Consider the following 72,089-nt stretch of genomic DNA (forward strand, 5'->3'; position numbering starts at 1 on the left):
TTAAAAAGTGTATCACATGTACCAAAATGATTAAACCATTTACAAAAGAAAAAATATCTTTCAAAACTTGGTAGCATTTGATTTAATATATCATAATAATCGATTTTACTGGTCGACAATAAAGGCATACCTTTATCAATAATTTGAGTGTTACAAATATGTAGCAAAGTACGAAATTCATCTAGCTCGTCTTTGGTAATATTTGTGGGTGTATATTTTTCTCCAGCTCTAATACTTGAAGTTAAATTGTTGTAAAAGTTTGCATATGTCATACCTAAGTAATGGTAATTAAGTAATTATTTAAGATTTGTTGTAAATATATAAATTTTAACATACCCTCAGTCTTAAGTATCCGTTTTGTTTCTGAACAAATGGTTATAGCTGGAAAAGGTATATTCCAAACGGGCGTTGTTTTTTCTGAAAAACTAACAATTACTGGTGTTTCATTCCATTTATGATAAACACTCATGATTAAGCTAAAACAACAAACAATGGACACCAGAAAAACCAATATCCAAAATATTTGTTCAGTTATTGGACGTCTTTGTCCAAAATATTGAACTCCATGGATTGAGGTATTTGAACAATATTCGTAAAATATCTCAGACGTTGCCTTTTTGGTATTCGAACGCCATTTAGAATGATTTGATTTTGATTTTGATTTTTCCTCACATCTTTCATTACTTTCATTATCGTTGAGATCGCACATTTTTAAATTAAAAATAAAGTTGAAAGCAAATTATTTAATCACAGAAAACAAAATTATAGCTGTAAATTACAGTTTTGTTTTGTTAAATTTGGCACAATTTTGCCACCCGTTAATAAAGTGGAACTTTGAAATATATATATATATGTGTGTATGTATATAATATATACACATAGATAATATATAAACATATTTATATTATATATGTATGTATATTAAATTAATTTTAGAAAAATTCAGCATTAATATTATTATTATTATATACTTGACTAAGAAAAAAGTCCTTTGTTGTTCACATATAATGATTCTATTACTATATAATTCTACTTTAGACAGCTTTGTGTCAGTTATATTTTGAATTTTCATTGCTTTATTTTGTGTTATGTATGCGATAAAAGTTGTGAATATGAAACGCAATGGGTCATTGAAATCTAATATGCCCAGAAGTTTATATCAAGATTCGACTTTATTGCATTATTAACACAGTCTGTTATTTCTCAAGGGTTTATAACGAATATTATTGCAAATAATTCCATTTTTCATAATCATTTATGTACATTCATATACAGAATTTTCAAATGATTGATTTGACTTTTGTATGGCAACCTTATTTATCGTTCATATTTGACGCTGTCAAATTTGCGCCAAATATATTGTTAAAAGCATCAAACAAACGAGTGGAGAGATATACATACATATATGCACATATAAGAATGCGTACCATACAGCGGGGAAAATCATTATTTATTTTTGTAGTTTTTAACACCATTAAACATTACTTACAGTTCACCACTGTACCTTGGTATGATATATTTAAATTGTTTTCTGTGGTTTTATCATTAAATTTTTTTAGATTTAATTTACGATCACTAAAATTTTTTGTGGTGATATATTTGGATTAAAATGTTGCTAAATTTTCAAAATTTCACGTTCATAATTTAAAATCAATTAATCTTAATCTTGGATGATAAGAAACGGATATAAGACGTCTCTTTTGATTTGGTTGCTCTGTATTTGTTTTTTTACTTAAAGTTGACGTAGCTGAAACATTCTAGAGACGGTTAGAATTTATCGAAGATATAATTGTTGCCTACTTTCCGATCCATTATTAAGTCTGATGTACGGAAACGTTGAAGTTTAATTTGAAGCAAACTTAGTTATTTTAAAATTTACAAATGATATACAAATCTGTGTACTGCAATATATACTGACACTAACTTTCCTTAAGTAGTATAATTTGGTACTGCAATGTATGTTTTAGATTTATGCGTGATCACGGTTAGCCCGTATCAGCAACCTATTTTTCATAGTACATACATACATACATAAATCGTCGTACAGAATTTGGTGTGCAATTGATTTAAATTTGTATGTTGAAACTCATAATAAATTAACATTAACATCGTTTAATATTTAAACATTTTTTAAATATTGCATTTTATTACGAGGCAAATAGATAAATATTACGCAGTACAAACTTTTTGCCTTCAACCATATTGCCACTGCTAATCTCAATGATCCTGTCATCAACAATGGAGTAAGAAACTCATCAGCCAACAGTTTTAATAGTTACGAATGCAGAGTGATTCAATATATTATCAAACATCTTAAAATCAACAAAAAATTCTGGTGTTGAAGATATGAATAAACGCAGATTAAAAACGTTATATAGAATCGATTAAAAATTCTAGGCAGCTATAATAAACGGCTGCTTACAATGAAGTTATTTTCTAAACGTTTAAAAAACTTCGAAGTTAGTCTATATCGCCAATAATAATCCCTTTTCTTATAGACAAGTTACTCTGGTTTCTTGAGTAAGTAAATCCTATAAAATATATTCATAGATAGGATATCGTCTCACATTTCAATAATCTAAAATAAAATAAAAAAATAATAATAATAATAAAAAATAAAATAAAATTCTATGTGAGATTTAATTCCAGAAAAAATAAATACACTAAAACGATTTCATTGGGTATAAAATTAGCATTTGATTCTGTAATCATGATGACTTATTCTGAAAACCAATAAATTTTAATTTTTCTCTACATTTAATAAATATAATTCAAAACTATTTCTATTTCTAAGATTTTGTGTTTACATTGGTAGATCTTTTTCAAATAATATGACTTTTGTTGCAGTATGCCTCCTAGGATCCGTGTCTCTCCTATTCTGTACAACATTTACACATTTACACTAATTTTCCCCACTTCAGTGAATGTACAACTTCCATTTTTGCAGATGAGAGTAATTCTTGCAAATTATTCGCATGTAGTAAATATTTGATTTAAATTAGAAACACCACTGCAGTTAATATTTTGTAAAATTGAAAAATTATTGTAAAGATTCAAATAATATATTTTACACAAAGTAAATTTCAAAATTCTATATATTTTAATGTGTTTTCCGTGGCTCGCAAGTGTGGCATAAAAATGCATGCTATCCTATATTCGCTGAGCGAGACATTGGCATCACTGCTGCAATCTGTCAAGTGTTATGTTTTGGCAAATAGCAAATCTTGCATATGTGCACATAATGCAAGCAAATTACATATTGTATAAAAATAAATAATTAATATACATTGAAAATGAAAATAATTACAGAATTATTTCTTGCAATTGTATTATAACTGTTTGCTTTTATTTTAACGATTGTGTTTTGTATTTATTCATATATTACATTTTTTAATGAAGACAGAAATTAAAAATTGCTTTAATAAATAATTAACTTAAATTACTTATCTGTCAGTCATTTTACAAATTTTATTAAAAAATTAACATATTTAAATTTATTCATTAACACTTGCAACAGCTGTAAATATTAAACAGTTGACTGGAGTTTTACATTTTTTTTTTTAATCACTTACATTAGATCAATTTTAAGTTTTGGCACGATTTATAGTGCGAGAGGCTTATTTGTAAAGTAATTTCAAGAAAGTGGACTCTTGTTTTTGCTTTGCATGTTAATTTTTAAGCGACTAGTGTTCTGTTGGAGTATTCATGTGTAAAGAATACACCTACTAATAATTTTAAAATGATTGCTTGATTTATTCTGAATGAAAAGGCAGTGGTTTGTGCACTGACTACCAAATAAGTAAAAACTCTACACTTTCTGAACGCATCATTGTTAAGTGAACTGAACATACTTCGTTCCGATAATTATGTGTATTGAACTGTTCTTGAGCAGTAAATTTTGGGTTAAAAGTAGTAAGGAAGTTTGTGTAAAGTAAAGTTTGGTTTTAAGTTTTAAACATTTGCAAATAATGATAAATGTTTAAAGGTTAGTACTACTTTTAAACTAATTTGATATAAATATAAAAGTAAAAACGTAAATTATTACTTAGGGTAATATATATGTAGCAAACTGTTAGAAATGTTAAACTGTAAATGGACATACAGTTATTTTTTTATTAAATCTACGAATAAAATGTAAGATCTCATGGTTAGAGACAAACATTTTGTAAATATGTATAACAAATATTTAAATTTATTTTTAAATTTATTTTGATTATATTTTTAAGGATACATAGGTTTTATTTTTAGAATTTGCGTATGTTCGTTTTATGTGAAGCTAATTCTGAAATGAAGTAAATATTACATTAACCGTTAATTGCCTGGTTCTGTATGACTTTGAACTACTCCGTTTGGACCAATTTAAAAATAATCTTAAATCATACGGAGCGATACAAATTGTCCTTTATATGAAATTTCAAAAGTAAAATGGAGAAACACCAGAGAAGGTCTCGTCTGTTTACTAAAGACTATGGATCAAGACTAATCCTAAAGAATTTCTCGTTCCCTACGGAACATAATTGACTAGTATTAAATTTAATTGTTTTAAACGATTATTTGTTATTGACATATTCAAAAATACAAATGTAAGAACTTAGTCTAATCATAGCCATGTAGTCTTTGTCGGCTGCGATTTCTTCTTCCATTTTGAACGATGAAGTTTCTTTTTTCTGCCGCATATTTTATTACAATAAAGATAATAAATACATATACATATTTCATATACAGATTTGGCAAATACACAGGTGCCAAAATGATTAAATTTTAAAAATTCGGAAATCATAAACGTAACCAATGTTTTGTTATTAAATTTGAAATTTCTTCTTACATATTTAAGTGGCCACAATAATCCGTAGTTGGGTTTCGTCTTGAAGCAGTGCTTTAGTTACGAAGCTTCCTTAAGTTCTTCACTGGCGGCTGATTTTACGAGACGGGTACCAAACTCTGTGCACAACGCAAACTTAAAGTCCTGGGGATAGGACTCGCTGTACGCACTGTTAGTTCATCACTCACCGTGTGACAACTAACTATCCAGGGATGTCATGTGGAGGCTGTGTGCCAACTTGGATTGAGGGTGACAAAGATTGCGCTCACATTTTCCAATTTAAATGCAATCAGACAAATTGTCTTGTGTACTTATTCCCAGGGACTCGCAGCTGCTCAACTCAATGATTTGTTGATTCTAATAACAAGAGATCAGTTTATAGGAAAAATCATGAATGGGGGAAAGTATTTCTAAATAAGTTTGAAGATGTTGTTGCATTTGTGATTATATGCAAACTTGAAAACAAATTCCAAATTATATTCTAATTATTGCTTCATATTATTTTGTCTCATAACTCTTTATATTGCGGATTTTGGTATTATTGTAAATCCATATATATCTCTCTGGTACTATAATCAATTCTCTTACTATATATCGTTGTTATTAATCTAATTAAGTTGTTGATCATAAAGTTTATGTTTAATATTAACTTGCTGTACTTTTGCTGGGGCATAAGCATTTGTAAGAATCCATTTTCGTGTTGCTTTGAATATTTTTACTACCATCGGTCTCCCATTGATAGGTCTCCAGTTTGCTACCCGGTTATTATTTATCACGATTTTCTGGTATGAATTAGACACTTCCAAAACTGTGTGGTAAATGTGATATATAATTTTTTATTTTTTATGCTTTTAGGACCGCAACATTGTGTCGTAATGGAATATTTGCAGTTGACGTAAGGGACATCACGAATTCGTCCAAAAGGGTAATGAGCAAACATGTAAAACTGTTTTGCAATTTAATAATATAATTTTAGATGTTAGTTTCAGTATTATTAATAATGTAGTCTTACCAAAATTAAATATATTAATAAAATTTTGGTTTTGCAAAAAATCAAAGTTAATTTTTCAATACTCGTTTAAAGACACCTGAATTTTTTTATAAAGAATATAAAGAATATATGTGAAATTTAAATGAGTTTCTCTTCTGCACAGTATGTGCCTGATATAATGTTAATCATCATAAAGTTCTGTTCAGTATCAGATGTGCTGGACTGCATAGCTTGTCAATAAGGTTCTACCTTTTTTTGACATAAGCTCGAAACTTTTTGGAAAACTTTACTAAGCTTAGTCATGAGCTGTTTTCATAATATTTTAGCGTTCTTTGGGAAGCTAACATATTTCATCTAATTATAAAATAAATAGTTATTAACTTTGAACTTTATAAGATCTTTTGTTGAAGTTCAAGCAATAACTCATAAATATAGTATACGTATATATGGAATTATTAAAAATCTTATGTTTATCATAAGTATATATCCTACATACGTGTATGCATAAAATAATGGTGGATATGCCTACTGGGGAACCAGCCATTTAAAATAACTGAGTTAACGCACTGCGTGCAATACCTCTGGGGTAGTGTGGAAATTTGCACTAGCTATTGATGGGTCAAAAAATACAATAAAAATTTATTTATTTTAGAGAAACCACACAACATAACATTTGTAGTTTCTTCTGTAGCGTTAAAGCAAAATCATTTTATTTAACGTTTATGTTTTTTGTTTTCCATACAAGCGTGAACGTTTCACACAATGGCCAATCAAAATTAACAATTGTGTATGAATTGCATAGATTTTGGGGCAAAAGTAACGTAACCTAACAGACTTATAGAGATAAGCTCGATGAGTTAAGTACGATAATCTAAACACAGTATATGACATTAAAGTATATATTTGAAGTGATAAAAGTTTGCCTTTATTATTTTATTCAAAAGCATAAAAGGAAAAAAAGTTTTCAGGGACAATCTGGAAAAACACACAAAATGGACAAAGAAAAAGGACGATTTTAATCAGTGTGTTATATCACATTTATTGTTTATTTAAACTTACAAATATAAGAAAATGGGTTACCCATTTTGAAAGTAAATGGCTCGCAAGGTAAAATTGAATAAAATACATTTATGATTGAGTTTTCGATTTATGAAAACACATCATTTAAATATTATCCACGTGGCATTATACAGTACATGATTCTTTTAAGGTAATATTGGATGTCATGTTGGCAATATCTTGGCAATATTTTGAAGGATCAAAAAACCTTCGTAAAATGTTTGATAATTTTTCGCATAAACACGATACTTTATGTAACCCCACAAAGAAAAGTCCAGTGGTGATAAATCGAAAAATTTTGATGGCCAATTTACAAAACTAAAACGTAACGTTATACCTTTTGGAAATCATAAGCAGGGCGTGTTGTGACGGGTTATGGAACAGTCTTATTAAAACAACATATAAACCACATTCATATCTTCAACTCCACGTGAAAAAAATTGGTAATTATGGTGCTGTAGCAATAGGAATTAAGAATTTGTATCACATCTTCGTCTATCTAAACACTAGGGCCAAATAATATAATGACTTTTTATGGTACTATATGGATTACTGAGTGTAACTTTCAAGATTTAATAAAATAATAAAAGAACCTGCAGTATTGCAATAAATTGTAATAATGTAATTATGTGTAATAATAAAAATATTTTTTCATTCTGCGTTATAATGTGTATATCCTTCTTAACTTTACTTGCACATCTAATGTAACCAATTCTCTCCAGTGGGAGTTTTTTTTATTTTGTGAGTCAAAACAAAAAAAAAATGAAAATTCACTTAAAAAATGTCAAACTTAATTAGCGATAAATCCACAAGTGTTTATATTATGGTAATTATATATCGCAAAAAAATTAGAATTTTATTTATAAAATAATATTTTTATATAATTATAAAAAATTAAGAGGCTTCGAAAAGCAGTGAACTACAACAACAAAAATTATTTTTTTTGTATTATTATTAATTAATTGAATTTTTGGTTGGCCATACAGCTGTTTTGAATACTATAAGTTTAAACATCATTTTGTACTCTCTTGTAACTGTATTACGTAAAACTTAAATTATTTCAGAAAGTGATATATTCAAAACTTAAGTCCAACTGAGCTGAAAAACAATTGTAACTGCGGACAGAAGAACTACGACTCAATGACCGTATGCACAACTTAATATTATTTGTTCCCCTGCATTCGATGCTAACTGATCGTATTTGACAGCAGATAGAAGCTGGTGTAATTAGGCTTCGCCCCTTTTGCAAATGGTCTAGGGCAGACATGGTATACTTTTGTATACTAAATTTTAGTCCCATAATCCACCTACCATTGAAAACTATATATATATATATTGCAAATTGCTGTAGCGTCAGCAGAAGTTGCTGAAGATCAGAAAAACAGAATGGAATAAAAATATATATCACAATTAAAACTGTGTGCGAGTTTGAGTAAATTGAAATATTCTAGAGATTTTTTCAACTGCACTTATTAAAAAAAATTTGTTTATTTATTTTTCAAATTTATTTATTTATTTATTAAACATCTTATAAAATTTTCACAATGGTAACACCTAATTTACCTAATTAATATCTAATTTACCTTACTCGAAATTCTGGTAAATACCAACATTATGGCATACCGACTTAATTTACTATTTCCCTCAATTTACCAACAATTTACTCGAACTCGCACACGGCCTAAATGGTTTCGCCATAATAAAATTTTTGACAGAAATATTTACATTGTTAGTGACAGTCAATCGGCCAGTATGTCTTTTGCTGGTATGTCATTCAATAACAGTAACCTGTATGTATGAAGCCTGTATTGGAATGTGGTACATTTTTAAATGCAATATCAATATATTCAATGGGTAACAAAGATATTCCTGGTAACTGCAGTACTAATGCATTGTCTGTAAGTTATATGTAAGTTAGATGTAGTGATTCCATTAGTTTTAGTTAAAGAAGAAAAAAATTATCAGAGTGGTGGTGTTCGTCATCCAATACCCGACACAATCGCCATGCTGACGGAACATACCCTCACGGAGGGTGCCGTGTCGACCGATTAAGGACTCATAATGCCTATTATCGCAGCTGGGGTTTACAGAAAAAAAAGAAAGTATTATTAGTTATCTGCTTTCTCACTGTCCAGTACTTGTGGTAAGGTACATCTATACTTTGGGGTCGCTCTTCTTCAAAGTTCTGGACGATATTACTAGCATTAACGACATTGACTTTTTCCTGAAGGCGATAAAGTATCTTCCCGGTCCGAAATACGAATATTCATTACCAAAGTTTTACACTAATAGTTTGTTATTTAAATTATAGCCTTACAATGTTTACACCTTCGGGTCTCAAAAATCATTCTATTGTGAATGTTCACTGGAAATATGTTTTAAAATTCCAGTCACCCTTCAAAATCATATGAGCAATTCATTTATTAGTAATTTTAAATACATTAATAAATAAACTAATTTAAATCTATAAGATAAAAATGCTTACAATTTTTGCCCTTTTAATATTCATTTCGTTTTCTCTTATTTAGGTCGTGTGCGAGTTAGGCTAAGTTGCGTTCTAAATGAGGGAAATTCTAAGTTGTGCCGATAATGTAGTGATGTGTCGGTACGTGTTGATAAATGGCTAAATGTGTGCAGTGCAAAAAATCCCAAAAAATTTCCCATTTGGTTTAGCATCAACTTAGCCTAACTCGCACACGTCCTTAATTAAATAAGTTGTTTTTAGAGTTTAAAATTTCTTTACGGCTTTTCGTTGACAAGCAAGTATGGCAAAAAATGAATACTGGTCGAAGTGTGTGGACAGTACACACTTCGTATACAGTATTTGTGACTGACTAAAAAGGCGAGTCGTATTGTACACAACACAATAAAAGACATATGTCAAAAAAGAATTGAACGTATCTTAAAAGTGCTGCCAATTTGTTTGAACCAGACTTTATGTTGTTTTTTTACAATTCTAAAAGAAAAAATTACGGCTAATGTAAAAGTTCAGCTTTTAATATATGTATGAGTTACCAAATCTTGCGTAAAGTATAGCCAGTGTAGACGCAAAGTAAGATATTACTCTTAATATTTATTTCATATTATAAATGAACGTTTTACAACACTGCATTTCATTTCAATTATTTTCATTTCATTCCGCTTTCTTCAGCTTAAGTGATTTAATAATTGAATTGTTTTCAGTCAAAAATTAACCAAAACGGCGGATATTTCGCATATAAATCAAAAATGTTAGCAAAGGACTCAGTGTAATTAAAAACTAATAAAAAAATTTAACAAATTTAATATAAATTTGGGAAAAATGTCTGCAAGTTGTTTTAATTGACGGAATTTGTATTGAAGGAATTGAGTGATTAAAGGAAAATAACAAAGAAGGAGGTGAGCAAAGAAACTGGTGTAGTAAAAAAAATTCCAATAAGAAAATATAAATAAATAGATTTGATGCCCCATACTATTATAATTATTGAATATAAAATTAAAATTAAAATAAAAAAAATATGAAATGTTCAATAATTATGCAAAATAATTAATAATTAAAAAACTGGAAAAAGTTTGTGTAATTTTATGTTAGTGGATAAAAAGTCTTATTTAATATTGTCAATTTCTTAAGGCACCCAAGCGGGGTAGCGCCAACTTGGTTTGTGTTGGCTTTGTGGTGTTGGAGCGTATACGTAAGTTAAAGATATGCTTTTATTGGTCATTTGTTTATAGTTGTTTTACTACATACGTGCATAAACGGGGAAGAGGGAACTTGAATTTGTTACGGTGTTTTTTTTTGTTTTTAGAGGTTTCAGACGGGGCAACATGTGGTGTGTTAACTTGAACTGTAATGAACTGCCACTATAAAATGCGTGTATTATTATACGGTTGTTGCACAAAGTGGAAAGCGGTGTGAGACGTTGGGAAGTGTAAATAGCAAGCAGCACTATATATTATTAACAAATTTTTTATTCGTGCACTACAGTTTATGCAATAGTCAACATACAATGTGATTTGTTGTGTTATTTATTTATTTTGTTACATATATATATAAATATATATGTATATGTACATATGACGATTATAGTTTTACCAAAAACTTAGAGCGACATAACATATTGCCTGATTTATTTACTGGTTTAATTTTACAAATTTAATTAAACTCGTACTGCCATTGCGATCCTTAAAATGGATTACCGGTAGCGCTGCAGCGCATGTTGGCAACATTCTTCTTTTTTTTTATACTTTTTTTTTAGAATTTTATTTTAGTTTTTAATCATTAAATAAGTTTTATTTCATAGGTTACCATATATGTATATTGCGATAGCAATTAAATTGTTAGTTACGCCTGGTGTCTCCATTAGCTATTTAAATCTTAATGTAAAAATAATAACATAACAAGAAAATAATTTCAATTTCTAATGTCTGCTGAATTTCATAAATGTGAATCCCTTTTTGTCATAATATTATTATAGTCATTTTATATTGAAGAACAAAGAATAATATTTTTCGCCTTCAAACATACAACCACAAGTACATGTATTGAAGTGGTAAGTCAACCTCCGTTCACCACACCCACGCTTGCTAATTCATTAATGTTCTCGATTAACATACCTTCCGCTTGGGTTGCAGCAGTAACAACAACAATGGGGATGTCTGATTACTCCGAGAAGCCACAGTTATAGTAAAAAGTGAATGCTCCGAAAATTTGATTAGTGAAATGCAAGGATGACTTCACTACAGTAGCACTCCCAAGATTGCTTTTCTAGTACCTATTACAATCTAGTAATTGTCCTTCGGTCTCAAACTGGCTGTTCAGTCAAGATGTAGTAGAGTATTTAATTGTTACTAATAACTAATAAATCTATCAAGTTCTGAAGTGATCAGATGATCAAGTTCTATCTCATCAATTGTCTCTGCACACATTCGAATTTGAGTCCATTTGATTTGTGTATTTCGTTTCATTTAAGTGGATATTTAAGTTTATGGTCTTGTTACAGTAAAATTTTTTTTCCCTCTTTCTGTCCCTGTCTTCTATGGTCCAGGACCGTTCTATATTTGTTTTATAGCTAAAGCTTTTTAGAGGCGTGCTGGAATTTCGAGCTGTTTAAATAGTTTGATTTTAGTTTAATCTATGCAATCATATATTATATATAAAAATAATATTCGATCTAATTTTCTTACAATTCTTGTTGGACGTTTTAATTTAAATTGTTTTTAATAAAAATTAAGGTGTACCGATTTGATGTAGGTTTAATCATTACTCTATTATACTCTATTCTTCACATAAGAAAGTTAAATATATTGATTTGAAATATTATATACTGGATGTTTTCTTCCATAATATAAATTCAGTTGGTGTTTCTTTGGTTACAGCAATAAAAGTAATCTTATATCATTGTTAGAATTAATAGAGTTACACATTTACAAAAAAAAAGAATTTGCCGAAAAAAATCCTTATAAAAGATAAGATATCCATCAAGCTATTTCTTCTTATGACAGTATCAACACCTGCAATATTTGCATTTATTATTTTGATATGTTGAATAGTATGTTTTTTGGGTCTATAATCGGATCATAGTATATTTATTTTTAGTTTTTTTTGAAAATGTCTAATTTAATCGTTCGTTTTGTATACCCTTGACAAGTGTTTAATTATGTAGAAAATATTTCTCTGGCTAAAAAAGTCACTATAATTCAAATTTAATGAATTAAAGTTTATGTTCTTTCAACTATGTTAATATAAATAAGTTTTCTAATTAAATTTTTAAATGTTTTATCTTTTATATATGCTGTTTATTAGATTTAAATAAGTTGCTGAGCTTCTTCTGTGTTGAAATATTTAATAAAGATAGAAAGACTAAACGATATACAAGCATCTGTATGCGATTTGTTCACTTTTTACTAAAAGGAAAAGGACATCCCAATATTTTCATTGAGATGCTCTGTATCAGATATCAGTCTTATGGTAGGTTTACTAATAGGTTACTGCAAACTAGATAACCATTCTAGTAGCTTGAATCTCCATTTCAATCATACCTGTCGCAGCTGTAAGGAAGACGATGAGAATGCCTCTCATATACTCTGTCTTTCCCAGCTTATGCACGGCGGCGACTCAACACTTTAGGAGAGCCCTTTTTTGAGGATCTTGATCAATTACAAGATCTGACACTAAACAGCATTTTAAGCTTCGCCGAAGGTTCTAGGTGGTTTTAAATTCTGAGTTTTCCTATATATACGGTAACACAATGGGGCAATAAGCGTAAATGCATCCCTTAGGGATCGCCGGTATAACCTTACCAACCTAACCTAAATAATATGCAATATTCAATTTAAACTTTTTATAGTACGTAAAGTACTAGCTACCCAACAGGACCGTATCGATAAATTTATTACGTAAATGCCTTTCAAATAATTTCCGGAATTCAAAATATAGTTTTTATCTTTTTAAAGCAATAATGAATATACATATGTATAGATGTAGGTTTTCGATACATTTTATGGCGTCAATCGACAATCTTAGTAAATACATTTGTGCTATATTGTATTTTGTGGATATTTTTCCACAAAGACAACCCAAACAAGTGAGTTTGATGTTAATTTGGAATACTAAAATGTAGCAAACTATTTGTATGCTACTAGTATTTCGGTGGGTATAATCTGGAAAATAGGAAGACCAAGATTCAAATAGGATCGTGGTGTCTTAATGATGATAATAATCCAGTAAATAATATATTCAAGTTTGTGAATACGTCCTTTATGATCAGTCACTAAAATTAATTTCAGTAACTCAGTATTTACACAGTAACTCAGTGTTTACACTGGCTAGACTTTAGCAACACATATTTTCTAACTGCCTCACTTTTTTCAGTAACATAAACGTACGTATAAATGCTTGTTCTAGACGTAATCTGAAAATATTACGTATTCGCTTTCGAACAAAAAAACCTTGACAAAGGTTAGCCAGTATAGACACTTAGTGATTTAAATAAGTATTCAATATTAGAGCTTAAAATAGTACATTATATTAAACAAAATTTCATTTAAGTGTCAAATCAACACTTAAGTGTACATCATGAAATTGATTCTATGTGTTTCATGCATTTTTTTTCCTTACATATATTCTATACAACGCTTCTTCAACCTATTGTAGCAGCAAATATTGTCGTTATAACCGATTAAATTTTAATTGGTTTGCAACAAAAAGAAAATAATCATCGTAAGTAAACGCCCGAATAATGCAAGTAACTTTCTAATAAATTTTTTTATTTATTTCATAAAAAAGTTTGGAAAACCTTTTCACGTTAACAATCGCTTTGATTTGATTGTACATAATTTTCTTGAATATTTCGTTAAATAGAAGTTAATTTGTTATTTTTTTGGTCAACCTGCTTTAATTTTTAATCCAATGAATGAACCATTAAAATTAAATTTTCTACACATCCAATATTATTATTATTATTACAATTATTATTTCTTATTCGTTTTATTTTTTCGCTAACAAAGTTTGCATATTAATTTATAGTATTATTAACTATAAAGTAAAAGTAATTGTTGCAAAAAAAACAAAAAAAAAAAATTGGAAAGAAAGTGAAAATTGATTTTTAATGATAGTAACACACAAAAAACTTTGGTAAACTTGCAAAATACCGACTGCTGTTAAACGTTTAGGGAGAGTACCTTCAATTGTTTCAATTCTATTATTGCCTTGAATAGAGTACTGTTGTTGTGGGAATTCAAGCCGGAAATCTTTAAACTAAAAAAAAAAACATGAATAGATTACACAGCATGTGATGGATGGGATAGGTTAATGGATAAAACAAGTGGAATATAAAGAACGGAGAGAAGGTGAGGTGTGATTGGGATGTAGTGGAGAGGTTTTATTGGAAATAGTTCAAATTGAGTTAAGCGAATTTTGTAAGCGAATTTTTTAGTTATTTACGTTTTCTGTGTCCCTGTTATATATGCATGCAGCTCTGTAAAAAAAATAAAAACAAATAGAATCTGTTCTGAAAACGTAATTTAACCATAAGATATTAGATTGTTGTTTAGGAATGAAATTTGCTTAAGGTTTTCGGAAAAACAAGACTTCCGAACCTTAGAATATGTACACATCTATTGTATTATCTTTTTTTCAATCATGTTTGCTTAACACCATTATTCCTCAATTTTTAGAATTCCAGAGTTTCATATTTAAGAAACAGTGGGAGATGAGTGCTACAGAATTTTGAACAAATAATAAACTGTTTAAACTGCTGACGATGCAGCATTATTTCTATGTACTGAATATATTTTTATATATATTTTTTTCCGAATGTTGACAGAAGTAACCTAATTTTATTATAAAAAATACACGATTTTACGTATTGTCAATTACGGTATCTTTTTAAAACAGTTTTCGAATTCCAGTTTGAATTTTTGTTTGAAGATGTCCAAATATTTTTATTATCAGTATAATTCTGAAATTTGAAAAAAATATCTTCAATTTTAAAACTAATGTGTTAAGACCGTTTAATTGATGATCCAAGATCAATTTTCTCTTAAGGTTAAAAGTCAATCTCACACCCAATTTACTTGAATATTTAAGGAAGTACATCTAGAAGTTTATCACAATAAAATAGTTTAACATTATATACCATTTCGCAATTCAATTAAATTAATATATCTGCATTAAAATCTTTATATATTTTCAGCATTGAATTTGCTATCTAAATAGAATCTTAATGAACCTTGAAGATTTCCCTAGAAAATGTCTGATTATATTCAGTATTGTTGTTTTTTTTTTCAAGTTAAGTACATATCACATATTAAAATTAAACAAATTGCGTTAACGCTAAAAATATGATTTAGCTATGCAAGCACTTCAATTCCTTACATACAATTATTTATTACTGTTTTTTTTTTCGTAGAAATGTAATTCTTAATGCACTGGAGCTATATATAACCGTCTTTATGACACAATTCGGAGTAAAACTACGGCGCACAACGTCTGGTTTCAAATTTCACTAAGATCTGGTCTATAAATACGCTTAAGAAAATCTTAAAAACATTTTTGATAGCTCTGTATTAAATTAAATTTTGTATACTACAGAGGTTTATTATTATTAGGTATCGCTAGGAACGAATAGATCTATGCATGGCTTATACATCCAGTCATATTCACCTAGTCAAAACCTACGTTTAAACCACAAATATTGTATATTTCTTAATAAAGTGATATGTTTTATTTAGTATTTTAAGCTCTACTTGCTAGAAATGTGTATATATCATATGTATTAGATATGGTACTATATATATTAGTAATTAAACTCACTTTTGTGCATATCTAGTATATATATAGATGCATATCTAGTATACAAAATATCTAGATGTAGTAACTCGAAAAACGCGCTTACAAGTTATTGTTTTTGAAAAGGAAAAGTTGTTTTTTTATCTTATATGAATATAATAGTTTTCATTTAAGTTGAAAAGAAGATGAAGAAGGATGTAAGGATGTATAAGAAGTATCCGGAATTTATATTTTGAAAAACACGATTAAAAAATATTGGGGTACTATGTGTACGTTTGTCACTGAGTTATTGTTGTTTATTCATTTATAAAATAGATGTATCAAAATATCTAAATATTTAAGGCACTAGAAAATATAGGGATAGTAGAGACCTTCGACTCTTGGAGTATGTAAATTATAGTTTAATACCAAAATAAAAATGTTAGGATAACATGGCAAACTAATAGAATTAACTTTGGAACAAATAAGGTATATGATAGTTACATTAATATTGAAGATGTCGATAATACTATTAGAATAATATAAAATTAATAATAATAATAGAATAACATTAGAAGAAATGTTTTTAATAAAATTTAGGTATTATATTTTTGTTAGAAATTTGTAAAAAAAATTTCGTTGTAGAAAAGGACTCCATGAATGTGGTCGACTAAATATTACATAGACCAAACGGAACACCATTTTATTTTTTTCTGAACCCAAATCCGAAATTACTCATTACGAGTTTTCCCGACTCTTATCCGGGATTATCATTGTAATAATTGGTAAATAAGACACAAAAATATATATATAATATATATATATATTTATATATATATATTTATATATATATATTTATATATATATATATTATATATATATATATTTATATAATATATATATATTATATATATTTATATATATATATTTATATATATATATATTTATATATATATATTATTTATATATATATATTTGATAAGAAACTTCAACTAAAAACACACGTCTGTTCGGTTTTAGAATAAATATAAGACTCGTTTATTTTCTATAATTTTTGCTCTTAAATACTAAATTTTACATAGTCTAATAATTTGGTTTAATTAGGTTTTTCTTTTAGATACAAGGTTAAAGGAAATGTCCCTTAACCTTTTTCTTTGTTACCTTATTTAATTACTTCCTTTTCCTTTACATTTTTAACTAATCCCTGTTATTACATTTCATATTTTAATGTCTAAAAGAACCTTGGTAATAAATATTTTAAGGCTTTGAAAAACCTTTGTTAGAAATTAATTTAATTTACTAAAAATATAAAATAACATACTAAAATATTAAATAAAATGTTAAAATATTTAATACCCAAATAACTGAATATGTTACTTAGGTAATTAGCGCGCAGACACATGTTCAAATTTGAACAATATTTATATATATATATTTTATACTGTTACTATATATGTGTGTTGTTTCCTATATATGGATAATTGAGGTAGCATTGTATATATATTTGCCTATTTATATTAAATCGTTTGCTAGTTTTTAATTAAATATTTTAATTAATATAATTTAATTTAATAATAATTATATAATTAATAGAATAATATAATTAATATATAATAATCCATCTTCCATTTCATCTTCATATCTCAACTTTTAATTAGAGTTCATTCACAAAATGAATCTTTGATGCTTCATTCGATGGACTTGAACACTAGTCTGTAATAAAATAGTCCGATACAGAAAAAGTCACACAGGTGGTTAAGTTTATTACTGTTTTATTTGTCATTTGTATACATATATATACATATATTAATTTATGTACATATATATAGTCTATTAAGTTTCTATTTTAAGCTTACAAACATTATGACGAAGTTAGTATACCAATTAATCACTGTTCAGAAGGGTATAAAGAATGATGTTTACTTTTTGTTAGAACTTGTGCATGCTTACTTCTTAAGCCAGACAATTGCAGCTCGATAAACCCCCCCTCCCAAAAAAAACAAAAAAAGTAGTGGTAATCATCATTGTTTTTTTGAGGTTAAAAGTTTAAATGCTTAATTGAAATTTATGTTATAGGTTCAGAATACTTGTTTCTCTTCGTATTTACATAGCATTTCGTGCGCTATTAGTGCCAGTTTTCCCTTTGTCTGGTTATGACACTATTCTTCCATATGCACTCGTAATGTATGTTGTACTGCTATTACCACGCTTCTGTGCTTAATTAACGTTTCTTCTTCTTTATTTTTATTTATTTTTTAAATCGATTGATGTATCTGTTACTGTGCTCGTCTGCTTGCCTATGCATAATTTTCATTTTTGTAATCGTTTCTTTTTTCACAGTTGTAAGATGCTTTTACTTATTACCGAAGTCGAAGGAACATTACCGGCTTAACAGCAACGTGACCCTTTAGTACTTAATTTTCGAGGGTACTTTAAAAATTATATTTACAGTTTATGAAAGTAGTCATCTTAAAATAGATTTAATTTTCTAATGAGAAAAAAACAACATAAACAGTCTAGTTGAGAAATTCTACTATACTTGTATGTCTCTAAAATAGATCTCTAATCCGTAAAGAGGTCAGTAAAATTCGTCATGCCAAAGGTAAAGTGTTGGTATTATTTGTAAAGATTTGGATAAGGTTTAGGTAACTTATTATAATCTTCATACATAAATCAAATATTGCTGTCGAAGTAATCTAATTTCTATGTTCTTTAGGTCTCCGCGTTTACTAGAGCATAGCGCACCAAGTTTTATACATCATAAAATATTAATTTCCTTCTACGAAATTTTTCGGCTAGTTGTATCTTCAATAATTCATGCGGTCGAAAATTTTATTATATATATAATGATCTGGTAATTAATATAAAAAATAATTAGTTTTAAAGTTTTGAATGTCTTTTAGAGATATCTATCACTATTTTTAAGAGAAGCATTTAAATTATATGCAAGATCAAAATTTTGCGCGAGTAGGTTATAGATATCATGATTTTTCTTGACTTAATGACACATGACTAGTTACTATTAACCCACAGCTTTTTTCTTTGCTTTGCATTTGGTGGTATCTGGTGTGAATCATGAACATACTGGATATTTAATAAGAATTTTATTTTTGTGGTCTATATGTATTATCGACTGAGGCTTTGTAAATCTTGCTTCTCATGAAGTAATTTATATTGGGGTAAAATTGTAATTTGGTTCATAACAGAGTCTTCGTTTGATTATTTCTTAACAAGGAAATCAATTGCGTCTGATAGTAAGTATTATACGTATATTAGCCTATTATAAAGCTACATGGTATTCATATATTATAGTATGACTTATCTAAAACTAACATCGGTACAAGATGTACATAAACTTCAAATATAGTTGTGGTAATTACATGTCTTATGAAGAAAGGTCAAAGCTGTTCTGCTCTGTTCTGATCTGCAAGTTTACATTATATATGTCTTTCCTCTGTGTTTCGTTTCATAGAAAGGGAAAAACTATTAAACTTGCGTATAAATTGATTTATATTTCGTAATCACTAAGACCGATCAAATTTGCTTCTATTGAATCTATATTCTTCCTATTTCTTTCTTTGTTATATATTTTATTATTTTTGCATTTTTAGTTAATGGAGAAAAGCTTTCGAAGCAAAGTTTCATTTAGTCAATTGTATAAATATTGGTCTAAAATTATCGATGGGAAGGGTCCTGAACCTAGGTAAAAGTTAGTTAACATTTTTTAACTACAATTATTTCTCTATTATTTTTAAGTGAATCCTTTAGTCTTCTTGATTTATTTATTTAAACTAATTGTATAAGTTTGGGTATATAGAATGAGGAGTCAGTCACACATGCGTTGTTAGAATGCCCTGCGCTAATGTGCAAACGGAATAGACTCCTAGGAATTTAAAACCCTTACGGAAAAGGCAATAAAGCTCTGTAAATTAGGTGCTACACTATTTTTATTGACATAACAGGGCTTAGAGACCTGTTCAATATACCTGGCGGTCGCAGTGCGACATCTCTTAACAATAATAATAATTGTATAAATTTTGTGTTTCGGGTTTAGTAGTCTTTATCAGGCTTACTAGGATTGATAAGTAAACAATTAGTTGTATACTTTACGAGAATTGTTTTGCATTGTCTTTATATGGCTTCGGGAGAAGGTGGCAACCTTTAACTAGAATGTAATACAATTTTATTATTGTTTAGTTGATGAGTTACAGTTAATTACTGTAACTCTATTTTTCTAGTATTCAAAACAAGTGAAAAATCTTAATTTCGTTCGCTTGTGCTTTATATTGCTAAAAGGGTTTTGGTCACTACCATATATTTTAGGAACTATATCGTATGAATATTTAAATGCGAATTTTATATGACATTTTTAGTGCTTATGAGAAAAGAAATTCTGATAAAAAGTTCCAAAGTGAAAAAGATAAAAGTGTTCTATCAAAAAGATAATGCGCCATGTCACAAGTCATTCATAACAATGGCTAAATGGTACGAATTGCATTCCTATCCATCGTAATCTCCGTATATTGGCACTTGTTTGCAGATTTAAGAAAAATGCCCTGGGGGAAAAATTTGCCGATAAATAAAAAAGAGATCGCCGAAACTAAAGCCAATTTTTAGGACAAATAGAGTTTATTCCCCGAAAATCAATTTAATGAAGAAAAGTGTTGCAATGAAGAATGTTTCCCTCTTAAAGAAGAGCAACATATTCAAGAAGCCGAAGCCTATGTTTAAGTTCAAATTTGATTAAAAGTTATTGTTTTTGTAGTTTTCCTTTTAATTTATCAAGTGATATGTTATGTTATATTTTACCTCAGATTTTGTTATGTACTGGCTTCAAATCTTTTCCTTGACGTTCTTAATGTTGGGTATATTTATTTAATCTATTAAAGCAATATATGTAAATATGTACGTGTTGAAATGTACTGTATCTACGATTAGGAGTAGATTTACTTCTTTTTTGTGTGTTTTTTGGACTAATTTATATGATTGGTATTGTATTCCGTATTATGAAACCGACATAGACTCATACGTTTCTGAAAAATAGCTTTGCTCACTATTATATTTTGTATGCCCCGCTCATAATTTTAAAAATAATCTTTCAGTCTCGTATGCTTCCTCCCACTACCCCATTACCCCACTACACTATCTTTCATATGTGACATGTAACAATTGCCTACGAAACTGGGGAGTTACCCACCATTTGCAGCAGCACAAACAATGACGACAACCACAAACAAACGTCATGAAAATGTGTTAAATGTCAGTATGACGGCACGGCGTTTGTGCAGCATGTTAGATTGCTGTCTGTGATGTTGTTGTGGCAGTAGTTGTTGTAGTTGTTATATTTGTTTGTATGCTTGTAGATAAATAAATAAAGTGAGAATGAGGTTTATACACAAGTATTATGTAGGTAAAATTAGGTTTCTCACCGGTAAAAAAATACACACTACTGAACAATTGAAGCTTTTTCTTATTAGATTTTTCACTGTTGATCGAGTTCAGTTTATTTTTCTGTCATGAATTTTTCTGTCGCTGGTATCTGTTTTTTGTTATTTTAACTTTTATTTATTTAACTTATTCTCATTAAAGTTTGTCACTATACTCGGTGAGGTTTTTGTTGTCTTCTTAATTTGCGACTGATATCAACTGAATGATGAACAATTTTCGACAAAGTTTAAGTAGTAACGGTAGGTCCGGGGGATAAGACTTGAGTCCGCTAGATTGTGAAATCTTATTACAAAGAAGTATCTTACTCTCTATTGTTACCATTGTCCAAATTAGACACTTATAATTTTTGTTTTGAAAGGAAAATCTTCATAATGGTTTTTTTCTATATGAGGAATAATGATATAGTGAAGAAGAAGAGGAAGAAAAAAGTGTTACGAATTCCCTTTAACTATTTTGAACTTCATTCTCAAGATTTATTAACCTACAAACAACAACAATATATGTATATTGGGTAATATATAGGAAGTATTTGCGGTTTTTTGTCACTAAATTGTGTTGCCACATTTTCAGCCCACATTTTTTTAGGAACGAAGTTATGAATTCCTTGCTCGTATGAAAAGTAATATTGGCTTGAAAATGATTGAAATATTTGAAGCAATACGCTATGCGATGTTCTATTATTATAAAATAGATGAAATTGCTGCAAATACATACTTGAAAATTTGTGCGGTTTACGGTGAGTAGGCTGTGAGTAAACACCGAACCCAGGAAGGGTTTACTGAATGCCATTCCGGAAATTTCGATGTAAAAAACGCACACTGCTCTAGTTCAATCACTAAAAAAACAGCTAACATTTTGCAAGTAGTGAAGTAAGAATGATGCAGAGGCACTAAACGTCAACCGTAAGGCAGTTTAGAATTATCTAACAAGAGTGGGCTACAAAAAGAGGCAAGATTTTGGTTGTCCGAAGAGTCTCTAAAAATCATTGCTCAAGTTTTTACTCAATAAACAATCTTACAGACAATTAGAAATTTGAATATATGTACGTATTTATGTATGTCAAAAAACCTAATGGTTTCTGAAATAAGCAAAGGAAAGAAACCAATAAAAAAGAGTTAACGGCGGTGTGGTAAAAGGTTAATCAGGGGTCCAGCTATATCATTAACATTTAAGGCCGTTAGAGCACCCTGCAAATTTATTTTCACAGCTTTAGTTTTTCTGTAGTGTTTAGATTTATGGTGATATATCTGTAGACCAGAGAAGTATATTCAGTCATATAGTTTAAGCTTCAACTGAGAATTGTCCATAGGTATACATTTGGAGTAACTTAATTCTAACAAAACACACAGTAATAAGATAAATGTTTTAATATTCTACAAGTGTTTTTTTTTTGACATTTCTAATAACCATTTCTTTGCAGTAAGTTTTTTTGTTTCGATACTAATATATATATTTTGTATCTAGTACATAGGTACTAAGTGAAGTTGCCACAAGTGTGATAGACACACAAGAAAACGTCTTTTCGATAGGTATTTATGCTTTCAAGCAAGTAGCATATTCTAGTACCACCTATTCACGTGGTACTCAATACATCTCTATGATGGCAATCTGTTGAAGAATGGTTCAATGGTTCACAATACCATACATACTGGAACTTTGTACGTGATTTTTTATTCCTACTCTATTCACATTTAGCGCGACTTTGAAGGATATTGTTTCGATATTTGAAGTTGCTGCACAGTAGCATTTGTGAAAAATATGTACTTACCTAGTATTAGAGTGACACTTAACACTTCAGATGTGTGGGTGCTGGGAATTATAAATCTGAGTTGAAGACTTCTAAGAGAATTAAATTAAATTAAAGATGCATAGTAAACATTTTGATTTGAAAAGATAAGATTCGTATCTCTATTGTATATAACCGACTGCAGTACTATTTTGTTATTTTTAGTTATGTGTGATTGAGCAATGTACATACACTTAGTGTGGCCCAAAACAATTGCAACCAATTTCCATAATATTTGTATACATGTCAACATAGCTTAAATATTTCGTTTAATAACATCTTATTTAGTTATCTACAATCATGTGAACTTTTCATTCACTATGTTGAATAAAATGTTATTCATGTTCAAAAATAAAATATTATTTTTCGAGCCCATGAACACCAAAATGTGTGTACATCATTTGCGCCTCATACCTACTATGCAATATAGACAAACTTGCCAATACAGGCGCTCTTTTCTCTGACAGTCTCTTTCCCTGACATTTCTCAGATATTGGCGTCCCACTTATAATGGTCAAAATGTCAATCAATGTAATGTAATGGTTTATGGTTTAGGCTAAGGCATTTCAGCACTGCGACTAGCTTGATCTATTGTGCACCTCTTTCTGTTTAGACATTTAGTATCTCGAGGCCTAGTGCATCACAGTTGGTGATCAGATGTTCCATAAACTCTTCCTCATCACAGCAGAATCCGCAAATATCTGTGTCGGATATACCAATTTCGTAAATGGCAATCAAACAAAAATATCTGAGTAAAGCTAAACAAAATTGTGCAGATGAACCCTCCTGTCAGACCTTAATATCAACCTGGTCCAAACTGGACAAGAAACGTACCGTCAGCTGCTTCAACTATGGTGTACCTGTTCAGACGTACGGTATCTGTGGCAAAGGTTCACTGCATACTAGGAAGACATGCTATGATACTGGATTTAACCTATAATGACTTTTGTTGTGGTTGTGACTTTGTGGATGACGAGAAAACTGAACTCCACCTCCTATATCTGTGCTCATCATTGGCTAGAAAAAAATGTGAAATCTTCGGAGGAAATTCGCGTCACAGTGAAAATGGTTATAGATATCAGTCCAAATTCAAATTGGGCGCAAATTTATTAATGTTGCACAGACGCGGTCAATTGCAGAATACCATTTTCTGATGAGAAAAATTTTTCAATTAAGCAATAAACAAAACACACATATGAAAATAATTTTTTTGTGTGATCTCCAGTATCTCAGCATCGATGTTTGTAATAACTTGGGCGGCTATAAACCGTGATATTCTATAATCGCTCTCTGTTAGTCATATTGAACTGGAGTGTCTAACTCAATGTGAATGCCTGTTGGAATTCACTTTTGAAAGGCATTCTGCAGTCGTAGTTAATTAAACATTTTGTCGAAGTCGAGGTTTTAAAAGGATTCTAACAGGAACAACCTGTCATATTTCTTTGCGATTAGACAATGATCTCTTAGTTTACCAAACTCGACACCTTAGTATAAGGCATTTTGCAATCTAATTAGGAATTTTGTTATTAAGGCAAACAAATATAAATTAATTTCAACCTAAAATTTTTACAATGTTATATTTTGATATTTTTGACTAATATTTATCGATATTTAAAAACTAATACTGGTCTTCCATCATTCTGAGGAAAATGTGATGAAAATTTTATTGCGAACATAAAATACATAGTGCTTCTTACCCAAAGTACTTCAGAAAGGAAGTAATTTTTGCAACCATCTAAGGTTTTATCTAAGTTTCTAAGGTTTATCTAAGGGATTTTTAGAAGTCTCCAAAATTTACTGTCAATTATCTTATTAATATGATTAGGTTTAAATTTTACTTTAATTTTAAGCATTTATATTTATGTTATATATGTAGTAAGACTAATACCGCTAAACTGATAAGCAGTTACCCTATGCTTTTTTAAGATTCAAACTTTTATCGTATAAAGAAAGTAAATATGAAGATTTATTTATCTACGGCCGAAATCACAAATGTTTATATACACAAAAATACTTTTGCTTTCTATATACATATTCATGTTATTTACAATAGATTTTTTTCTGCTTCTCAAACAGAACTGCACGGGATTAGCAAACATAGGAGTAAACGTATCCGCGGAACGGTAAACATAGTGGCACATGTTTCTTCTTCATAGTGAGTTAGTCGTTGCATAGGGTATTGCTGTTGCTCTGTGCTGCGCTGCGCTGCACAACTGTTAAGTACTGATAAGCCATAATCGTTTTTTATGACTTTGAGCTTATCAGTACGGCCGTGCGATATTCGAGACCATAACAAAACAACGATCAAAACGTGCAGTTCACTCTGAATTCGTTTCGAATCAGTTCGTTGTATTGTTGCACGATTGTTGTTATCAATATTATTGTAACGAAAGGAGACAGGCTGCGACTAAACACGGCTGGATAAAACATACCCAAGGTGCAGCACACTCAGCTAAAGTAGCTGCTGCAAGCAATGTCGCACGGTGTAGGAGCTGACGGGAGCAGTAGTTTTAATTCACAAAACGTTGGTAACGGCGGTGGTGGGAGTGAATATCGGGAATTGCACTGGACGTCGACTGTCATGGACTCATCGCGTGTATCCACATGCCTTATATCTATGCTGCTGATTGTATATGGCAGTTTTCGCAGTCTTAATATCGAACAGGAGGCTAGAGAACGGGAACAGAAGAAGCGAAATGAATCTATGACAAATTTACTAACTGGGGAACCAGTTGAACAAGAACCAAGTAAATATGCAATATATCAATTTAAGAAAAATTATTTAAAATATTTGTATATTTTTTATTTAATTTTCAGATAAATTTGCAACATTAGATACAATGCATGCACTTTGTTTGCCATTGGGTGCTTCTGTTTCCCTGCTCATAATGTTCTTTTTCTTTGATTCAATGCAATTATTATTTGCTGTTTGTACCGCAAGTGAGTATTTTAAAATGACTACATATATACATATGTATCTATATGTATATATAAATGATGGGGTTTTCCCTGCATTAGTGCATGTTCAATAATAATGCTTTTTTAATATATATTTAAAGTAATTGCAACAGTTGCACTCGCCTTTCTACTCTTGCCCATGTGTCAGTATATAATACGCCCGTGCACTGATGGTAATCGTATTTCATTTGGCATATGTGGTCGTTTCACTGCAGCTGAATTATTTAGTTTCACACTATCAGTGTCAATTGTATGCATTTGGGTGCTAACTGGTCACTGGCTACTAATGGATGGTAAGTTTACAATATTTTAAACTAAATTAATAACGATAATAAATGTGCTTTTATATCTACTTCTACTTCTGGCAGCTATGGGTATGGGCTTGTGTGTGGCTTTCATTGCATTTGTACGCTTGCCCAGCTTGAAGGTTTCAACATTATTACTTACTGGATTGCTTATTTATGACGTATTCTGGGTGTTTTTTTCATCGTATATATTTAGCACAAATGTTATGGTAAAAGTAGCTACACGACCAGCGGATAATCCAGTTGGTATTGTGGCGCGTAAATTAAATTTAGGCAGTATTGTAAAAGAACCACCGAAATTGAACTTACCGGGAAAATTGGTTTTTCCAAGTATACATAATAGTGGTCATTTTTCAATGCTGGGTTTAGGTGATATTGTAATGCCGGGGCTTTTGTTATGTTTTGTGTTACGATATGACGCATATAAAAAATCTCAAGGTATTACATCAGATCCTACATTGTCACCACCAAAGGGAGTCGGATCTAAACTGACATATTTTCACTGTTCCTTATTGGGGTAAGTATTAAAGCTTGATTTATTTTTATTATCCGATATATAATAGTTTTTCTGAATAGTAATTATTAAATGCGTCTCTGTTACAAAATAAGATAAGTTAGATAGATTTTAGTATATAAATCGAAAAGACAGATTAAAAATATTGGTTTGTTAAAGACAACTGACATAGGTGTTTTGGATAGCTCTATGTAGCTACCTATAAAAAGATTCTTCTCTGTGCCTATAGTTTTTTTATATACATTAAATTATTTTATTAATTTTTCCTCTTGGAGATAAATAATAAGTACTTGAATCTTAACGCTACTCACCTACACTAATAAATTTTGTTATTGTTACATGTATATAATTAAATGTTAACTAAAATTATATGGAAGTCTATTTATTATAGTTGACTATAAAGAATCAAAAGAGATATGCTTAGTAAATAAGTGGTTGCAGATTAAATTTTCATCAGTAGAAAAAGGGACAAGAGTAGAAAAGTAAAATAGAAAATGTAGTAATATCAATAATAATATGAGTAAGCTTGATTTCTGGCGGGGCGATTAGTTAGTTAAAGGCGTGAGTGTCTAGTTTTAAATTAAGCTTTCTGGGTTAAATTGTTTTGCAATGTTTTTTGTCTGATCATTAGGAATTCTAATTTTATTGTAGAAACTTTAAGATCCCTAATAAAATGTTCATTTTTAATGCACCATTGTGACCCTGTCATTACTCATTTATGAAAGATTTCAATAATTGACACATTTGCGTTGAAAACGATATGTTGAAAATGGTTTAATTAATAAGTCTAAAAGGAGGAGGATAACAGTTTAAAAGCCAGGGCAGTTCATCAGCTAATAATGTGAATGGCACTTTTCTATCTGTTTACATCATGCGCTTCCATCTAAGTATATTTCTGGATAGGTTAAGTTCTTTGATTGAGGTATAGGTTACGGTTTTTTGTATTTTCTAAGAAAGTACTTCGTTGAAGGTTGAAAGTGATGTGGCGACATTTTCGTTTTAATTTTTAATACGTCACTGGGTAGACATTTTTTTAGCTAATATTCCCGAAGTAAGGTATACCTGTCGTAAAAAGTGATTTATATTAGGCACATCCTATACTGTTTTGGAGTATGGTAGCGATACTTCAATAGTGCTAACTTCGGTTGTCATAGTTATTCGGTTGGTTTCGAAAGGGAGTGTCGTGGCGTGTGGGGTTAACTTGAATTTACGTGAAGTACCAACGTGATTATTAACCGTGTGCTTTGCCCCAAAGAACAGCAGATGTTAAGACAGGCTTCACTTAAGAACATAGTAGTTAACATATATTTTGTTGTATTAAATCCACATGGTAGATAACCTGTAAAATAGCTACAACTCATGATAACACTACTGAATTTTCAAAGCATGACACGACGATTACTTGTAGGCATGTCTAACAAAAAGCAAAAAAAAAGTCTAAAAAATAATATTTATACATCTTGTTATTATGATTATTATTATCCCATGACATAAAATATATTTTGAATTGAAAAAGGAGTGAGAAAGTGAAAAACTTTTCAAAATCAAATTTTATTTTAATTATTAATCAAATAATAAATAAAGCTGTGTTGGATATCACTGAATATCCATAAACATTTATAGGTGTAATGGTCCGTATTTTTGGACTTCAAGATTGGAAAGTGAACCCGCATGGTAACATAACATAGCCTAGCCATCGTACGTTTAATTTGAGTTGTTCGAATTTGGAGTTTTATTAATTACTATTGCACTTGTTGTGTCACTAATTAGAACTAACACTTAAACAACAGTTATGTAAATTGTTGTTTTTTCAAACTTCAATACTATTGTTTGTAGAAAACATTTCTGCAAATGTCTTCTCTATTATCACAAATTCTATTCGATAAGGATTTGTTGTCATCGGATATAAATGTTATAGGTATTTATTAGGTATCATTAATTATCTAATATTATCGAATAGAATTATCTATCAGATTTTTTGATACCTTTATTTAAGATCTAACAAAACTATTTTGCTTTCAGTTATTTTTTGGGATTACTAACAGCTACTGTGAGCTCTGAAGTGTTTAAAGCAGCACAACCGGCACTTTTGTACCTTGTTCCATTTACGTTATTACCATTGCTGACAATGGCTTACCTCAAGGTAATATCAAATTCTTAAGAAAATGTGTGCAGTTATTGAATTATTAAATATCTTATCTTTTTCAGGGTGACTTACGTCGAATGTGGAGCGAACCTTTCATTGCACATCAACCATCAAAACAACTGGAAGTCTGAGTGTTTTTATGTAATTTTCCTTGTAATAGTTTTCCTTAAGTTTATCATTTAGGATGAGACTAATATTTTAGCTAGTAACAAATGTTTTTAAATTAATTTTTATTGCCTTTTAGTTATTCGTATTAAGTTTTAAAAGCGAAATTAGTTTAATTTCTAGCTATCCTATTTTAATAAGTATTACAATACGATTTTATTTTCTCTTGGCAAAAAAGAAAATAAAGTAAGGAGTATTGGGCATATTCCAAAATGTTCAGCAGCTAAATTCATACTTTATTTATTTCTTATTTCTTGTTTTTGATGATTATAGTTTTATAAGAAATTTAACGAACAAATCATTTTATTCACATTAAAACTTTATATATATATTGTGATTATTTATAGATATTTTACAAATTTTTACAAGTATTAAAAGACATGTTGCACATGTTCTTATGAGCAATTTTATTTCTTTTACTAGCATGCTATGATAACAACCGTTTAAACATTTTTTTACGTAGCCAATCAAGTCTCCTTTGTAAATAAAATTTAGTTATACTATAAAAAGAAATATGAACAAAAAATAATTACTAATGTTAAATAAAAATAAGCGTTAAACCTAAATTAAACCTTAAACATTAGGTGTAATTGCATAAGTTAAATATTTTTAAAAATTAAATTAATTTTAAATAGTTTCAGTGCATCGCATTCTCTTTAATTTTAAAGTTACAAAACACATTAAATTATTTTTGTTTCTTCTCAAAGCCTTCTCAAAGGGACGCTGTTCGTGCGCCAGATGCTTCGGATTTCTACCTTTAAAATGGTCCCTTAGTTCTGGCGTACTGACTATATCTCATTTGTGGTAGCATAACGGGTCTTATTTGCGGTCAAATGAGCCTTGGTACATAAGGTTACCACACCAACCTAACCTACATATTTATTGTTTTAATTTTTTTTTTTTGTGCACGGATTTTGTCGTATATAGTACTTGAATTTTTTATCTAAAATTTATTAATTGATTAAGCATTTTTAAAGAGATTTAAACTATTTTTTGTATCTTTAAGTTTTATGTAAATGCAGCTCAAATATATAGCTTAATATATGTAGTTCATAAGGCTGACGTTTAGTTGTGGCTCGTTGATAATTGAAGTTAAAATGAGAAGTATAGATTTCAGTTTGTATTCGATTAAATCGTTTGAATAGTTTGAATAGTTTTTGTGAAGAAGAAATATGAAATATAATATTGAAGTTCATTAGATAAACTTGCACTGATATAACTAATTCTTTTTTGTCTTAAAACTCAACTTCTCAAATCGAAATATTTAAAATTTAAAACTATAGAAGTACTTAAGTTGTCAATAATATATGTATTTGTATATTTGTATGTAAAAGTAAATATTTTAAATGACGCACAGTACTTTCAGTTTTATTTAACTTCAATTAACGTACTATGTATACCATATGTATCCAAAATAAATTTCGACTGCAAATCTAAAATAATTAATTTTGAAAAATTTGTATTTGTGGTAGTATTTTTCAGCCTAAACCGGAAAGCATAAATTGATATGCCAAATAATTGTGTTCGTTATAAAAATTAGTTTATTTGTAAATTCACACTTTTAATACTCTATAACAAACCATTATGTACTATGCATTTCTTGTGAAACAATAAACGTAAATTTAGACTATACTATACTATTTAACATAATAAAAATTACTAAATTTATTTATGTCTAAAGAAAATTTATGATTTATTTTGAATTTATTTACTAATTTTTTTTTTTTTGGTAACTAACCTAACATTTCTGTTGTTGCGCTCTTTAGAGGTGATGATCAATTGATTTTGTATAATCGATATTGTATATTTCATATAAATCAGTTATAGTTTATATTTTAAATTAGATAAAGCATTTAATTTTCTAGAATAAAAAAACGATGAATATTGCAAATAATACACTACACAATTTTTTATTATTAAAAAAATTGCAAAAGTTTTAAAATCTAGTTAAAGTGTATACTTGGAAAATATAAAAAGTAGATTTGGTTTAATAAATAAATTGAAAACATTTATTTGAAAACTTCATAGAAATATTATTAAAATTGGTTTGTAATAAATAAATTCAACTCTTAATGCTTTTTAAATGCATATAATACATATGTGTAAATGTATATATATTTATATATTTGTATGTGTATATATGTTTATGTATATGAACATATATGAATATATATGTGTATGCTTTTAAAACTGCATAGATTAGATGTTAATTAAATTCATTTTATATAGATATATACACCTCTATGTATATATTTTTATACGTTAAGAAATAATTGAACAGTGTAAACAAATTTTTTAAGTTCTACTTATTTAAAATATATATATACATAATAAAAAAATTGCAAGTGAAATTGTTTAACAATAAAAATGAAATCCAATTACAATGTTTTAAACTTTTAAAAAGTTTTAGGATCAATGAACTTCTGCGGAATCACAGTACGTTAGTTCAGATGTTATATATATATATATAGATACTGCTATTATTGAAAAGAAATATAAGGGAACTATTTGTGATATTGTTTGAATATTATAATAGTCAATGATTTGGGGGGCGTACCAGTGGTGGAATGCTCTATGGTATTAAGAAAGAAGTGTATGATAAAGGAATAGCGCAATATAATAAGATGGCTAATTTTATGGTGGTTGAGCTAAAATTGGAAGATCAAAATTGTATTAATTGGGATGCTGTTTTCACCGACTTAAGGGACGCACTATATGATATAGACAATATGAATGTGATGGTTATAGGCGATTTTAATGGAAGAATAGGAAATGAACAAGCTATTGAGTTTATTCCAGAATTACCCCAAGAAAACGCAAAGTTACATAGAAATGCAAAAGATCTAACTCTAGATAGGAACGGAAAAAAATTAATAGTTAATAAATTAATAATAAAAGACTTCAAAAGCTTTTGGAATAATGTATGTAAAGTAAATGGCATAAATTTCAGTAAGTCAGTGCATCTTAATTCGGGCGTTCTAGGTACTTATTTTGAAAAACTTTTAAGCGCAACGGAGAATATAAGTCGTTTTAGTTACGCAGAACTACTAACTCAAATCAATGAATTAGACAAAAAAATCGAGGTAGTTGAATTAACAGAGGTTTTAGAGCGTTGCAAAGAAAATAAAGCGCCTGGAGATAGAATTCCAGCAGAATTTTTAAAATTGGCTTCAGGTGAAGGTATCACAAGGATTACAGAGATTTTTAACTACATATACCATAATGCAGAAGTACCGGGATATTTGAAAAATTCAATAGTTTTTCCACTATTTAAAGGAGGTGATCCGCATGAAGTAAAAAATTATAGAGGAATATCATTTTTAAATTCGATAGCAAAAGTATTTACAGGCATAACATGTTATTACATCAACGTCTGCAAAGTTGGGTCCACGCTAAAAAACTACTAAGTGAATCCCAAGCAGGCTTCAGGCGAGGTTACTCAACTGTGGGCAATGTTCTGACAAATATTGCAAAATTATACGTTGAAAAAGGAAAAAAATTGTACGTGTTTTTTGTAGACTTTAAAGCCGCATTTGATTCCATCGACAGAGATGCTATGTTTTATAAATTAAGTAATTATGGTATATCTACAAAAATGCTAAACATACTGAGGGCGTTATATTGTAACACGACTGCAGCAGTATGGGATGGAAACAGTCTTTCTAAGTGGTTTTCTTCGAACACAGGAGTAAAACAGGGTTACTTGATAAGCCCTCTTCTTTTTGCGTTGTTCATAGACGATTTAAACAATTATCTTTCCGAAGGTATCTTAATAAATGGTACATGTATTAAATTACTATTATATGCAGATGATTTAGTACTTATAGCGGATTCATCTTTAAAGATGCAAACTATGATCAATGAATTATATTCCTACTGTATGATATGGAAACTTAAAACAAATATTTCTAAATCTTAAATTATTATATTCAAAAGGAATTGCAGAAGGCTTATGAAAAATGAAATTTGGAACTTAAATGGTGAAGCGTTAGAAGTAGTGAAAGAATACAAATATTTAGGAGTTTGGATCAGTTATAATGGTAAATTTAATGAACATCTCAGTAAAAAGTTAAGTGAAGCCAGAAAAGCAATAAACTCGTCATGGAAAGTAATTTTGGGAAAAAATGAGGTTGCGTTCTCGGTAAAGTTGCAAGTATTTAAAGCTGCGGTAAGATCAATCCTCTTTTATGCAGCACAGGTATGGGGAATAGACGAATTTAACGAAGTAGAAATGCTTCAAAGGTACTTCATAAAAAGAATATTCAAGTTACCACAAAACACGCCCAATTATATGCTGCATTTAGAAACAGGATTGTCAACTTTATATATAGAGACGCTAAAACCACATTTTAAATATATAAATCACGTCATGAATATGAGTGACAATAGACTCCCTAAAATTTTGGCAAGGTTCCTCGCAAATACGAAGACAGGTTTTGTTGAAAAATGGCAATCACTGGCTAATACGCATGATGAGATATTGTTGCTCGAAAATAGAGAAGTATGGCGTTCGTGGCAAAAAAAAACTATTGATAAAAATTATGTTGAATGAAAGAGCTAAATTTACGTTGGCAGCAAGGGCAAGTGATTATAGACATACTTACAAAAGGTTGGAATATGAATTACGCGATCGGAATTTTTTAGGATGTTTATTAGGATGATTATACTATTGGAACTATCAGCCAGATTTTTAAAACTCGGGGCGAACTCCTTAAGTTAAACTATAGACCATATGTGCAAGTAAATTCAACACATTGTTCATTGTGTAATTTAGACCAGCCAGAAGACATAATACACTTTATTGGATTATGTCCAATTCTGAAAGAAATGCGCTACAAATTCTATGGGAAGCACACTCTTACAGAGGAGGAAATAATAGAGGCATTAAACGGGGAAAACTGGACCGCACTCTCTGACTATGTTAAAGATGCAATTAATTACAGACATAGAATAATAAATAAAAATTTTTAGTTTTAAATAAAATAGAATAAGAACAAGAAATATATTTACAATTCTACTTTAATATTCTGTAAAATATACTTTAATAAGCTTTAGAACACTTCATTATTAGTTAATTAGTTTGTTGGCAGACGGAATTTGGGCCATGCCTCTAGTTCAATAAGTAACAATATTTTAATGTGTAAATATTTTGTAATTTATTTATTAATAACATAAATTAACGTGTAAGATTAGTTTTAAGATTGAAATATTATATTGTTTTTGAAGTAAAATAAATAAAAAATACTACTACTACTACTACTACTACTACTACTACTACTACTACTACTACTACTACTACTACTACTACTACTACTACTACTAGTCAATGATTAGATTATTATTGCTATGCCAAACAGTCTCTTATGACTTTCCAATTTTATCGAGGCTAACAAGAAAACATACAATAAAAAAACGAACTGGGCCCTTTTCAAAGATGTCTTCGAATATGATTTTGGCAGTATTTTTCTGTTAACAGATTTGAATAAGGCAGAGAAATAATTTTGCAAAATTTTATTAAGTCCGCTGCTATTGTTATTCCTGTAGGTAGAATTAAGCTTTTAAGGCCACATTTTTCTAATAACGTTGTCCTGGAAGGCAACATCTGAAAAGTGATGGATGATCATCGCCATAATAAATGGAAGAAACATATAGATAATTCCGACTCACAAAATTATAATTGTTGGCTACCATTAAAACATTATCTAATCCTTTCTGCCCCAATGACAAGGCGATATTATTTAATGAGATCACCTTCTCTGCTCTGTTTGTAAGTGAACTATTGCATTGTGACCACCAATTTTATCGTCTTTTTATGCTCAATGTTCCTGCTTCTCGTTATTCCCAGACAGAAATGTGGAACGACACCATGCTGTCCAATGGCCTCCAAAGTCCTTGAGCCTGTTCGCATCTTGATGCTCATACTTAAACCCCTTGTGACCATTTATCTTCCAGTTTTAACACACTTTCTGAACTTATACCAGTTCACACATCATCCCTAATCGCTAATGGCCTCAATTAAATTCGCTGTGCGAATGCGCGGTTTTAGTAGACCTTGATCTCACAAAGACATTTGATACAGTCTCCCATAGCACCTTCTTAAATGACATAGTCGAAACATCTATCTTTGACTCAACAACATGATGGATCTGTAATTATCGATAAGGCAGATCATCCTTTGTTGATTTTCGAGGTAAGGTGTCGAAAGCCAGGAAAGCGTGAAATAAGGTATCCCTAGAGCACCTTTATATGTCCAAATTCCCGGACCCCTAGAGAGTCAGAGTCATAACGTATGCTAATGATTGAACAATACGAGCCACGAGCCAGTTTCTCTTCATGTTTTTCAACAAACTAAATGCATAGTCTCCTATGGAGCTACATAGGATGATAGAAATCTTCAACTATTACCAACTAAATTTTTTGTGCCACCCTCCTTACTTTCTGGACTAAAAAGGTATCTTTGAATTCCGGATACCCACCACTACCAAATCCAAAGCCGGGGTGTTGTTCTAGTTAGCATGTTGACCTTTTCTGCACATACCAAGGCTATGTGCAGTCTGCTGATGTTATGCAATGGTGTATTGAAATTTCCTCCAGGCTGCTCATGAGGTAAAGGCAATGAAACTCTGCTGAAGACATACAAAGTAATAGAAAGCAAAATACTAGATGCTTACAACTAGAGGATGAAGACCTTCAAAAACGCCCTCCGAAGGAGCTGGTTCGATTCCTCGAGATACTGAATGTCTAAATACAAATTTACTTAAAACTTTTCTTATCAAAACATATAACATTAGTTATATTAATTAGCATTCCTTCTGAATACGAAAGAATTTTAACCTTAAAATATTTCGCGAGATTGAATCATATAAAAAAAGAATGGGTTAATCATTAAGTACCAGGCAATTTCAGACTTGAAATTTTACGTTGAAACTTCTATTTACTATAGTAAAATAAAATAAGTTTAAGTAAATGAAAAATGTTTAATATTTATTTAAAAGATTACTTTCAATTTCTTTTTACCTAAAAAATATAAAATATTCTTTGAATATTAAAAAATATTCAAAACTAGCCGAAATGAGTTAATTACATTGAAAAATAAGAAAGGCATATGATAGTTATTTAAATTGGTTTCTAAATTTTAAATATATGTGATATGTAGGCTTTTAAAGAAAGTTTAGAGGCGTGAGGGAATTTCAAAAATGCGTGCTCTAATTAAACGCATTTAGAAAGATGGATCTGCATATCAATACTGATAATGATATTTTAAATAACATTAGAAACGTAATGCTATACTCCTTAATGGCTTATGGTTAGTAAATATTTTGAAATGTCTTCCCAGTAAATATGATCTAAAATTCTTAGTTGTACTATAACTTGAAATTCCTCTCCTATTGTTGTTAAAGTGGTAAATCTAAGCCTACTTCTTCTTAATATAATATCGCTTCTAACGGTTCATTACTAACGTCTTTCCAATTCCACATCTAGTATGTCCCATTCTGAAACTATTGAAAACGTAAATATCTTAATAAATTGGTGCAAAAAGAATGACTACTGATCACATGAACAATCTTCTAACTCTCCGTAAAGATATCATTTTAAAAAATTTGACAATTTGACGATTTGAAAAATAATTTTTAATTTACACTCAAATGAAGTTACCGTTTAGAAGAATTATGAATATTATGGATTGCTTTATCTATAATACTTAAAAAAAAGTAATTCTTACTTTGTAATCATAAGTAGTTATTAGTTAAAACAATTGCAAATAATATGGATTCCTTTATCTATAAAACTTAAAAAAAATTCTTATTTTGCGATCAATAGTAATTAGTTAAAAGAATTACAAATATTATGGATTGCTTCATCTATAAAACTAAAAATTTATCCGTTTTTAGAAACAAGAGTTGGTAATGCGAATTATTGTAATGATATTGGTAATGCGCTACACGCATTTTATGAGAAAAATAATTCTCGGTGTAGTATTTTTTCTCGCCGCTGCGTAAAATGTTTGCGGGATAAGAAGTTTTTAATAAAAATTGTGAGAAATTACAGTTAATATTTATAAAGTGCTAAATGTAATTAATAATGTTAATTATTTTAAAAGAATTATAAATTTATATATTGAAGTTAAAGACGCAATTGAGTAAAAGCAAAGAAAGTTTACATATACACATACAATTCGAAAAGAACGCAAGGTAAAAATGTTTGCAAAGTGAAAAATCTGTGCCTTGTGTTATGTTATTATTAAGGTTTTTTATTGAGGTTTCTTTTTAAATATTAATTAAGTTGCAAAATAAATGGTTAATAATAATAACAATCTAAAATGTTATATAAATTTAATTAATTAATTGACCAAATATCCTGAATATTGCAATTGCAGAAGCGTCATAGCACTTTTGCTTTCATTTCCATACGCCTGTTTTTTCCTTTGCTATGTTGTTTACTCAACGAGACGGTGTTGTTTGTGTAGAGTTTTTTATAGTATAGTCTGATATGTGGTGGGAAAGCAGTCGGTGTTTTGTGTTAGTGTATATTTGGTTGGGTGTGGTGAGTGAGTGGGGCTGTAGTTGAGGTAGAGGTAGAGGTATAGCGCCGTTACTGCACGGCATTTTTTTGGAGTTAATATTTGTGCAAAAATAAAAACAACAAACAATAAAAACAAATAAGCAAGCAAGAAATAATATACAAAAATAAAATATAATTAACTTAGTACAAATTACAAATAACAACGATGGTGATGACGATGACGGTGCAACAATAAATTGAATAAACAAGTGTAGCCTGCGCATCATGTATTGTTATCATGAAAAATTCTCTATTTTGTTTTTGTACACGGTTTGCCTTTAAGAAAATTAACAGTAAAAAGTGAATATTTTGCATTTAAATTTTAGTATCAGTTATACTTTTTGTTCTGAATATTTAGTATTCGTGATTTGTAATTTGTGATTTGTGACTCGTATAGAGAAAGAAGCATTAAAAATTTATTTAATTATAATTATATTGTTATTAATAATTCTCTTCTATATATATAAAGCAGTGTGGTATAGATGGCATATATGAACAATAAATATATATAATACATTAAAGAATTATTTTTAATATCAGAAGAGCAGTTTAAAAAGCATAAAAGCATAAATATATATACACATTTTTTGCTCTATATGGGCTGGCTATTTTATTATTTTGAGTGTCGGATTTCCGTTGATACTAGGAATGGAAATAACCATAAAAATTGATTATTAATTGAAATTTCATTTAAATATTTATGTAATATAATATAAAACTTCATTTACAAACTAAAAACTAATTAAATTATTTGAAATTTTTGCAGTCGCGCAATTAGGAAGACGCAATTTTTGCTCGTGTAAACTGTGTCAAGAGTTACTACAACAACTTCGAAGGTTTTTGATTACACCTCCACCTCCACCTGCAACAATTGCAGTCATAATAACAGGTTGCAAATAGGCAAAGAAAAGAACAAGATTTGGAGCATATGAAATAGGAAAAGAAATAGGAAAATAAAACAAAATAAAAAATACAAAAATAAACGTCATTGTAGTTTTAACAGACAGCAACGCTAACGGCAAAAGAGTAGCAGCCTAAAGAGAGCAAACGCAGACCTTGTGTGTCGTAGTGTCGCAGTGTCGCATTGAAAAGGAATTGAAATCCAAACTCAGCAGCAGTCAAACTCAGCAGCAGTCAAACTCAGCAGTATAAAGTGCAATGGGTGGAAACAGTGCAGCAGCATCGAGTACCTTTAGTGCAGGTGGCTATATGGGCCCCACTAGTACAAACAGTTTAGGCAGCAGTGCTGGTGCAGTTGGTGGCGATCTCATACCAGTTGGAAACTCGGTAGGCTCAAGTGGCACTTCATATTCTTATGGCACTAGGTGGGAGGACTTTTGCGACCGTCATGCACGGGTCGCAGCTGCAGATTTTGCGAAGGCTTGCATCAGTTACATAAATACGAATATGCCGCCTGAAGAAGCGCGCAATATGTCGCATCGGCACTTTGCGCAGAAATTTTTGGAATCCTTTGCAGACCACTATGAAACGGAATTTTTCCGCAGACGTAATAACTTAAAGGTAAATATTTATAATAGTTAACAAACTATGGTATATATAACTATTAACTATTTTTTGATATTATATTTATTTAAAATTCAGTTTCTAAATTATAAATTTTGTGTTTTCGAAGGTTTTTGTGAAATTGAGTAAAAAACTTTTAAATTAGTTATTTATTTTTTATTATTATTTTATATAGTTATAATCTATATAAATAGCGCCAACGTTTCGGACTTTATTTGCCTCCTTTCTTAGTGCAAATTGTTATAACAACCGATTCTGGCTTCTGTGAAACTGTTCCCACAAACCTTACAAAACACAAATTACTAACAAATATAAATAGAATAATATTGAATTTTAACAAATAAAAATATAAAAAAGATATGATTAATTAATTCAATTATTCTACAGCTGATTTATGATTTTTTTCTAATATAAACACAGCAAGTGAATTTGTTAATAAACTTTTACAGCAAATTAACAAAACTCCAGAAAAATGTGCAAATATAAAAGTCAAGTAGGGTTTTGGGGGTCAGTTGATTAAGTAGTGATAACTCTGAGCGTCAAATTTGGCAGGGCACCAATTCGATTCCTGGTATTTGCAGAGTCAAAAAAATTATTTACGAATAATTAAATACAAGAATTATTTCCAAGACCACTCATGATGAGTATTTGGCAATACTCAAAACGGCTGAAACAGCTGTTGGTCAGCCAAAAATTCAATTATTTAAAATAATATAAAATGAATTTTTGTTGTTGTAGTTCACTACTGTTCGAAAATAATAAAATATATAATAATAAAATAAATAATAATAAAACAAATAATAATATAATAAACAATAAAATAAATAATAATAAATAATAAAAAAAGTACTCGTAAGTAAATAATCTAATTCTAATATTATTTATATATAATGGACTTATAATAATTCCGAGATATGAGTTCCTACCTAGATAGTATTTTCCATGATATTAAATTGACTTCATTATAGCTGGGCGAAATATATATATATATAAATCATTTATTAAAATTAGTTCTATTAAAATTTTTAAAATTAGTGATAACAGTACAATCCATTTGTTTTCGTTGTTAAAGAAAAATAAAACTTCATATATATTTTATATAATTTTTGTTTTCGACATTAAAAAACACAAAATATATATAATATTGTATTTACACTAAAAGTTATCACATGTCATTAGAACATTTTTATACAGAATTTCCACGAATTTAGTACGAAAATCGTACATGTTTACATATATTTGTAGAGTTATTTGTAATATATTGTATATATATATAAAAAATATCAAAAATATCAAAAAGAAATTATTGATTAGCTACTACACTTGATATAATTTAGTTTTGAATTTAATTAATTTTATTATATATTTGTTTATAACTCATAAAAATGATAAATTAATATCTGTTACTCATTAAAAAAAATTGATTAATTAATTTCATCCGGTTTTAATGGATATATAAATCTATATGTGGAAAAGATATACATTTAAAGCGGCATTTTGCTTACACTTTATATTTCTTCCATATTGCATGACCAAACCTATTGAAGAGATCGAGTGCATTCCATATCAAAATCGTTCTAGAATGAAAAATTGTCTTTCCAGCAAAGTGAAGCGTAACATAACACATAACAAAAACTGTTGGAACAGTCAATACTTATATTATTAGTAGTATACTTTTATAATACGAATGTGTACCGCTATATTTTCAATTTTCAACATTTAAAATATTTGAGTACTCATTTTAATCAAAGTACGCATAGATGTCTATTTTCGTCCTGTATTTTCCGAAATTAGTTCATCTCATAACATCATTTTTTCAGAAATCAATAAAATCTTATGCATTAAAGGGAAATTTTTCTTATTTTTATTATCTGACTTTTTCTTCTACATATATTTTTCTGATGCTCAGAATTTTACTTTAGTGGTTTACCTTTACCACTGACAATAGTGAAAGATAGAACCTAATTATCGATATTAGATTAGATATAGATAATTATCGACAAAGATTCAAGCACAGTTTTAAAGTCAAAATATCTTTATAAACATACGTGTCGGTGTTTATGATATTATTTTATCCATAGTTTCTTACATTATATATAAATCAATTAGTTAAACTGATTATGTATGACTTAGTTCCTAAGTTATACATCCTAAGAAATTCTATGAACATAGAATATTGAAAGTGGTGAATCCTTAATTCACAAAACACCTCACCATTTTAACCGTCTTTGCGCATTAGTAAAATTTAGCAATTTGCTCTGATTGCTCTAGACTGCTTGAAATGACATTATTTAGTGGTCAGTTTATTTGACTCGATTTAGTAGCTATCATTGAAGTACTGGTTAATAATGATACTTATAGTAATATATTTAATTGTTTCTGGACGTAGTGTGGATTATATAAACAATAATTTTTAATTCTTCAATAGGGGTATTCACTTTGTCTTCCAAAGTCATTGCTGCAAGTTGCAATAAATTTACAGATTGCGCGAGCTTGCAATGGACAAGAACAAAATATACGCACAAAGTTTCTTGCAGATGCTTGCAATCTTGCTATACTTAAACCCGTATATGTGCTTACAACGAAACAAAACAGAAAAAACAGCTGTTTTGACATTTGTTGCTTCTAAAGTCGATGTGGTCTGTTGCAAAAACATAACAAACATAAAAATTTTCTTTTGATGTTAAAATTCTGCAACAGACGTGTATTCGCACTCTTACAATTTTAGTATAGCATTCTTGCATTTCGTGCATCTTGCAATGAGCTTGCAAGACAGAGTAAGATATTAGGGGTATCTTTATTAAAAGGTTACCAACTAACTATTGTTCACATTGTGCTGGAAACGTGTTATGCGATTTTCTTCTAATCTTGCGCTTTAAACTTCATTCCATATACAGCACAGTTATAATACGATATAGTTATTACTTATTAAACCTAAGTTGATAAAGTCTACATTATCCAAAGCAAACTTTTTTGTCAATCAAAAGGCTTAAATGAGGATTTCAATAGTGTGTAATTTATTCTCGACTCTCTCTCCTTATTCCTTCCTCACCACACCAAATCCTAACCCATGTATACGTAATTGTAATTCTTTATATATTTTCTGGTATATATGTCGCCTCCTGTTACAACTATAACAATGTAGTTTATCGATGGTTTAAATAAAAAAGAATATATATAATTAATAGATCTTAAGGATAAATATATACTTACTGAGAATATTGATGGTCATACACAATACCTGGACATAGCGCACCGCTTTTTTTGTCTGACGTTACTCTATTTGTAGTGTCAATAATCGAATTTATATTATTCGATTTATTCACCTATATTGTGGACCGGAATCCACTTTCAATTCAAATCATTATTTTATTGTATTAAAAATTCATTGCATCTATAATTAATTAATTTGTCAAGCTATTTAAATAAATAACAAATTATTTAAATTGTAGTTATAAATGAACTGTAACAGTTAATCCCTGTTAATTAACAGCCAATTAACAGCCATGTTAATTAAATATAATAGGTATTGGGGTTCGCAGAAATGTTGCGAACTTATCAGAGTTTTATTGCCGCGATAGTTATATTAGACATGGAATTAAAATAAGTCTAAAAAAATCTATACATAACTGTAAATATACTAATCATATACAACTTCTGCATATACAACTTCTAAAGTGATATAATTTTATATATTTTAGATTAGCAATGGGACCGTTGATGAAAGTGATTATTCTGAAGAACACGATTCACCAAAAATTTTTCATAAAGCTTTCTTCCGACGCTTGTCTTTCAAAGGATTACGAAAGGGAAAGGTTCGATAGAAGCATTACATTATATATTGTACAATATAATTACGTTTCATATATACTTAAAAAAATTCAGAACAGTAATTTTAAAATGTTTTAATATTAGAATTTTCTCTTCTTACAGGCTTTATTCCATAAGAGTTCGGACGACGATAGCAGTAGTAAGCAAAGCAAAACTAAACTAGCTAAGATTGTTGTGGAATGCCGTAAGGAGGGTATTGTTAATAACTTAATTCCTGAAAGTGTTGATCAACCAAAGTGGGAGAAATGTAAATTGGTGTTAGTTAAAGCAGTTGGTGGCTACATGTTGGAGTTCTATACGCCACCTAAATCTACAAAGGTATGCTTTCGTGTAATATTTATATATATATATATATATATGAAAATAACTAAAAAATTTATATATAATAATTTTTTTTATATAAATGGTTTTAGCCCCGCAGTGGAGTATTTTGTTTCTTAATATCAGAAGCACGTGAAACTACAGCATTAGAAATGCCAGATCGTGAGAATACGTTTGTTTTAAAGGCTGACAACAATATGGAATATGTGATTGAAGCGCAAAATTCTGAGGAGATGCGCAGTTGGCTGGCTACAATACGCTATTGTATGCGGACACCGCCTACTCAACAACCGACTATAGAATCTGATGTGATTGCAGCTGCAATGCAAACATCTCCTGTTACTGCAAATCCTAATAGCAGTTTAATAGGTGGTAGCACAGTGAATGCTGTGCAGAATCCACAATATCACCAGCAGAACGCATTAGGGTCAAATACTAATGTGGCCCCCAGCAGTTCGATGTCAGATAACACACTTTCAACAGCTGCTGCATTAGCACCTGTTGACGGTAGCACGGTTGTAGAGACAAATGTAAGCACAACTAATGCATATGAAACAGCCACCAGACGTGTGGGACCAGGTGAGCGAGGTGAACAGCGACTCTCTGCCTCGAGTAATTTTGACGCTACCGAAGGTGATGAAGAAGGTGCTATTAATGTTGCTGACTTGACTGCTGAAATGCGTCAATATCCATGGTTCCACGGTACATTACCACGTGCTGTTGCTGCTCATATGGTATTGCAAGCAAAAGAAAGCGGCCATGGTAACTTTTTAGTGCGTCAAAGTGAAACACGCAAGGGTGAATTCGTGCTTACATTCAATTTTCAAGGAAGAGCCAAACATTTGCGTATGACTTTATCTGAGAAAGGACAATGTCGTGTGCAACATCTATGGTTTCCGTCAATACAAGAAATGCTTGAACATTTCCGTACAAGTCCAATACCGCTGGAATCCGGCGGTACATCTGATGTGACTTTAAAGAATTGGGTGCATAATCAAGGTGTATTTGATACTGGAGAGGGCGAAGGAGGAGGAGTTGGCGGTGGTATTAACGGTGGGCATCAACCGCAACAACAACCATCGCCAAGACATGTGAGATAGCCTAAATTTTGGAGTCAATTCAGTGTCAGTGATAATTTTTATTTTATTTTCATTTCGTAATTCTTTGTTTTATCTTTTTTTTAAATTTTGCTTTCATTTTATTTTGTGGGAATGATTTATAAATCACTTAATGAAATATGAAAAAACTTTTAATATTTGTATTTTGCTTTAAATGATTATGGTTTTATACGAATAATTTAAGTTTTGAAAGATTGGCACCACTTCCTTTAGAAAATGTTACTGCTTCTCTGCATGATTTCAAAATTAAGATACTATTTCACGACAACAAAAAAAGAAAAAAAAATACAATTAATTTAATTTATAATTGTTTGGTACATAAATAATTTTTGTTAATTTAAATTTATTTTTACAGCCAACAGAAGTGATTACAATGAATCTAAGTGTTCGCCTAAAGACTTGTGAAATTGAATTGCCAATTCTCCATCATTCACAGCCGGCGAACCAGCATCAGCATCAGCTTCAGCATCATCAACAGTTGAGTCCACACTCTCTTACAAATCAGTTGACGCTGACTTTACAACAGCAACCAATTTCACCAGCAATTAACACACAGACGTTCCAACAACAGCTGCGTGCATCCACAATTTCGCTGCAATCACAAGCAACCACAAGTCATAATCAACAACATCAACAGCACTCTAGTCATCATCATAATCATCACGGAATCGCGTCTACCAATGATGCTAACGCAACACATGAGACGGGTCGTGCTGTCGATAACCAGTATAGCTTCGTTTGAAATATGGCCAGATGATTTTGATCCAAAAGACAAAATAAATTTAAAACAACGTTGACTTATACGATAAAGGAATAGTTGATGATGGTAAGTGATATTCACAGAGCGACAAAATATGTAAATAACATAGAAAACTTCTTTATGTCCAAAGGCGACAGCTCTAAAATAAAACCTGCGTTTTAATTTGAATGATATTTTGTTAATTTATACCGATTAGTGCATTTCGATAACTTACGAAATATAATGAAAAGGTATAACTTTTTGGAATGTTTTATATTTATACATAATACAGTAATCCCCCCCTATAACGCGGTACTCTTATAACGCATTTTCATATTATGCGATTTCAATCTCCCGTATAACACGGGCATTCCCCCATAATGCACGGGGATTTGTACAGTTTATAATTAGCTTCGCGTACCTTTGCACGGTCTATACGAGAATACCCCTAAAACGCGTTTTCCTATAACGCTGAACCAATCTACTGCGTTATAGGGGGGATTACTGTATATGCAAAGTATGTGCCATTGAATATTTATATTTTTAAACAAATACACACTTTTGTTGGTAAATATTGTACCAAATTATTTTTGTGGACTGATAGTTTTTTTTTAAAACACTTACAATCCTGTGTGAATTATCAATAATTATTAACAATTATTAACATACATTGTGCTATAATTAATAATCACAGGAGTTGTTTTACAATTTAGAGTAACAGTTTCAAATTTTACTCCAATTAAATTTAGAAAGCAGGTTTTATTCAAAAGTAAATGCAAAAATTTATTACATATAAAAAATATAGTAGGAGTGAAGTTAAATAGATTATATTTTTTATGATATTATATATAATATTAACCGTTCCTCTTAAATTTATGCACATGTATATTTGTTAATTTAATGCTATAAAAATAAATTGTAAACATAAATATCTTCTTATTTAAACATAATATAATATATACATAAATATATAACATATTTTTATTAGGATAGTTGTGAAAACTTCAAACCATTGCTGTAAAATATTAATATACGATATAACTATAAGCTTTATATAAGGGAATAGCTTTTGAAATATGTATTATTGAATAAATATAACAACTTTAATGATATAAACATTAAAACAATGCCTAAAAAATAGGTGTTAATAAACGGGGTTCATATATGATATAGAGCTGTTCACATTTGCGTCCCCTTTAAAATTTTTTTCAACTTTTTCTACCAGTTTATCACTATCATTGCTTGCACATCATCAATGACAAGATTTTTCAAATAAATTTGGCTACAATTTTTATTGCTGTTGTTGGAACATGGAATAGAAACATATAGCTTAGAATGTGGTGAGGAGAATGCATTATAATAAGACGGGTTGTTTGCCAAAATATATATCTGCAGCTATAGTCCTTATAGGAATTATAGGAAGTCCTTATAGGTCGTGTTGATGAGTGGCACTTGAACGTAGATTGAGCCATTCTTGGAACCTAGTACCAGATATAATAAATAATAGGTTTAAAATCTGTTTTCAAATAAATATACTATTCCAAAATATTGTATTATAATTGATGGTCAGCAGTTTTCAAGAGAATTTTCATTCTTTTACAAAACGTTTACACTATCATAATTAATTCGATAACTATTTACCACTCTAGTGTCATTTTCACTTCATGCAAAACCATTCAGGATAATTGCTTCTTAAAAATAGAAAAAATTATTTTATACTTATTTTTTACCAAAAAAATACTGCCTTGAAACATTCCAAGTTATGTCAGGTTTATGGATGGTTTCTATATTCATAAAATACTTTCTTTTCATTGGTTCAAATTGTTCTTCTGGGAAGGTAAAAATCGTACGGTACCAAATTAGGTGAATTCAGATAGTAGTTGATGTCTAAAACACGAGTTTTGCCAAAAAAGTCTGTCACAAGTGTTAATTCTTAAGAGTAAGTTTTGGTCGTCAGTGAACTTGTATGGGACAAACTGTAAACACAGTTTTCGGTAGTGGAAACGTTCAGTTAAAATTCGGTAAATTGTACTTTCATGAACTTTTATTTCATGGTTTTTAATTTGTATTTTTAGGCTTACCATATACCTCTTTAGTGTATTACCAAATACTCATTATCAGTGGTTTTGGAAAAAAAGGTTTAATGACTAAATAAAAAAACCTAATCCATTTTTTTTGTAATTGTTTTTGTGCCTATAACAGAAATATACTATCACTTCAGATAGTATTATAGGTATGTAGTAGTAACTATTTTCTATTTGTCTAAATGTCAAAAAATTATGACAGTAATTTAATGAATGAGATCTCTAAGGCCCATGTTATGTAGAGTGTCTCAGGTACGGCAAAATTCGCTCTTTCGGACTATGCCGAAAATGCATGTTATGTAGACTGTCACATCAGTATTGCCAATTTCGTAGTTTTACAATGCTTTGGTACTTTTTGATTGTACCTAAATTTAAAAGAAAATGTAGATATGATTACTTTCAATTTGCCACCAAAAATAACCAGCTACAAAAAACTCATAGAGGCTGTAATGTTAATTGCTTATTATATTTTCTTATAATAATTGTTAACAGTACTTAACAGTACCAATACAGTACTAAAACATATTAAAATTGTAGTAATTTGTTCCTAAAAGTAGTAATTTGAAATTAATGATTAAACAACACTGCTTTGTTTAGTGCCGAGGCACAAATACGCCAGTTCTCATGCTGGAGTTTGAAACACGGTTGTCACTTTTTTCCGTTCCAAAATTGGTTAAAAAAGGTACCATTTCTGTAAAAAAAGTTCCAATTTTATACAACCTTTTTAGGTCCAAAAAAAGGTTGTATTTTAATAACAAAAGAGAATATATATAAACTGGGCAGAAGACATAGAACAGCACAAGTCTTTTTATTCAAATAATGGGATTATCTTTTACTGACCGTACATGGTGCATATATTTTTTTTCAAATAATTCTTTGCATAAGATAATATTATTTAAGGTCCTACAATCCATTTCGATCGAAATTTTCTTCCACCTTTTGCGGTCTCCATATTTTTTCTAAATCAATATATATAATTATATTAGTTTTATACTGGCCAGTTGCATCTATAAATAAATTTAATTAGATAACATAATATCCAATTATAATTGGATAATAGTATGTACAATAAAGTTCACGCCTCAAAAAACTACCATTTTCGAAAAACGAGTACCCGGGTACCATACGGAAAAAGTACCAGTTTTGGTACTAAAGTACCACATGTGGCTTGAAGGTCCATATTCCATATTCTCCCACTCTTGAATTTAAAATTTGCATTGAAAACAACAACAATTGTAATCATGCCGTGCCCGAGACATTCTACATAACATGGCCCTAAGCGATATATGTAATTTCCAGATGTAATTTCTAGATGGCCTTACTACAAATATTTATTTTAAAAAATCCTGTTTAATTTTTATTAATATAAATTAGATTTAATTCTGAACCAAATTTGTTTGTGATATTCTTTTTTCGGTATTTTATATTGTTTTTTTTTAAATAAAGTTAATTTGGATTTTGTTAAATTAATAACAACAGGTGGTCGAAGACCTAATTTAAGATGGAGCAGTATAGAAGAATATTTGGTAAATGTTCTTGATGTTGTAGACATCACCTTTGAAATTTTATATTACTTAATGCCTCAAAATAATAATTTGTTATTTATACTATCATGGTAACTTTTATACTTTTTCTCATCTTGATAAATTTGTAGCAGTTCTAATTTTTCGTATGAACTGCATGGAAATATTAAGTCAATAAATGAGTCTTATTATCTGAAATAATACGTGATAACTACATATACTAAATCAATAAGTACTACAATATTCTTGTTCACTAGGATTTATCACTTCATGAAAGGTTAGCAACGGTTTTTAAATTAGTTATATTATTTTTATTCTTTGGGTTCTTTTAAAAACATCTAAAACTTTAATTTGTAATTCTAATATACAAATATACTACATACGATATGATGTTTGATGTACAAATTGGATCAAACCGTCAATAGCTAGTCTCACAACACAATTGGGCAAGCAGAGATAGATCGCAAGCCCACAAGGTATCGTATTGAACCGATTCTTGTGAGCTCGTCAGCTATTCCGTTCTCTGATATGCCAGAATAACCAGGAACTCTTTAAAGAGTTAAGTCATTCTGTCTGCCAAAACAGGTTAATCTAGTGATTGAATTTGCTTTCTAATTAATATCCTCTTCATAATAATTTTCAGTAATTAATTTTTTCATTATTCACTTAAATGAACTTTGTATATACAAAAACAAAACGCATATAGTATACAAGACAACATTGTTGTTGTGACAAATTTGTTTTTTTGTTGTTCATTTGTACTTAGTTTCTGCATTTGCATTACTGCTTTTTGTTGCTTTGTGCTTAAAAATAAAAATAAAATAAATTGAAAAATATACTACATATTTTGTCTGCTGTAGAATAATGAATTCAGAAAAAATAAAGGATTTAAGTGGGTTTGAATTGAATATATCTGTAGACAATCTCTGTAAAACATTTGTATGGTTGTTTAGCGTCTGGTCTATTGTTAACAACTTTAGTGCTGGTTTTCATTATGGAATCATTCTTTATTATCTTCTCCTTTGAATATTGTACAAAATTGTTCTAGTATCTTAACTGGTAGTTCTTGTTGACTTTAATGCTTAACAAAATATATTAGAACTAATCAGATCTTTTGGTTTTACTTTTTTATTTGTCTTGTAATGTTTGTTTGTATAATTATATATATATCTATTTGTCATATCCTGAATACCTTTTACAGGTGTTTTTTGTTCTATACACCTATTATTTTAATTAGTATTAGGGTGATGTTCCATATTTCGACAGCTCCTTGTTATTTTAAACCTGGCACTTTCAAGCCGTGGATAACTAAAGTGTGGGATACCATAGCCCGGATATAGGGGAAATATTGTATATAAAAGAAACCAATTAATTATTTCCTATGATATTGTAGAAAAAGTTAAAAACTTTATACTAATTTTCGATGCAATGAAGAAGTTTACTTATAGGAAATGTCCCTAGAGATTGCATTAACCGTTGAAATTCTAGCAGTTATATTTTTACGACGTAGATCAATCGCACGTAGTCACTAAAAAGTTCTGACAGTGCTGTGTATTTCTTACCGTTTGATAAATATTCAACAATACATGTTAAAAACATATATATATATTTATAAATTTTTTGGAACACATTATTGCAAAATGCTATTGAATAATTATAAATTAAGAACAAATACTCTTACAAATAATAATAAACTAAATATATAATTAAATTATGTACAATGTCTCTTGTTTTGCATACTATATGTGTTATGGAATTGATTCTAATGTATACTTTCTTAACAAATAATTTGGTAATAAATAGACTATAGCTTTGAATAATTACAGCAAAATGCTTAGCTACAAAATACATGATATAAAATATTTAATATTATAAAAGAGTAAATAAAAATATTTAACCAGATATAAATCATTATTATATATACATATATGTAAAGGATAAGAAAAAATATATAAAATAAATTGTATAAATCGCGCCTAAGGTGCGTACATTTCGAATCCTACAACTTCCTTTTTGTAATTAAAAGTAAATTAAGATAAAATAAATATTTATTAATTGTATTAGGTATAAGTATTAATGTTTAGTAATTATATAATCAAAGCTATATACAAAAATACATTGTTGTAAACTAATTAAAAGTACATGCGTAAATGAAAATGCAATTGCGCATGAGCAACTATTTTTTCCTAAGGTTTCATCTATAATTTTAATTTCGGTTATAAAAAAATGTTTAAATGCAGCTTTATTTTTGTACGAAAAAAATACTGAAACTGATTAACTTTAAGTTGTTTTTATAAGTAGCGTTAAATTAAAATATTTTATGTTAGATATAATACAATAATATAATATTATTTATTAAAAACAATTATTAAACAAAAGTCATAAGAAATCAAAACATAAAACTAAGACGCAAAACTATGTAATGTATAGAAAGTAAAAATTATATTTATATATATATTATAAATAAATTACGAACCATCAGTGTAATATAAATGTAATGATAAACATATATGCAATTTAGTGAATTATATTGTAAAATATGAATTCATATATATATATATATATATATATATACGTTTCTAAAACAATAAAATCATATTTTAATGTGTAATAAAACAGTAATTTTAATTATTTCAAAAAATAGAAGAAATGGCAAGTCCCGATAGTAAATACAAACTTCCATAACTCGAAGTATAATTTTTCAAAGAAAAGGTTCGACTTATGGAGACTTTGAATCAGAATTTTTTTAGTTTTGAAAGAAACTAGAATTACATTCCAAGATATTTATTTATTTATTTGAAATCAAATACCGCACAGAATTTATAGTGAAGTAAAATATTCAGAAATAAAGGTTTGGGATCTTAATTTTTTTCTTATTTTCAGTAAAAGAAGATTCCACTTTATTTCAAGCCTTATAGTGTTCATAAGTTCCAGTATCATTCGTTTGCAAATAAAAATTAAAAGATAAAAGCTTTGAATAAAAGAATAGCTTTGAAACAAAAATAGGCAAGCTCAAAGATTAATTTTCAATTCGTTGAACTTGTGTTTCCAAATAAAGCTGTAGTTTATAAGCTCGTTCTAATTTAAAGCACGGCAAGTGCTTTGGTTGGTGTCACTAATTAAAAAAAATTAGTGACAAAACCTGGAATTTGAGCATTGACAGTTTCTGCAGCCTTGACTACTGGTGGATAAACACGATTAGTCATCGCTTCTAATTTGACAGGCACGAGTTCTAAGCCTGGCACTTGCAGTCCAAACAAATTATATACGGACTATAAACTAATTAAATAAAATTCGATTATTTCCAAAGACCACTGATGAAGAGTACTTGGCAATACTCGAAACAGCGTTGTATGGTCAGCCAAATTTCAATAAATTAAAAATAAAAAATTTTTGTCTTTGTCCTTTCTTTGCTATTCGAATCCGTCTAAAAATTCAGAATTTTGAATGAGTCTTCTACTTCATTCTTGGAAGGTTGATGAATAATTTCATCCACCGAACTCTTATCATCACTTTTCGTTGCGTTTAGAATCGGATCCACTAATTCAGAGCTATGATGTTCAATAATATTGTCATCTATAGAAAAGCTTGATGAACAAATTTCATTGTCAAGCTCAATATAATCATTAAGAGTAGCATTGGAAGTTATTTTATTTGCTTTACTTTAACATCAACATCCATTTACGGTGTTCATCAATGTTATTCAAGAAAAGTAAAAGAATGTCGTCGTGTTCGTCCCATGTAGAAAATTGGCCAAATCCAGCTTTTTTAAAGCAATGCGCTATCATTTGACTACTAACATCAATATCTCAAGCTTTTGTTACATGATTTATACAATCCATAAATATACTCTCTTGCTTTTTATTTGCTTCTATACGCTTTAGTGCTTCTTTTAGGATTTAAAGTTTAAACTTTAAATTTTGAATTACTCCCTCATCCAGTGGTTGGCATTTAGAGGTCATATTCGGCAGAAAAATGCAATTCTATGCATTTGCACAAAGAACCAACATAAGCAAAAAAAATAACACATTTGCTTGGAAAAAGGGACTTCCCCTAATACCAAGATGGGTTCATAGTTAAATCAAAAATTCGACTTATAGAATGCACTTTCCCATATTCCAATTGGCACGTAACAATATTTTTATTTGAGTAATAAAGAAATTCGAGTCATACCGTGAATACATTCACTCGCACTTATCCTAATCCCTATATTCGTCTTGTAATTTTATTTATATTTCTAGTGCTATAGATCTCTATGTACAGATGTGTGAATAAATGAAGACATATTATTGAATTTTATAATAATATTAGTGTAAAAGCACGTTAATTCAAGTAATTCAAACAATTTCAAGTAAGTTAACTAGTCTATCGAAGCCAGCGGAAACATACTACCAGTATAAGTTGAAACATACGCTTTTAATTTATTAATAAGTTATTTTTCATATATTCAAAATTTGTCTATATTTTTTCAGATTTCATACTAAAAACATTTGATCCAACGTGTAAAGTAGGCCTTAAAACCTACAGAGGACAGAATCACTTAAATTATAATCGATATTCTTATGAGCTGACGAGAAACGAAACATTAAAGCAACATTTTATACCGAGTCCAGTTGGGCACCTAAGACACTGTTTGTTGTGTCTAATCCTCGTACAAATAAGATGTCCTTTCACATCTTTAATACTGCCTAACATTGTAAGCCATTGTACTGAACATTCTTTGGTCTTATGAAGATTCTTTTCATATAGTTGTGACATATCAGGTTACACGTATTCCAGCAACTGCTTCTATTTCCCGGTTATCAAAGCTTGGTCTTCAAAATTAACATATGTTGTTTTAAACGCTAAATAATTCTACACAGATTTTTTAATTAATATAGTTAATATTTAGAAATTATTGATCTTTTAATAGAACACTGCATAGCGATATTTTCGAAAACCTCTTTTGGCTTAAAAACAAAAGCCTCAGAACAAAAGTTGTACAAATTGAAGAACATGGCTAAAAAGCGAGATCTAAGTAAAATCTTAGATAAATAAAAATCTCGGTAAACTAAAAGAATATGGAGAGCAAGCAAAACAAAAAACTGTTGCTAATAGTATTAATTATTAACCCCATGATTTCGGCAATAATGACCTGTGTTTCAGAACAGCTTGGTATTCAGTAAGTAAAACGGTAAATACTTAAATTGCAAGTAAGTTAGTACGTTAGTAGCAACTTGAAAGATGACTTGAGGCTGGTGAACATATCGACTTAAGTATTTTCTACCAGAAGTGAGTATCTTATTATTAATATGAGTTACTTTTGCAAAAGTTACGGGCGGATAAGTTAGGGAAATGTTTCCCACGAACTTGGCAGATGGGCAGACGTTCTTGTAATTAATACTAAACACTAAGAACTCACGAATATTCTTGAAGTTAGCATGCCTAAATGGCACATTTAATATGTGTGGTAAAATTCTACTAGCGATCAAATACAAATTATATTATTGCAATAAAACGTGTAACATAGATGTGTCAATATATATGTATACAAACCTAATTTTTGTATGGAATGAAATTATAAATTTGTATGAAATGCTAAGATTTTTTGCTAAAGCATCTTACATCTGCTGCTGACAAATATTGAAAGAGTGAATATATTTTCAAAAAAATTGTAACACAGCAAGTGAATTTGTTAATAAACCTTCACATTAAATAAGCAAAACTCCAGAAAAATCTGCGAACATACAAGTTAACTACGGCTTTGGGTAAGTTGACTAATGAACGCTGACTCTGAGCTTCAAATTTGACAGGGCAATCGCAAGTACTTGTAGTATCAAAAAAATATTCACGCATAATTAAACACAAGATATATTTCCAAGACCACTGATGATGGGTATTTGGTAAAATTCGAAACAGCTGTATGGTTAGCTAAAATTCAATAAATTGAAATAATATGAAAGAATTTTTATTTCGAAACCTTTTTACAAAAAAATGATTGAAATTATTTAATTTTAAGACTTCATAGACACGAGCAAACAAATCAAAGACAAATCAATTAAGACGTATTATTCAAAAAGTGGGAGTGGAATCGAGACTGTCGTTTAAATTGGTATAGTTAGATAACACTATATTTAGTTATATAATAATACAAACACAGATAAGAAATTTGTATAACTGCTTTTTTAATTTTTATCACACATTTCACATATAAGCTTCCAAAAAATAATAAAAACTAATTTCAAATTGTTTACTTGTGCCTTACCATTGCTGAGTAGTCAGGTAGTAGAAGATAAGTTGAGTAAGGCGTTATATTTGTAGTGCCAGAAAGTTTGAACTTTTGCACACGATTTAATATATAATAATCTATTTCATTTAGCATACTATACCTATATTAATATGATGTTTAGTAAATAAGCGACTATTTAAAACATTTAAATATGTATATATAAAGTTTTTTCGAAATTTATTGCTTTGCAGTAATAATTTGTAACGTATAAAATATAAAAATATATATAGATATAGGTTAAAATCAGAAATAAATATAAATACCCAACCAATTGAACTCACAATCGAGTAACCATAATATTTCTTTATTATAAGAACTTTCATCACTAATGGTATTAGTGCCGTACAATGTGTTGGCAACACTTATTGTTTTTTGTAGGTTTGACGTTTATTGAATTCGCTTTACCACACCGGTGTGTGGCCGATAATATACAAACATTATTTTGTAGTTTGAAATATGGAGTCTGAATTGGATATTATAGATTCGTTGAATGCTTTAAAATATACCGGGAAATGCACACAAAATGATGTTTTTACAAGTGCTTTGGAAACAGGCTTACGTAGCCCCGAATTCCGTGAAATTGTAAGCTGGTTAGCGCACGAATTGCATATATTGCGAAAAACTGATGAACAAGTCTCACAGGATGTCAATGACCCCAGTGAATTTGCTATGGAATTGTCATCATTTCTTAAGGAACTCGGGTGCCCATTTACACAATTTGTTGCTGGTCCACTTTCAGAGCGTTTTGAGACGCGTGAATCCCGTTTAGAGCTGTTGGAGTATCTAATAAATGAATTAATGGCTGTAAAGATGATGTTTCACTTATGTCCTGCAAAGGAGTCTTATGTCATTTCGAAATTTGAAACAAATACTGCACGTGCTTTAGAACAATTAACACGCGATTTGTGTTTAGGTAAACCACCAGATAATATATCACCAAAGGCGTTGTTTGATAAAATGAAGTTTAAAGTCGAGGAACAACTACGAAACGTGCATCCTGATGTTATAAATAAACCATTACTAAGTATGCAAAAAGAATACACTGACGCACAGTGGAAGGAATTAGCGAGAATAAATCAAGATCTAGAAGCGGAATATATAATGCGTCGTCAAGTGCTTCTAACCCGACTTGAAGTAACAATACAAAGTTTTCTATGGTCAGAAAAAATGAAAAATTCTGAAAATGAGATTTCGAGTCGATTTGAAAAGAAAATGAAGGAAATCGAAAAGTATAAAACTGGTGGAGATAATACCAATTTAATAGCGCTATTAGTTGCACGTTCAGACTTAGCTATAATTGAAAAAACCAGTTCAGCAAATGTACGTAAAAATACAGCTACAAAAATACAAAAACATATTATTGGCAGCGTGCCAGATCGTGGAGGGCGAGCACACGAACATGCACCACCTCCGCCAGAAATGCCTTCTTGGCAGCAACAACGCTCTTCAGGTCCAGGCGGACGAGGTGGCGGTGGTGGTGGCAATTTCCGTGGTGGTCGTGGAGGTGGCAACGCCGGTGGAAATTTTGGCGGCGGTGGTGGTGGACGTGGTGGCAGCAACAATTGGCAACAATTTTCTGCACCACAGCAACAAAATGAACCAAGACGTGATTGGCTAAGTGGTAGTGGACGTGTGCAAGGAACGGGGTGGCAACAAAATCAACGTTCTGATTATGATCGTGGCGATCGAGGCAGTGACAGAAGTTATCAAAACGATAATGGCGGACGTGGTGGCAGCAACAGCTTTAGAGGACGGTCCAACTATCACAGAGGCGGTGGTGGCGGTAATCGCCGCTAAAATAATCTCAGTTCTTCGATTCTTAATATATGATTCTTAAATTTTTTTGCTAAAAACGTAAACGTATAATGTTTAGTAGTAATAAAAAAATACGATATTTATTTATTTTATGTACGAGTTTGCATGCGATCATTTGAATTATTTAGAACTTAAATAATATAATAAATATATATATATCTAGGTACGTGCTATATAATACTTCTATAATAAATTAATTGTTTGTGTTCATAAGCGAAAATTATTAAAAACAATTTTGTCAAAAAATTAATCAAAAATGTTAATATGTTTTATTTTTACAAGATTATATGTATATACTATATTTATAATAATCATTTCTCTGGAGTTACAGTAGCTGTTCTTACTATGCTTATAATACCACAAGCTATTGGTGGTCCAACCGAATTTTCTTCATTTTGATAAGCTAAAGCATCTGGTACTGAAGTTAAAGATGATGAAAATACCTCTGCATTTAGAGCCGTATTCAAATCGATTGGTTTACTATGGATTACTACAGAACGACCGACAATCCCATTAAATCCGAATAAATTAAGATACACACTAAGAAATGCTGCCGATATGCTTCCATCGTCTTTGGTGTCAACATTGCCTATCTATAAGGTGAATATAAGAAAAACTAGATTAAGAGTGTTTCCTTCAATGTATAAGCAATATATATATAACGCAATATATTATTAATAATTATTAATGTAATTTATTATGCAGAAACGCGTATATCACCATGATTTGATTTTTATACTAGTGCCGGTTATGGCAACGATTGCTTATTTATCTCAAAAACTTAAACACAAACACTTTAACACTTAAAGAAGCCGCCAGGTAAAAGAGCTAATTATTCCATATAAATAAAGAGAAACATTCCTTATCATTAGGATAAGGTAGGTTATCTAACGGGATGAAATTGAGCACTAAAAGTGCTGTTAGGTCTAGGTGCAAACAAAGAATGGAACGATTAGTTGTCTAGAAAAATTTCATTTCAAACTAATGAAGAAATAATTAAATATCTGATATTATCCGGAACCAATTTTAGACACTATGGTATTAGATAACATGGATTTATCCAATTACACTTTAAGGTTGATTTGCGTACGGCGCTTTAATAGATGCTTTGCAGAGGAAGGCAAGGAAGCTTTTTTTCCTAAAAACTTTATTCATCAGTTTGAGATTTTACATGTTGCAATAAATATTAATTAAGCAGAGTGACCAGAAATGTTGCAGTGCTTTTATTTAGAATTAGCATAATTATATTTGCAGAAGCAAAGTTGTTAGTATGAGAGTTCTTACCCATTAGAATATGGGTAGTATTTGAAGAACCTTATAAAACTTCCAATAGAAATAATAAACAATATAGACTATGGCTATTTTAGGAATTAATATAGGATTTAAAAAATTTCTACCCATATTTAAGGATCAAAATCTAGAAGTTCATTATGATATTAAAAATATGAAAGAGGAAGAGGGAAGTAAGAACCTGCAAAAATAAGACCAGAGAGAGAGGTGTGGGTTTTTGAAATATATCAATGCTCATATAAGCCTTTGTAGTAGTTTTATTTATAAAATTATTTAATTTACATTTTAAATTTTTCGTTGAATATAAAAGTTAGCGGATCACTTATATTCGGATCTGCAATATGTGATGATTTGTGCCAAAATTTGTGATTTCATGATTTACTATTAGTTTAACTATGTACTTTGCGCTGTTGAAAAATAAATCTTGTATTCAACTTCGAATGAAAAATATAGTTTGTTTTAGGAGTGTAAGACAGAAGTGTAAGACGGAGACAAAACTCACTTCGATTCCATTTCGAAATTTAATGCTCAGTAACGACAATTCTTAAGAAGTAATCCAATTGGTTTTGAGTAAACGATTATCCTAACCTCCATGCTATATGGACATTAATAATTCATATGTTTAGGGATATTAATCTAATTATTCCACGTTTCTCTATGATATATGATTGCAAAAATCATTATTATTTATCGCAACTGGGGGGTGAATGGTCTTCTTAAAGATACACTGTTTGTGAGAAAAAAGCTTCAGATTAGAAGATACTGCTTTCGATTTGTCGTACGAACATTCTCTTACTCATAGCAACAAAATTTAATACTAAAGTGCGGTTTGGAGAGCACGGTTCTCACTTCTACCTAGTCTAACTTTAACGGAACTTGAGATGTGTATTACTAAGTAAAAATATAATATTTTATTATTTTAAAAAAGAGTTATTTCGCGTCTTTTTTCTACAATAAATTATTATATCTACTATGTTATAAAATTGTCAAGTAAATATATATTCGTTGACTTACGAAGTTATTTGGAAATTGTCCACCAGTAGACTTGCAACCTTCACTAAGATCTCCAAAAGTATGTATATGTAAGGCGTGTTTACCAGGAGGTAGGCCAGTAACATTAATTGTTACTTTAATATCGTTGTTGTATGGCAACTGCTGAAATGAGATCACACCATCGGCGGCATTGTCGCCATCTCCAATTAGTTTTGCGGAAGCTTGCCAATGGGGCACAACCTGCGTGTAGTTAATGTTTAAAAAAATATATCGCCAGTTTAAAGTAAAAATTCTCAAATCAAAAATTTGCACACATATCACTTTTTCTTCTTTTTATTAAAACAGGATAACTCATAATGTAATCACTTAATCCACTTTCAAAATGTGGAATACCGACTATAACATAAATCTGTTGGTATGTGTTAGAATTTAGATTCTTGAATAGTTTTCTTCAACTTACGTAACCATAACCATAGTTGAGTAAATGAGGTTGTAGGACACTTCCACCCAAAGGCACTGTCATTCTCTCGAAACGTTTCACTTTCGTTCCCGAAACTACTTTAACTAAGTCTTCATTTGAACGAGACACATTGCTGGGACGAAAACGCTCGAATATGTTTTGTCCACTAATTAAAGGCAGTGTAAGGTAACAAGCAAAAATGACGGAAATGATTATATGTTGGGAACTAAATACCGTTAAACTGTACATATTCACAAACTGAGAGAAAGAAATTGACCAGAAAATAGATGTAGAATATTTAAAAGCGTTCAGAACGACTGTTTATGTTAACTGCTGCTTAATAACTGTTTGGGAAAAAATTACCTCCAATTGAATTGAGATTTTTTTTAAATGTGGATATGACAATGATTACTTCGACACGGTTTTCATGGTTATTGATTCGGTTAATTGCCAGTTATTCACTCATAGTTATTTGTTTGTAGTACGGCCGGAGTACGAAAGTGATATGTACATATTGATAATGTATGTACTTAATAAATATTTTTTTATTGACAATAATTAGGTAATTTTATTCGCAAACCCACCAGTACTGCAAACTACAGTAAAATCCATTTCGAAGTGTATGCATTTTTTCTATTATTATTGGATGGGGAGGATGTTTGGAAACATTTACTATCAAGAGCTCTCTGATTTCTAAAGAATGTCTATTCCTGAGTTTCTAATTTAAGTATTCGTATATGGTTTAAGTTTCTCTCTAACTCAGGTGAATTCAGATTTATCCATCAGATATATGTTTTTGTTATGAAAACATGTATTTGAAATATATCAAAGGTTTTCAGTAATCACTAGGAACATTTTTGACTAAATTTTTTGAAAATATCAATGTTTATTTAACTGGTATTATCAATATTTGGAGATCATAAATTTAAATTGGTTCTACGATAGTCTTGTAAGAAAGAATTCTCGATTTCAAATTTACAAGCCAGTGACTCCTGAGAAGCAACTGCTACTCACCTGAATATCAGCTTTAAGTTTTGTATGGATTTGTATAGTTTCCAAATTTTTGCATCAGATGATTAATTCCAGTAATATTGTTATGGAAACGTCTATATTAAATAACGTATGAGAATAACGTAGATATTAATATTTCTCATGATGGATTTTGTTCTGTAGATAGGATTCGAGAAATGTGTGTACATTTAGAGATAAAAATGCTGTACTGAATTGTTAGCAGGATATTGTCAACTCAAATATTACCTAACTAAGATAGAACGAGTAAATAAAAAGTCTGGAAGATTCTGCTATGATTCTGCCCCAATGATGGTCTTTTTTTTGCATTTTGAAGTCGAAAGTTTGGCGATACTGGGAAACTTGCCGTTAAATGAAAAAAATATATCTAATGTAAATTAATGCTTTTGTAAAAGAACCTAAGGTAATGCACTGTTTTAAGAAGTTAAAAATTTCAATATTAGTCGAAAATAAAAAATAATTTTTTTTCAAATTTGGCTGCAAAACCATAACCAAAAACCCCTTACAGTAATAGTTATAGGAATTGTGATAGAGTGGTAGTTCTGATATAATTATTTTCAAGAAAAGTGTATAAACCTTAATTTCTTTTAGTGAAGGAGTAATAAAAGTTTTGTTCTTTAGTAAGAACTTTTGTTAGGATTTATAGACTCATTGTTAATGACAATAGACGATCCAGTATATGTTACGAATTAATTGTTGCATTTAACGAGTGAACACTGTAATTAATCAATTTTACGGTGTTCTTAATTAAGGAATTACCTTTTATTTTAACTCTAACTGAACTGACATAGATTCGGTAAACTGTGAATATCACATGTGAAAAATCTTCAAAAAGTTGCTGGGTATCCGGTTAAAAGGAGGAAAGAATATAAACGACATCAAAGAGTATATAAAAAATGTAGACCTGTCTATACAATGTCGAAATGAAAAGGCATTATAAGCAAACATATATTTTATAACTTATGCACATCTAAATCAAGGCCGTTTGTTGGTCTCTGTGTTATTAAAAAATTTGTATAATTAACAAAATTTAAACTTTAAAAAAAGAGAATAAAAAATTGAACTGAAATGAAACCTTTCACGAGTTTCCTCTCAAGAGGTAAGTACATTATCCGTTAATTTGGGTCATTTGTTCGTTTACAATTGTTGCGAATTTAAAATAATGTTTTAATTATTTCTATATTCTCAAGCTTCCATATTTGTCAACGTATCAAGTGGTTTTTGTTTCTCATAAAATTTACTGGATTTACTATTCTTCTTTTTTTTTATTTAATCCTCTCTCTACACATCTTTTTTAACTATCCTTTCAATCACTGTATCCTTTAGTAGATATACGGTTTAAGTTCTTCATGTGGGCTAGCTTTTTGCGGTATATATTAATGTTGGTTCGAATACCGATTTATTAAAATGATATTTGCTGTTGATTACTTTTACCATATTTTCTTATTGAATATTAATATTCGACTGGACTTTAGTAGATATTAGTTTCTGTTTGTCCTAATCATAGATTTCCTTATATTTTTCATATATGTATACAGAATATCGTACTAATGTATTTTTAATTGTAACAAACATTCTAATGAAATTTTAAGTCGACATACCCCAGTTGATACAATACTCTAATTAGAGAAGTTAAAGAAATGGGATTATTTTTATAAATTATATTTTTATTATAACACTATATTGGTGAGTATCCAATCCATATAATTCGAAATTCGTGTAAATATAGCAGGATAGTTATGACTACTATCGCCACAACTTAATTCCCCAGCTGACGTTATACCGAATTGTACATAACGGATATCATCATTATTTATGTAGTTTACTGGTGCAAATAGTGGTCCACCGGAGTCACCTCGACAGGTACTTCTGTGATCAACGCCACCAGCACATATGTGATTGGGATTTATATTTATGCTCCGAAAAAAGGCATTGTGACAAACTGCGTTATTTTGTAGAGGTAAGTTAGCTTTCATTAAGACATCAGCTGCGTAGCCTTTGAATAAAAATTAATAAATCAATAAATGAATATATGATGTCATGATTAAGATATATTTTCATAACCTTGCTCTGTAACACCCCAACCGCTAACTGTGAGAGATTCTGGAACATGATTGAAGGCGTAAGGAGCGCGTGGTAAGCATATTGGCTTTATATGTGCTATAAGTTTTATTTTAAGATATTGATTTGATTTATATATGGACATATCTACTAGCAAATTATAATCTATAATAATTTATTACTTCTGTATATTAAATTTTATATATGGTTTCGTACATATTGACATTTTGTTATAATTTAAATTGCTTTAAATTACTTACACTGAAACTGTACTGCAGTACTGAGTCTGATTAAGGCAATATCGTTGCTAATAGGACGTGTTGTATATTGAGGATGTGGTATAGTTCTTTCAATACCCACATCAATATATATAGGTGCACAGTATATGTCACCAGAGTCCTTAAAATAACGTTCACAATCATTTTGAGTATTTAAGTTATGTTCTCCTAAACGGACGCTTATTCTGTATCAATGGAAATGACATTTTTATATTGTAAATATATTGAATATTATTTGATTGGATAGTTTATACCAACTCACAATTCACTTGCCCCAGTGACGCAATGAGCTGCAGTCAGCACGTAACGATTTGTAATCAAAGTACCACCACACTTAAAACGCTTACGAGTTTTAGCACCAGCGTATTCCAATAAAGCCATCCAAGGAAATTCTAATAGTCGCACAAATTCACCATTTGAGATCCGATGGCCAGCGAATGGGCCACATGGCATTGAACTTAAGATTTGCTCACCAACTGGTAGTGATGATTGATAGTAATTATTTCCATGTAATTGATAACCATTCATTGAATGATGTTGATTGTTAAAGGAAAATGGGTCAGGTGGAGGGGGATATCGTACCGGTCCATTGTAATCAGAAGTGCTTTGATGTGTAGGGGTGCGAGGTATTGGAAGCACAGGCACATTGTAATTAGTAGTTCTTTGATGTGTAGGAACTTGATGTGTAGGCTGAAATCCTTTTAAATCATTAATAGCACAGCAACCATAATGCTAAACACAGTAATTAGATTGTTATTGAACTTGAAGGAGTAGAATAACTATTTAAAAGCACTTACAATATTACCGGTTATACCACAATGACTGTTCTTAATGTAATCCACAACATACGGTGGATATGGTTCACCCCAACTTTCTATCATCCATGTTATTCGTTCACATTTGGCCATTGGTACGCAATATCCATGTACATTATCTGGAGTTAGACATGTCTTCGCTGTAAATTTTTTTTTCACGTAACTTATATTTTCCAATTATATAAAATTTTGAGTATATGTATTTACTGCTGTGGTATGTGTCAGATGCTCGTACTGCGTTATATTTAAAAAACCCAATTAAAATGACTAATTCCAAGAAGAACATAATAGACATTCTTTTAACATCAACTATTCTTATTTTTGGAATCAATGAGGTCTGATTTTGAGCTACTCGTACTTGATTTGTTTATATTCTAAAAGTGACTAAAGCATTTTCAATTATTATCAGTATCAGTGCCTTCACTGATTTTGTTATCAGTACTTTTTAAATTATACATAATTGACGAAATAATTGACTACGTGAAGATGAATCTACTTCTATATAACATACATATATTTAAATAATGTACTGTGGATTATTATATTATCGTATATTATTTTATACTCATAATAAAAGTGTGCAATATTACGTATTACAAATAATTACACTATGTGACAATAAATTTGAGACATATCTTTTTATATAAAAATGAGGCATTATAATCATAACTTTTTATGAGACATAACAATCTATCTATCAATCTAGTATACTAAAACTAAAATAAGAAAGCTCTAAAATACAAATACTTATGATGTTCGAATATTTGTACGAATTGTCAGTTCGATTTTAATGAAAATTTTTATAGAACATTATAAAACAGGGCCTATGCTCCACTAGGAGAGAAGGACATTTGAACTCCAGAGGTAGCGTTGCTGTGGCAAAATATGAAAAATGCTTTTCTGCACATTTTTTCTATCAAAACTTAAAGGATTGTTTGAAAGGATTAAGGAAAGGGATGAATTCTGCCATAATTTGAAGTATCGAAAATCTATGCTTTTTTGCCACCATGACAAGGATATGGGCTATAGACTATTCCATTTTCTATATACGCTCTTCGGTTTATTTTTCAGATTCTATTCTTTCATTGCTGTATTGGTTTTTACTGTTGATGTACTGTTCAAATTGCATCATACTTTCATACTTTAGCGTAAGCTAAGATTGTAGGGATGTGATTCTAGTGAGAAGAGTGTATATTCTGTGTATTCTAGATTTGAAGTAGCTAGAGTGGTTCTTATTGTTAATTTGGAAATAGAAATTACAAGTATTTTGGCAGGAATTATAAGGGAGCATTCAGAGTTTAGTCTGAAATAGTTGGTTTGGGTAAGTCAGTATTAAGCGGCATGTTTACATAAGTATTTTTTAATGACTTTATTGTATGCTAACCATTACCTTTTTTTCTACTTGAAATAGATTCATTGTTGTAAAACAATTAGTTATTACTATTAATATGTCTTATTAGAATATAAAATTCTAGACCAACTTCGAATTAAAACCTCCCATATTAGCTAGTAGAAAAAAGTAGAAAAAACATAATACGTATAGAACGGGAAATCTAAGGAGAATCGCCCATTAGTTTGTTATAGTTAAAATGTTATAGAAATCAAATATAATTTGAAATATTACAAACATCTGAACCAATTTCTGAAATCAATTCTTCTTATTTGCAAGGACATTCTGGATCCTAACATAGTATTGTTAAGATCTGCATTTTAACAATTTTAAGTGCAATTGAACCTTGACGATACCAATTTAAAACAAATATATCCAGATAAGGTGAAAACAAGTTACAGTATAGTTATGAAGAAGTTAACCTTAAGAGGGTAGATCATAATTCACTACAAACACAATCGATGAAATCAAATGCTTATTTTAGATTATCTACAAATCTTATTATTAAAAGAAATAAAAAAGTATTCTGTAAAGTATTTTTTGGCTATATGAAACACTATATTTTTTATAAAAGAACTTGTGTGTTTGTTCTGTTTTTGCAGTGCTCTGCAGTGTTCTGCCCACTGACAACTTGAAATTACTTTCTAACGGTTTCGACTGGATCTAATATAATTTTCCCTCTCACCCTAGAAGAATATAATGCTTAACAGCATAAGTTGTGCTAGTTATGTAGTTTAAGTCTTACTAGCTTTTACTTCGGATGTCTAACTATATATAAGAGAGATGTATTTCAGAAACTTTATAAGGTTTTAATAATTTAATTATTTTAATCAAGGTTTTATATAATAAATAAATATTAAGTAATTATATATGTAATATAAATTAAATTTAATTTGATTTGATTCATTCGCTGCTTTTTCTCTATTTTATCTCTCATTAATTAGTTATTTTATAAGATCTAAACGATTCCAAAGTTCAACAAATTTCCTTAACAACGAATTTTTGGAGGTATACGTTTGATTTGGTAATTCTCTCCGACTTTAAGTATAGCAACCATGCCTTGTATTGCGTGCTGCTCAATGTGGCAATGGTACATCCAAAAACCAGGATTATCACTGATGAAACGTATTATAATATATCCAAGTCCTGGTATTTGCACAGTATCTTTTTCTGCAGCTGGAAAATCCGGTGGTGCTCTTTTTAAATATCCACGTTGATCTAATTCAGCAATCTGTAATACGAAAAGAAATGATACATATAATAAATTTGTAAAGTAAAAATCAAAATGTTATTCACTCTTCTCAGATCGGCTTGATTACCGACAACTGCTTGTCCGATTAAACGAAATGTAAAGCCATGTATGTGAAAAGGATGAGTGGTTTGCATATAATTAACTACAACCATTTCAATGGGTTTAAAAGCTGGTAAGCGTATAACGTTTGTGCACTCACAATTGTCGCGTACACAGTCGAAGCCAGCTGAATACATAGCAGAGCGATTGCAGAAATACGCTTCGTCCTGGTACAGCGGTCGTGCTTGCAAAAGTGATACATCCGGTTGAAGGTACGTGATATCATCAATTTGAAAAGCTATGTCACCGTTACGTTGTGCAAAAACACCGAAACTACTATAATAAGTCAAAAACTTCGTGTATCTCGGCCAACTTAATGGTTCGAGTGATTGTAGAGCTGATGTGGCTATATTGACTGATTCTGTAGCTTCAGATTCTGCAGCTTGTGTTTCAACAGTGTGTTTACTGAATGTTGTATTTGAGGATATATATTCTTCTATACCATTAACAATAATTTTTGGTGACACATTGCTACGTCCGAAAATGTTCGCAGACAATGTGTTAGATGGTTGTTCATTCTTTGCGGCGCCACGATAATGTAGCACTGCCCCTTGATACAAATTTGTGGTACTACAATTATTGTAGCCACGTACACGTATCCAATAATTACTAGCGTATTGATTAGCATCTAAAATAAAATCGAAACGTTCCGCTGAAGACAAGAAGAAACTGTCCGCTAATATGGGGTCAATATCATTGCCATCTGTACTTATCATAAGCATTTTATGATTCTCAATTGAAAACTCTATAGGGCAATTAAATACGCCATTACTAATTACACGCATGCGATAGCGATAGCCTGGTGTGACTCGTACCCTCTTGTAACGATGACGTGAATCATTATCAGGTAAGTTGGTACGATGGTTTCTTCCTTTGCCATTGATTAGTATATTTGTAATACGTGTAAAATCATAATTGTAGACAATATCCTGTATCATCAAAGTGTGCTCAATTAGATCGTAATCGTAAAGATGCGCTTGACGATTGGCTTGACGTGTCTGCCGTATAACAAGACTACCAGCCACACCTAGAGCACGTTGCCAACCAGTGTGACTGTGATACCAAACTGTACCACTACGATCTGCTTTAAAAGCATAACGATAAACTTCACCTGGCTGTATGGGATATTGTGTTATAAATGGTGCGCCATCCATTTCTGGTGTTTGTGACATGTGCAAGCCATGCCAGTGCATTGTGTGTGCTTCGGTCAAATAATTTAAAACATCAATTATAACAGTGTCATTTTCACATATTTCGATGGCTGGCCCAGGAACCATATAGTTAACTGCCATCACTGGTGTAGGTACTCCATCGCCATATATACAACGCTCAGACTCGCAAGCCATGGGATCGTATGGGCATCGGCTACATTCTGGGCCTAAGCGTTGGTAATTATGTATCAACATTCTGTAGTAGCAGTTTAAAACTTGGTTCTCTTGGCAAACGCGTCTGCATGGATGATTTTCAAAAGATCCATAAGAGCGTAAATCCTCGATATCCTTTAGGTCTTCAATTTTTATACCAGGATGTTTTGTAATTTTAGTTTTATTCCTGTAAGATTGTACATTCGTGACTTTATTTATTCTATTTGGTTTGTTATTTATAATTTTGAAAGTTTCTGTCGAATAGTTTGTATTGTTTGTTTGCGCAGATACATCTTCAATAGAATTGTCACTACTTTTTGCTAATACACAAATTTGAATGAAGAATAGAAAAAGTAAAAAAATTATTAAGTGTTTATTGAAGCTTTGTGAGCCTTTGTTAGATAACCGTTTATACGTCCACATTCTTCCAGAGGTAACTGAAAACTAAAGCACTTATAGTTCACTAATAAAAACGAAAGTAATTTCTTCGAAACAATTTTGGTAAATAAGCAAAATGTATAAAATCACATACTAGCGTTGAGAGCTTATTAGTATGCATCTCATTCCTATGTTCCACAATAGTTGAGTCGCATAATAAGAGGTCTTCGACGCATAACACCAAAATTATCTGCTTATAATGCAGTTATGCTTTTTATTGCTTATTAATATTAAATCGTTAAATAAATTTTTTGTTTGAATGGTTAAGTCTGTAGTCCATTGAGAAATAGGAAAGTAACTGATCTTTCGATGCTAAACTAGTTGCTGGTATTAATATATGAACTATGAATTCGTTGACTATCAAAATTGTGTTTGATGGAAGGAATCACGAAGACATATGTTCAGCAAAGGACATTTATGTTAGGAAGTTATAAGTTCTTAATAACTTTTATATTAGAAATTTCAGGTATTCTCCTGATGAAAGCAAAGGCAAATTTGTCGAAATACGTAAAGAAATATACTAAAAATAACGCTCGAAATAAAAACTAAAAAAACAAAAACGATTTTACTTTCACTTCCATTAATATTAGGGTGTAAAAAATGTTAAGATGTAAAAAACATTAAGATGCCCCTTAAGAGAAGGTCTTACAACTGGAAAGCGTTTTGCATGCAATGGACAATGACAAAATAAACGTGAATAACGCTAAGAAAGTTCTTTTCATTTATTTTCATAACAATAGATGTTACAGATCGTGGTTTACTATTTTTGCTTCTAATAATAACTTCAGTTTTGTGCTTCCTAATGACATCCAATAGAACATTTTTCACAAAGACTTGTATTTTAATCCGATTAAAATTCAATTAACCCAATCCTCCCTAACTTACTACTACTCTTCAGTTTATATAACAGCATTGTCTCAAATTATCATTTATTTTTTATGATTTTCTAGAATTTCACTTTATAATTGCTATATGTATATTTTATTATACGTATATCTCTTATTAACTACTTCCACTGCCCAATAATACTTTATACAGTTTTCAATTTTAATATAATTAATCTGCCAGACTATCTAACTACCATATATCCTGTTTTAGTGTCGTTTATTGCTATAGATTGCAATATTCTCTCGCAAATTCATAGTTTAGTCTTTCTGGTCTTTGTTTTACATTACATTCATTTTAGTTCAGTGTTTATTTTTCTTCGATATCCTATCTTTTCCTATTTCGACAGAATTCGAATTGATTTGTAATATAGCAGAATATTTAAAGCTATAGCGCTAATAGCTAATATTTGCACTATTATAATGATAGGTTGTTTTTGGGTACCTATTCCAATTTTAAAAAAGTGCTCTGTTTATATTAAAGATAAATATTGTAGCGTAAACAAAATGCTTTTGACGAACGCCTGTTGTTAATATAATTGTTTCTGTGTTATGTTTTGGTCGGATCAGCTTACCTATTGTCTTACTTAAAGTCATCAAAATGATTATGGGCATCTTAACCACCATCATTAATATGGCCATCCTAATGCGGTTCTCTGTTTCGTGCATACTCTTAAATTAAAAATCATGTGGTTCAAGCAACTCAGTTTTGGCAAACACATACTATTGTAGATTCTGGCAAATACTCCTATTAGTCTGCTCTGAATAGACACCGTGTTAGCAACGTCTTATTTAATTATTGAACCAATTTTTATATCCTTAACGTATATATTTCAGATAAATAAAGTAGATATTAAAAGTTTTGTCCGAATCCTGTATTTGACTGCATCTAGGAATTTGCTCTATAATTATTTAGTAACGTTTATGGAAGGTTTTTGAGATACGCATTTATATAGGTACGTAGAAACCTCTTCAAATACTACTTCAATTTCATATATCATGACATTTGTTAAGATTCTGTAATTAAAATTCTTTTGTTATAGTTAAATTAAATTATTTTTTCTCTCCAGCACTTTTTTCTCTCTTTTCCAATGTTATGTTCATTAGCCATGAAGGCAGTATGAACGCGTTACTTTATCAAGTTATCCATTATTATCTCTTTTTCGGATGCTATCACATTTTCAATCAATCTAAAAGAAACTACCAGTTTGTCATAAGAAAATATATTTAAATATTTTTATGAATATTCTCTCCACATAAGGGAGAGGCTGCATAATAATATTTTTTGTACATTCACTCTAAGTAAATGCCTCCAAAGTTTGAAAACGAATTCCATAAAAAAATAATTCTATAATTAATTAATGAATGAGTTTATACCTTAATTTGCATAAAATGTGTTAATTGCGCAATTGAAGTTTAAGGAAATAAATTAGTATCATTTATAAACGAATTTAATTACCATCATTTATTTATTCAAATTATTAAAAAAAAAATAAAAATGTGACGAGTTAAGTCAATTTAATACGGCATGACTAAATTGTATGATTCTATACACTTTTCCATTTTTAAAACGATGTCGAAATAAAATAATTATTTCAAAATAGTTTACACATACCTATAACATATAGGAGGCTTAAAGAGGGAAAAGGGAAGTATAGTAGAATGTTGGTAACTTTTGGCCTGATTGGCCTGAATGATTAATATTTGGTCAACATTACTTGCATTCTTACATTGGAAAATATATTAATGGAAATATCAACATCAACTAAGGAACTTAATTAAAAGATATGCTAATCCCATATATTTCAGGGCTTTCTTTTCTGGAATCCAATATTACGGCTCTCAAGCAATTGATAATATTATCAATCAATTAACTCGACTGATTATTAACAATAGATCCATTTAGATTGTGGGACTTTTGGTCTACTATAATAATTATATCAATTTTTTGTTAAACAATATTCTGACCGTGTAATTGAGGTAAAGGAAATTCTGATAAATATCAACATTCACTGCCATACCGACATAATTTACTATTTGCCTCAATTTACCATCAATTTAGTCGAACTCTCACACGGCCTATAATGCAAATCTTTACATCAGAATAAGGTTTTGAAATATTTATGCACAAAATTAAGTGTACAGATTTCTTCACTACAAGGCTATGTTGCTCATTTTTATCGCAGTAGTTTTGTTAAAAATTAAAATTGTTAACTATATACTAAGGACGACCCAACGGGATCAATTATCTACCGTTGCACCATCAAAAATAAAAAAAAACTGTTTGGTCTTGTTAAAAGTCTAGTGTATTTGTATAAAAATAAAGAAAATTAGACACATTGCCGTCAATAATATAACGAAGCCATAACCAACGATCTATTTTTCTAAAAGTAGGCGAGTATACTCTGACTGGCTTTTGGATTCAATCAGACTGTGTTACTAGCTTCACTGTCATACAAATCATTAAGTTACTGAAGCAATTTGTTTGATATTATGTTGTCTTCATAAAT

General features: G+C 29.9%; 7 protein-coding genes and 1 long non-coding RNA gene across 16 annotated transcripts in view; 4 read left to right on the forward strand and 4 right to left on the reverse strand.

The window, feature by feature from the left end:
• The window catches only part of LOC119685614 (pickpocket protein 28-like), a 1,844-nt gene extending 1,071 nt beyond the window's left edge, over positions 1-773 (reverse strand). The window contains exons 1-2 of one of the 2 annotated variants that reach the window (XM_038099949.1): positions 337-773; positions 131-274 (exon numbers count right to left, since the gene is read on the reverse strand). In XM_038099949.1, coding sequence (XP_037955877.1) covers positions 131-274; positions 337-709 — 517 coding nt within the window. In that variant the 5' untranslated portion in view covers positions 710-773. Of the gene's footprint in view, positions 275-336 lie in introns of both variants that reach the window. The other variant, XM_038099948.1, reaches the window with a different exon arrangement.
• A 3,097-nt stretch (positions 774-3,870) lies between these two features.
• LOC119684494 lies at positions 3,871-5,747 on the forward strand. The gene is made up of 2 exons (XR_005252736.1): positions 3,871-3,985; positions 5,678-5,747. It is a non-coding gene; the product is annotated as an uncharacterized LOC119684494 (long non-coding RNA).
• Positions 5,748-10,037: 4,290 nt separating this feature from the next.
• Positions 10,038-29,547, forward strand: LOC119680222 (signal peptide peptidase-like 3). 2 transcript variants are annotated; one of them, XM_038092934.1, is made up of 7 exons: positions 10,038-10,250; positions 25,430-26,100; positions 26,171-26,293; positions 26,413-26,604; positions 26,680-27,133; positions 29,153-29,273; positions 29,339-29,547. In XM_038092934.1, the coding sequence occupies exons 2-7, from the start codon at positions 25,827-25,829 to the stop codon at positions 29,405-29,407; spliced, it is 1,233 nt and encodes a 410-aa protein (XP_037948862.1). In that variant the 5' UTR covers positions 10,038-10,250; positions 25,430-25,826; the 3' UTR covers positions 29,408-29,547. The 2 variants fall into 2 exon arrangements, with proteins under 2 accessions (XP_037948862.1, XP_037948863.1); XM_038092935.1 differs by lacking the exon at positions 10,038-10,250 and adding an exon at positions 10,450-10,543.
• Positions 29,548-37,399: 7,852 nt separating this feature from the next.
• Positions 37,400-46,120, forward strand: LOC119678930 (SH2B adapter protein 2). 7 transcript variants are annotated; one of them, XR_005252375.1, is made up of 7 exons: positions 37,401-37,633; positions 38,770-39,524; positions 43,229-43,342; positions 43,443-43,676; positions 43,772-44,770; positions 45,153-45,623; positions 45,688-46,120. XR_005252375.1 is itself a non-coding variant. In XM_038091035.1 (6 exons), exons 2-6 carry the CDS (start codon positions 39,162-39,164, stop codon positions 45,200-45,202), a joined length of 1,722 nt encoding a protein of 573 aa, XP_037946963.1. In that variant the 5' UTR covers positions 37,400-37,633; positions 38,770-39,161; the 3' UTR covers positions 45,203-45,292. The 7 variants fall into 7 exon arrangements, 6 of the variants coding, with proteins under 6 accessions (XP_037946963.1, XP_037946964.1, XP_037946959.1 ...); XM_038091035.1 differs by lacking the exon at positions 45,688-46,120 and having other exon boundaries at positions 37,400-37,633; positions 43,772-44,732; positions 45,153-45,292; XM_038091036.1 differs by lacking the exon at positions 45,688-46,120 and having other exon boundaries at positions 37,400-37,633; positions 43,772-44,803; positions 45,153-45,242.
• A 9,629-nt stretch (positions 46,121-55,749) lies between these two features.
• LOC119682208 (protein FAM98B-like) lies at positions 55,750-57,460 on the forward strand. Its single transcript, XM_038095580.1, has one exon. It carries the CDS (start codon positions 55,868-55,870, stop codon positions 57,206-57,208), a length of 1,341 nt encoding a protein of 446 aa, XP_037951508.1. The 5' UTR covers positions 55,750-55,867; the 3' UTR covers positions 57,209-57,460.
• A 52-nt stretch (positions 57,461-57,512) lies between these two features.
• Positions 57,513-60,281, reverse strand: LOC119682209 (superoxide dismutase [Cu-Zn]-like). Its single transcript, XM_038095581.1, has 3 exons — positions 59,970-60,281; positions 59,531-59,749; positions 57,513-57,819 (listed from the first exon to the last, which is right to left on the reverse strand). The coding sequence occupies exons 1-3, from the start codon at positions 60,216-60,218 to the stop codon at positions 57,538-57,540; spliced, it is 750 nt and encodes a 249-aa protein (XP_037951509.1). The 5' UTR covers positions 60,219-60,281; the 3' UTR covers positions 57,513-57,537.
• Positions 60,282-62,644: 2,363 nt separating this feature from the next.
• On the reverse strand, positions 62,645-64,515 carry LOC119682297 (serine protease grass-like). The gene is made up of 6 exons (XM_038095707.1): positions 64,360-64,515; positions 64,135-64,292; positions 63,600-64,069; positions 63,320-63,522; positions 63,063-63,158; positions 62,645-62,994 (listed from the first exon to the last, which is right to left on the reverse strand). Exons 1-6 carry the CDS (start codon positions 64,445-64,447, stop codon positions 62,669-62,671), a joined length of 1,341 nt encoding a protein of 446 aa, XP_037951635.1. The 5' UTR covers positions 64,448-64,515; the 3' UTR covers positions 62,645-62,668.
• A 2,015-nt stretch (positions 64,516-66,530) lies between these two features.
• On the reverse strand, positions 66,531-70,194 carry LOC119677094 (laccase-like). Its single transcript, XM_038088362.1, has 3 exons — positions 70,155-70,194; positions 66,839-68,577; positions 66,531-66,773 (listed from the first exon to the last, which is right to left on the reverse strand). Exons 1-3 carry the CDS (start codon positions 70,192-70,194, stop codon positions 66,531-66,533), a joined length of 2,022 nt encoding a protein of 673 aa, XP_037944290.1.
• Between the last annotated feature and the right edge of the window lie 1,895 nt (positions 70,195-72,089).

This window comes from Teleopsis dalmanni, chromosome 2 (genome assembly GCF_002237135.1).
Source record: "Teleopsis dalmanni isolate 2A chromosome 2, ASM223713v2, whole genome shotgun sequence".
Classification (NCBI taxonomy): domain Eukaryota; kingdom Metazoa; phylum Arthropoda; class Insecta; order Diptera; family Diopsidae; genus Teleopsis; species Teleopsis dalmanni.

Bases quoted from the DNA above. Each gene is read 5' to 3' on its own strand.
- LOC119680222 (XM_038092934.1), top strand. From the start codon at position 25,827: ATGTCGCACGGTGTAGGAGCTGACGGGAGCAGTAGTTTTAATTCACAA. The intron at 26,294-26,412 runs GTGAGTATTTTA...ATATATTTAAAG, and splicing joins ATTTGCTGTTTGTACCGCAA to TAATTGCAACAGTTGCACTC. The intron at 26,605-26,679 runs GTAAGTTTACAA...TACTTCTGGCAG, and splicing joins TCACTGGCTACTAATGGATG to CTATGGGTATGGGCTTGTGT.
- LOC119678930 (XM_038091031.1), top strand. From the start codon at position 39,162: ATGGGTGGAAACAGTGCAGCAGCATCGAGTACCTTTAGTGCAGGTGGC. The intron at 43,343-43,442 runs GTTCGATAGAAG...TTTTAATATTAG, and splicing joins AAGGATTACGAAAGGGAAAG to AATTTTCTCTTCTTACAGGC. The intron at 44,771-45,152 runs GTGAGATAGCCT...TTATTTTTACAG, and splicing joins AACAACCATCGCCAAGACAT to CCAACAGAAGTGATTACAAT.
- LOC119682208 (XM_038095580.1), top strand. From the start codon at position 55,868: ATGGAGTCTGAATTGGATATTATAGATTCGTTGAATGCTTTAAAATAT.
- LOC119682209 (XM_038095581.1), bottom strand. From the start codon at position 60,218: ATGTACAGTTTAACGGTATTTAGTTCCCAACATATAATCATTTCCGTC. The intron at 59,750-59,969 runs GTAAGTTGAAGA...AACTACACGCAG, and splicing joins TCAACTATGGTTATGGTTAC to GTTGTGCCCCATTGGCAAGC. The intron at 57,820-59,530 runs GTAAGTCAACGA...TTCACCTTATAG, and splicing joins GACAATTTCCAAATAACTTC to ATAGGCAATGTTGACACCAA.
- LOC119682297 (XM_038095707.1), bottom strand. From the start codon at position 64,447: ATGTCTATTATGTTCTTCTTGGAATTAGTCATTTTAATTGGGTTTTTT. The intron at 63,523-63,599 runs GTGAGTTGGTAT...CCATTGATACAG, and splicing joins GTCACTGGGGCAAGTGAATT to AATAAGCGTCCGTTTAGGAG. The intron at 62,995-63,062 runs GTTATGAAAATA...TTTTATTCAAAG, and splicing joins TTGGGGTGTTACAGAGCAAG to GCTACGCAGCTGATGTCTTA.
- LOC119677094 (XM_038088362.1), bottom strand. From the start codon at position 70,194: ATGCCCATAATCATTTTGATGACTTTAAGTAAGACAATAG. The intron at 68,578-70,154 runs GTAAGCTGATCC...TTTGTGTATTAG, and splicing joins GACTTTAAGTAAGACAATAG to CAAAAAGTAGTGACAATTCT. The intron at 66,774-66,838 runs GTGAATAACATT...TTCGTATTACAG, and splicing joins ATCAAGCCGATCTGAGAAGA to ATTGCTGAATTAGATCAACG.